Source organism: Protopterus annectens, chromosome 3.part0 (assembly GCF_019279795.1).
Source record: "Protopterus annectens isolate FY-2018-M chromosome 3.part0, PAN1.0, whole genome shotgun sequence".
Classification (NCBI taxonomy): Eukaryota; Metazoa; Chordata; order Ceratodontiformes; family Protopteridae; genus Protopterus; species Protopterus annectens.
The window spans coordinates 1,333,332,162-1,333,404,250 of NC_056731.1; positions in this window are offsets into that span (position 1 = coordinate 1,333,332,162).

Below are 72,089 nucleotides of genomic sequence, written 5' to 3' on the forward strand. Positions count from 1 at the left end.
ATCTTGGAAAATGTTTATGTCTCTTTAGAAATATCTAGTGGAATTGGCACCAAAGGCATGCATCCTGTTATTTTAAACTACATACTCAGCAATTAGAAACATTCATGTTTTTATATCAGAATCATTTTGCCAAAAAAATATTAAAAATAGTGAATAGTGACCCGTCTTGTTCAATTTTTTACATATCTCTACTCTCTCTTGTATAGCTGTAATAAAGCAATTTTAACCCATCTCTTGTTTTTTAAACCATATCTTGTATAGCGTTACAATTTAAAATATCTTATCCTGTCAGGTTTAATACAGTTTACCAGTATTTCTAATACACTAATACCTATTTTTCCCTCCCCCTTAAAAGAGTATTGTCAAGAAGGAATGAGATATTTCTTCCTGTAGCTTTATTTTAGACCCTTGTGCAGTACTGCTTATACAGTCAGTGTAAAACTAAGAGAGTGCACCTCCCCCTGTAGTATTGCACTATTGTTTATTTGCTTTAGAATGTAAACCAGCCCAATACTTTGGCCACACATCTGCTCCACTAGCCTACAAAACTATAAACCCCTGTCTGATTTGATAATTTTTATAAAGCTTTTGCTGTTTATTACCAGTAGTAGGTATTTATACCTTCCTGCACAATTGATTTGAACTGTATGTATACTATAGCCCATTACTATACCCCATTTGCTGGCTGTACTTAATGCAACTGACGTTTTTTTTTTCTTTTACTTTTAACTTTTACTTGCAAACAGATTATTAGTGACATCTATGCACAATTGTGACATTTTATTACAATTACCAAATAGTGTTGCATGTAAACATTTTAGCAATTATGTTTTAATAACAATGATGCTTTAGAAAAACTCAAGCTACTTGTCTGGTAATTAGTCTTCTTGTTTATCTTATCTTTCCAACATTTCCTGTAACTATTCATCTAGTCAAGGAAGGTCTGAGCTCACATTTTATACTATATAAACTATAGTTAATTATTTTGGCATTTTTCCATTAATTTGATTGTGATTTGCGGATCTATGCATTTATACTACATAAATATACATTTTTTTATAATTAGCTTACATGGATTTCAGTATTTATTTATTTAACTGCCCTGCCATTAATTTTACAAAGACTGTTTGACTAATACCATCTGTGATTTTATTTCTTTTTAAAATTCAGAACTTTAACTGTTTGGGGTGGTGTTACTATACAATTATATAAAATTGTAAAAAACAAATAGATATTAGCTTAACTAACACGTCTATATTTACATTATTTATATTTGCTGTCTGCCTTTTATTCTTGTGTATTGTAACAGATGTATTTTAGATGAAAAGCAAATACATGCATGTCTGTCTTGTATCTTTATATCTTTATACAAGCATGTCAGTCTTGTGACTTTAAATCTTTACTCTTACTATTATTTTTATTTAATTTTATGCACTAGAACTGTTTCATGTAACTATTTTTATTTAATTTTTATACACTAAAACTGTTGCGTACCATTTAACTATGCTATTAGAATAGCAGTTATGTGGTCTACTTTACTGTACTACTGATAAATGTCTTGCTTTAACTGAATGCCTTACCATCCTACCATGTATGCTTAACCATTTTCAAAACACATATTATAAAATATATTTATTTTGCACAGATTAGCTGTGTATGCAGGAAGTCCCCAGTCTCTGTCAGTTCAACTAATTTATTTCATTTATCCTGCAATTGCTGTTGAAGAGTTTCCTGTAATGTTGCATGGTCTTTCTGACATTCTTTAGTAAGCTGTTCCGCTGAATTTGAAACTCCTATGCACTTTTGAAAAGATGTATGTATAAGTTATCTAAACTTCCTGAACTCATTGTGTCTATCTATTAAAAGTCTATTACATTCTTTTGTAACAAAATGTACTAGAGGTTCTATCAGTAACTGATTTGACTGTTGTTGCAACTCTGAAATAAACCTTTTACATTTGGTGACAGAACATAACTGTCTAACATCTGAATATAATGTCAGCATATTAACTTTTCTTGGTTCTTTACCATTACATTTTTCGTCTGTACAGTCTAACATTTGAATAGTGGCATGCACTGTATTTTTATGACATTGTACACACAATAAACATATTTTTATACCAACATTGTTTTGCCAAAAACACGTCAGGGTCACCATTAAAACATGTATCTTAATTTGCGTGCTCTGTTCCCAAACTGTGCTGGATCCAAAGTCTTCTTAAGACATGCAGTCAGTTTACTGCTGAATCAGAGACACAGAGCTATGCATGACTCCATCTATAGTTTGTTTAAAGCACTAAGCCTTTCAAATTGCACACTGAGAAAGAAATATATTTTGCAGCTATAAGCACATTTACAAATAACTTATTTTATAACAAACAACATGTACTGTTTCTGTCAGATTGTAGCGTATATTTACAAAGTTTTTCTTCATTAAAGATATGAATGATGGCTTCTACAAAATACCTCTCTCTGTCCCTTTCTTACATAACTGATCTACTACAATTGTTATATAGAGTGCTAGTCACGCGCATAGATTGTTATTTCCTCTTGGTATCTTTTTGGCCTGCTGTGGGAAGTCACATAATGTCTGTTTTTAGACTTTTCTATTGTCCTTTTGTGATTTACTTGTAAGCACTTTTGCTGATGTGATGATGCCATTAACAGAAATCTGAAAGGAAACATCTGTACAAGCTGTTCCTATTGAAAAAACATCACGCATTGCTGAATTTATAAAAAAGGATGTCTGTTAATAGATATTTGTTCTGCAAACATGAGAAAATCATGTAATCCTTGCTTTCCAATACTGCTTTGTTAGGCTTTTTCTTTTTGATGCTGTGAAGAGAAGCCTGTCTGTTATACACACAGTATGAATGCACATTTTACAATGCTAAACTCTATACATATATTCAAGCAAACTTTTTACTCTATGCTTTATCTTTCAGCATATTTACAACAGAATTAATTTCAGCCTTATATTCATAATATCTAACAATTCCCTCTTTTTTTAAACATACTCAAAACACTTTATACTGATATGTATTTTTGATCACATTATATGGAAAACACATTAAGAAACAAAACCTTTAGTCTTTTGATACAAGTCAAAATGCAGTTTTACATAGTTAATACAATGAAAACATGTATTACTACCAAAACTGAATGTATTTAACAACTTTTTTTTCAGACCATTCTGTGAAAATATTTTATCAGTTATGAGCTGTGTCTGCTTTAATTTTATTTTTTAATTTATTCTTTTGCAATCACAGAATTTAATTTATGACTTAGAACTGTTCCATTAACTCTTTGCAACTGTTTGAATTAACTATAAGAGACAAAACCTATGTACTACTGCAAGCATTTATACACTGCTGAAAGTATACAGTTTCAATGTCATTTTAACCATAATATTTTGTTCATGTTTCTGAACTGCCCATTAACATCTTGGTAAAGTACTGAACTGGGCTTAGATAATACTTGAGGATTTAAAAAATATGATTTATTTATAATGCTATGTACATATTAGTCCATTAGCTGTATGAATACAATATTTTAATATAATTTTTTCTCTAGCTGGGGTAAAACCAGTGATATTACAACTTGACAAATTAGTTTTGATCTTATTGCAATGTATTCTGTACAGTATGTATTTACACAGACTGTTTGCTATTCATGCATTTCAATCTAGTAGGTATCCTGGACCCATTTTGTCTCTACACATATTCATTGCTAGACATTAATTTCATTTGTACTGAATTCTTCTGCATTTGTACCTACAAAGACTATCAAATTGTGCTGAATTATTCTGCATTTGTACATACAAAGACTATAAAGTACATTTAGTCTAATCTTACAAATTTATTAACATTAATATTAAGCAACATCTTGGAAAATGTTTATGTCTCTTTAGAAATATCTAGTGGAACTGTCACCAAAGGCATACATCCTGTTATTTTAAACTACATACTTAGCAATCAGAAACATTCATGCTTTTTATACCAACATTGTTTTGCCAAAAACATATTAAAAATAGTGAATAGTGACCAGTCTTGTTCAATTTTTTCCATTTATTTACCCTCTCTTGTATAGCTGTAATAAAGCAATTTTAAGCCATCTCTTGTTTTTTAAACCATCTCTTGTATAACTTTACAGTTTAAAATATCTTATCCTGTCAGGTTTAATCCAGTTTACCAGTATTTCTAATACACCAATACCTGTTTTTCCCTCCCCCCTAAAAGAGTATTGTCAAGAAGGAATGAGATATTTCTTCCTGTAGCTTTATTTTAGACCCTTGTGCAGTACTGCTTATACAGTCACTGTAAAACTGAGAGAGTGCCCCTCCCCTGTAGTATTGCACTATTGTTTATTTGCTTTAGAATGTACACCAGCCCAATACTTTGGCCACAAATCTGCTCCACTATCCTACCAAACTATAGACCCCTGTCTGATTTCATAATTTTTATAAAGCTTTTGCTGTTTATTACCACTAGTAGGTATTTATACCTTCCTGCACAATTGATTTGAACTGTATGTATACTATAGCCCATTTGTTGGCTGTACTTGAAGTAACTTTTTTTTTCTTTTACTTTTAACATTTACTTGCAATCAGATTATCAGTGACATCTATGCACAACTGTGACATTTTATTACAATTACCAAATAGTGTTGCATGTAAACATTTTAACAATTATGTTTTAATAACAATGATGCTTTAGAAAAACTCAAGCTACTTGTCTGGCAATCAGTCTTGTTGTTTATCTTATATTTCCAACATTTCCTGTAACTATTCATCTAGTCAAGGAAGGTCTGAGCTCACATTTTATACTCTATAAACTATAGTTAATTCTTTTGGCATTTTTCCTTTAATTTGACTGTGATTTGCATAACTATGCATTTATACTACATACATAGATATTATTATATAATTAGCTTACATGGATTTCAGTATTTTTTATTTATTTATTTAACTGCCCTGCCATTAATTTTACAAAGACTGTTTGATTAATACCATCTGTGATTTTATTTCTTTTTAAAATTCAGAACTTTAACTGTTTGGGGTGGTGTTACTATGCAATTATATAAAATTGTAAAAAACAATTAGATATTAGCTTAACTAACACGTTTATATTTACATTAGTTATATTTTCTGTCTGCCTGTTATTCTTGTGCATTGTAACAGATGTATTTTAGATGAAAAGCAAATACATGCATGTCTGTCTTGTATCTTTATATCTTTATACAAGCATGTCAGTCTTATGACTTTAAATCTTTACTCTTATTATTATTTTTATTTAATTTTATGCACTAGAACTGTTTCATGTAACTATTTTTATTTAATTTTTACACACTAAAACTGTTGTGTACCTTTTAACTATGCTATTAGAATAGCAGTTATATGGTCTACTTTACTGTACTACTGATAAATGTCTTGCTTTAACTGAATGCCGTACCATCCTACCATGTATGCTTAACCATTTTCAAAACACAAACAAATTATAAAATATATTTCTTTTGCACAGATTAGCTGTGTATGCAGGAAGTCCCCAGTCTCTGTCAGTTCAGCTAATTTATTTCCTTTATCCTGCAATTGCTGTTGAAGTGTTTCCTGTAATGTTGCATGGTCTTTCTGACATTCTTTAGTAAGTTGTTCTGCTAAATTTTAAACTTCTATGCACTTTTGAAAAGATGTATGTATAACTTGAATAAACTTCCTGAACTCGTTGTGTCTGTCTTTTAAAAGTTTATTACATGCTTTTGTAAGAAAATGTACTAGAGGTTCTATCAGTAAGTAATTTGATTGTTGTTGCAACTCTAAAATAAACCTTTTACATCTGGTGACAGAACATAACTGTCTAACATCTGAATATAATGTCAGCATATTAACTTTTCTTGGTTCTTTACCATTAAAATTTTTGTCTGAACAGTCTAACCTTTGAATAGCGGCATGCACTTACTGGACTCAAACAAATGCCCTACACTGACAGCCTCAAAAAACTCCAGCTTTACTCTGTAGCATATCGCCTACTCAGAGGTGATCTCTGCCTAACATATAAAGGTATGCCAAACCCAGAACTGTTGAACATGCTACAACTAAAGAAAATCCCAATCCCTCTGAGCTACACGCTCTAGGGACCTAAACCTTGTCACCACAATAAACAGGACATGCTGGAGGGATAGATTCCTATCCCAGAGACTTCCCATACTCTGGAACAGGCTACTGATCTATGTCAAGCAAAGTTCTTCATTAGCACTCTTCAAGAAAAATCTTGATGAGTGGATGGGAAATAGGAAATACACCCCGGGGATCACTTCTGTGTCTCTGCTCGCCAGTGGCATAGGAAAATTACTTTCTTGGGTGGCGCAAGCCAGGGAATCTTGTTGGCTAGTCTGGCATAGGCCCTTGGGCCAATAGCCTAGTACCTACCTATGAACCTATGAACCATTGTACACACAATAAACATTTTTATACCAACATTGTTTTGTCAAAAACACATCAGGGTCACCATTGAAAAAATTTATCTTAAATTCGCGTGCTCTGCTCCTATGTTGGCTGGATCCAAAGTCTTCTTAAGACACACAGTCAATTTACTGATGAATCAGAGACACAGAGCTTTGCATGACTCTATCTATAGTCTGTTTATAGCACCAAGCCTTTCAAATTGCACACTGATAAAGAAATATATTTTGCAGCTATAAGCAGTTGCAAATAACTTATTTTATAACAAATGAGATGTACTGTTTCTGTCAGATTGTAGCATATATTTACAAAGTTTTTCTTCATTACAGATATGAATGATGACTTCTACAAAATACCTCTCTCTGTCCCTTTCTCACATAACTGAATTACTACAATTGTTATATAGAGTGCTAGTCACACAAATAGATTATTTCCTCTTGGTATCTTTTTGGCCTTCTGTGGGAAGTCACATAATGTCTGTTTTTAGACTTTTCTATTGTCCTTTTGTGATTTACTTGTAAGCACTTTTGCTGATGTGAGGATGCCATTAACAAAAATCTGAAATAAAACATCTGTACAAGCTGTTCCTATTGAAAAAACATCACACATTGCTGAATTTATAAAAAAGGATGTCTGTTAATAGATATTTGTTCTGCAAACATGAGAAAATCATGTAATCCTTGCTTTCCAATATTGCTTTGTTAGGCTTTTTCTTTTTGATGCTATGAAGAGAAGCCTGTCTGTTATACATACAGTATTTATGCACATTTTACATTGCTAAAGTCTATACATATATTCCAGCAAACTTTTTACTCTATGCTTTATCTTTCAGCATATTTACAACAGAATTAATTTCAGCCTTATATTCATAATATCTAACAACCAGGACTGGAAAAAATGACAGCGTAGAATCCTCAAGACACAGAAAGATTCCTACAATGAGGCTAGGCCAGGCCCAGGAGGAGGATACCCTCCCTGTTGTAGAAAGAAGTAGCATTTCACAAAAATCACAAAAACTGATAGGCCAAAAAAGAGTCATATAGATGATAGAGTGGACTATTGAGGAAAAAAGGTTATGTATTGTTACCATTATGCAAGAAGCCCAAAATTTCCAGACAAAAGATTAATGAAAAGATTAAGAGATGAGTTAGAAGAAAGAAAAATACTTCCACAAAGAAAAACTGTCAGAAGCTTGTAATAAAAATTCATATTCATTAATAAAATGATCCATATAAAACACTACATAGATCTAGAAACCATGTGCCGTTTGGAAAAAGAAGTGACTGAGGAAGTGTAAAAATTTAAAGAACAAAATTTAGAGACATTTATTTATTTATTTTACATTTGTTGACAAGGCTAGTCTAACTGGATACATGCCCATTTTCAGTAGACGCCCGGGGAGATATGCTCTGTGAGAATAAAAACAAAACATCTCATATACAATCAAAAATCTCATAAACAACTATTCACATGTATAATGTACGTTGTAGGTATAGTACAGAGATTATCAAAGAGGGTAGGCATTCAAAACATGGTACAAAGAAATACAGGTACAATACAAAAAAATGCAGGTTAATACATAATAGAAAAAAGAATGCAGGTTATAAAATAATCATGTTAGTAAAAAAAAAGCTGTCACAAACCTAAGTTTCCAGAAGATGCAAGCAAGAGTATATAGTAGGACAATGGTATGTTGTATTAAGGAAAATAGGACTTGATTAATGAGAAGAAGAGGGTAGGCAGAAGCAAGATTAGAAGAGCTAGATGCTGAAGTGTATAACAAAGAAATATGGACATGGGAAAGAAAGAGAGGTCCGATATGGTAAAATATTTATGCAAAGGAGAAAGCCAAATTTATCAAAATGAAAAAGGCAGCCTCAAATATATTCAAAGAGAAATACAGGCAAAGGTATCCAGATATGGAAAATTTCATAATAAAAAAAATAAGATCTCAAAGAGGGAATGTAGATCAGAAGATTAGTCAAGTACAAGTTAAAAAATACAAGCTGAAGTTATGGAATATTTGCGAAGTGAAGGATTTAGTTTAGAAAGTCTAACACAGGTTATGTCACAGCATGCTAGATCAACTAGTCCCCAAAGTAAGGAGAAACAAGAGGAGGAGGATACATATGAAAAAGAAATATGGACATGGGAAAGAAAAAGAGATTTAATATTGGGCAATATTTATGCAAAGGAAAAAGGAAAACTAATCAATGCAGAAAGAGCAACATCAAAGATATATGAATAAAAATACAGACAAAGACATCCAGATATAGAAAATTTTACAATACAAAAATAAGAAAACAAGGAGGAAAAGTAGGAAAGAAGATTAGTAATGGAGGAGTTAAAGAAATAGAAACTGAGGTTATGGATCACCTGCAAAGTGAATGATTGTGTGTAGAAAATTTAACTCAGATAACAACACAACATGATAGAGCAATGAACACCCAAATTCGTGAGAAACCAGTGGACGGGGTAGCATCTATTCAGCTGGCATACTTTGAAGCCTCCCATAGGAAACCAGTACAAACATTCAGCAAGGGAAAGACCAGGAAACTGTGGCAACACTGACGCAGTCAATGTCATAGAGTGATGGGCCAGTGAGTTTCCATATGGAAAAGCAATGGATGACACAGGGTGAAATGAAAGAGAACATGGCAGAGAAAGATGCTCTGGAACTTTCTATAGAATGCCCACAGGAAATGGAGAACAAAGAAGGTTTAGAAGAAAATGATCTAAGAGAAGAGCTGCTTGATTTAATAGAGATGGACAGACATATTAAGATCAATAAAATATATAGACTGCAGAAGGTCAATAAAACCCCCAAATTTTGAAGTTTGACAAAACAAACGAACACAGTGATTAGGGCTGTCCACAGAGATTAATGTGATATAACAGAAGTAAATAGGATACACTACTGTGCAGCCAAATTAATAACAGGTAACATCTTGCAAGAAGATCACAGGGCAGTAAGGGAAAGTGCTACTGTTAGAAGAGTGTAGAAGAGGAAACAGATGAACAAAAATACTCAGAAAGATAGATGTGAAAAAAGCAATGCACAATATTATAACAAATCAGGATTTATTATGCACTATTGCAAATAATAAACTAAAAATATCAGCACAGACAGAAAAACGTAGAAGATACACAGATACATATAAAGTAAAAGTACAAAATAAGTAATTTATTGATGACCCAAAAAAGTTTTATACAGAATTGGGAAACAAGGTAAAAGGAATTGAAAGACCACCAAAAAAAGAAGAAATAGGTACATTTTAGAGAAATATTTATGAAGGTCCTGTGGAACATAACAAAGATGCTAAATGGATAGAAGTTAAATAAAGAATAAGAAGTTCAAATATGCAGGATATGAAATGGAATGAAGTAATGGCCAGAGAAATTGAAAAAAAGTTAAGAAAAGCCTCTAATTGGAAACCCCCAGGTGCAGAAGCAATACCTAACTTCTGGTCAAAAGTATTAACACCTTTGCATGAGGATTTAGCCATGAACTATTTATATGTGCACCCCAAACAGACACCAGCATAGCCAACAATAGGAAAAACAATGCTCCTACTTAAGAGTGTACCTGCAAGCTATCTTAAAAACTATAGACCAACAACTTGCCTTCTGATGACGTATAATCTATGCACTGCAATTGATGCCGACAGAGTTTATAGTCATTTAGAAGAAAACTCAATTATGGCAATAGAACAAAAGGGTAATAAAAGAAAGTCATATGGTACAAAGGATTATTTGTTGTTATATAAAGTCATAGTTGATAACTGTAAAAAGGGGAAGAATCTAAGTATGGCATGAGTAGACTACAAAAAAGCATTTGACAGTATCCCACATTCATGGATAAAAGAGTGCTTACAAATGTACAAGATACACCCTACACTGGTAAACTACATCACAGTGACCATGAAACAGTTGCAAACCACTTTGCAGTTAAGCCATGATAAAGGACAAATTATTATTACAGGGATAAAAACTCAAAGGGAGATATTCCAGGGTGACTCTCTGTCACCGTTGCTCTTTTGCATTAACCTTAACCCATTAAGCTGTCTGCTTAACAGATTAGGTCATGGCTATAATTTGGCTCCCAGAAAGCAACAACGTGTAAAGACTTTTCATCTTCTGTTTGTAGATGATGTAAAACTGTATAGCTCATTGGACAAGGAACTGAAAGCACAACTACAAGTTGTCAAAATGTTTTTCAGATGATATAAGAATGTCATTTGCTCTTGATATATGTGCAAAAGCAAGTTTTAAAGCAGGAAAGCTGCAGCACCAAGAAAACATCAGTTTGGGACAATAATGTGATATAAAAGAACTTGAGCAAGATGGAGTATATAAATATTTGGGAGCTGATGAAGAATCAACAATAAAACATGAACAAATGCAAATAAAACTCAGTAAGGAATATTTTAGAAGACTTAATCCTGAAAACAGTGTTGATATCTACGAACAAAGTTGAAGCTATAAAGCAATTTGCTCTTCCTTTCCTAACTTACAGTTTTGGAGTGGTCCAAAAGGTGTTGGATAGATTTGACAGGAAAACATGGATACTTCATACTCATCAAATAATTTATAAAAATCAGTACATACCAAGATTATATATTCCTTGTTCTGAAGAAGATATTGGCCTCCTTGAAACTGATTACAAGAATAGATCTGCAATTGTGGGGCTGCATACATATCTGCTGTCCTCATGAGACCCAAACATAGTGAGAGTTTTGAAACATGAGGACAATAAATCTAAGATGACTTCCCTGCTTATTCTAGCAGAAGCATATTGGCATGAAGTGGGAATGGAAATCAAACCATAAGTAGATAAAAATCAGGCAGCAACTGAATGTGCCAAAAAAAAGAAATAATATAAAGTGAAATATCAGATGAGAAGAAAAGAAATGTGGCAAATGCATAAATATAGTTGCAAGTATAGAAAACTCCTGGAACAACCTTATGTTGATGAAGATCGAGTACAGGTATTGTTAAGGAGAGACGAATTCAAACCAAAAAATGAAAGGTTAATATTGGCGGCCCAAAATAGTGGACTACATACATGTTGGTTTACAAAGTCTGTTGAACATATGAGAGAAACAGATGAATGTAGGTTTTGTAAAACAGAATTGTAAAGAGTTGCACACCTTGTTGCTGGTTGTGACATACTAATGGCAGAAGGTCTGTATACTGAAAGGCATAATAATGTGGCAAGACTGTTGCACTGGGGATTGTGCAAACATTATATTGTTGAAGTAGATGAAAAACACTGGAAACATAAGCCACAAAGCATCAAGAAAATGATGAAGTCTACATCACATGGCATCACCCATTACCAACAGTTCAAAAGATAGACAGGAGAAAACCAGATATACTATAACTAGCATTGATCATCATTGAAATTGTTACATCCAGTGACTACAGTGTCTTAAGTACAGAGAGGCACAAAGTCATAAACTATCATAATTTGCAGGCAGAAACAATAGCAATGTGGAAGAAAGACCAGACAGTTCCAGTAGTAGTACGAGCAATGGGTCTTATAAAAAAGAATCTACAATTTTATATAGATATGTTACCAATACATGTAACTCTGTATGAATTGCAGAAGGAGTCACTACTAGGCACATTGCAGGAGCTGCAAAGAGCACTTCTGGCTTACATCAAAGATTGAAACAATACTAATTTCATGAAATTTAATCATACTTTGAATTAGGAATGGGGCCCATTCCCATCATGGTATTAGAAACCTAAAAGGCTTAGAGAAATTAAAAAAAGAAGAAAGACTACAGACAAAAACTATGAGATAAGGAAATAACATGGAAGGTAGGGAATGAACAGTGTTCAGGAATAGCAGTTTGAAGTTGAAGGGTAACTACAGTTTTGGATGTTATACTAGTAAAAATAGAAAGCACTATTATAAATTTAAAGTGGCAAGAAAAGTGTATAGAATTATTGTTATACATGTATACGTGGGTTCCTGTCAGAAGACTGACAACGCATTCTGTCAAATGCGTCTTGGTCGAACTGTAAATGTCGAAAACACAAAATGATGAAACAGCTTTTAACCAAATTCTTTCCCTGGGAAAGAAGCCGCTTGGCAGCTTCCATCACTTTGCCGTTTTCGGCACTGTAGTGCAATCTCAGAGTTGGCATATTTAAGTAGGAGGGTGGGGGGCACAGCCCCCCACATGGGGGTGTGGTGGGTGAAGCCCCCCACTTAAAATAGTGTTTAGTGTGGTTTTTTTTTTGGGAACAGCAAATTTTTTCCCTGGGAAAAAAATTCACTGTTCTGGCTGTTCGCTCTTTTTTCTTTTCATTCTTTTGTGGTCGATATAACAGTGTTCGCTCTTTTGAGCATTCGTTGTTATAACATAGACCCATATACGTAACCAGCAATGAGAGGGAGAATTTATTTCAGAAAATATTAGAGTATGATTAGAGTATGTTTTTGTTAACATAGCTATAATAATTACAGGAGAATCCAATTGTGATCTAAGGGGTAATAAAAAGAAAAGAGGAAAATGTAAAATGATGATAAAAATAAAATGTGGAAAATTAGTTATATGGAATAACAATGAACGTATATGACAGGTACTTTAAAAAATGAAATAGACTATTTTTGGTATCATCAAGAATATTATAATGGAAGAAGAAACTATTATGACAGGTTTTTCACATCATTTGGCAATATGGATAGAAATATATCATAATGAAGATGTATAAAGATCGGAAAAAGTATAAAAAGAATAAATGACAAGGAATATGAAAAAGGGAAGAAAGACCTTAAGCAGTTATGGAAAGATCATATTAATGTTAGATTATTTTATATTTTAAATCAGTTGGCCAGAATGGCAGATTACATTAAAAGAAAAGTACAAAAATAGTTATCTATTGTGGAAAAATATAGAAAGAAAAAAAGAAAAATAGCAATATGCTAAAATACATAGAGAAGATATGAGAGAATAAAAGTACTATTGTATAAATAAAAATATTTTCTACAAAGGACAAATGAAGTTTCCCCTTTCTTTTAATAAAACAGTAAAAAAATATATTATAATGAGAGAAATCATCATCATCTTCTTTCAGCTGTTCCCGTTAGGGGTCGCCACAGCAGATTACCTGTTTCCATTTCTTCCTGTCCTCTGCATCTTGCTCTGTCACACCAACCGCCTGCATGTCCTCTCTCACCACATCCATAAACCTTATCTTAGGCCTTCCTCTTTTCCTGTTACCTGGTAGCTTCATCCTTAGCATCTTTTTCCAATATACTCATCATCCCTCCTCAGCACATGTCCAAACCAACGTAATCGTGCCTCTCTGGCTTTGTCTCCAAACCTTCCAACCTGGGCTGACCCTCTAATATACTTATTCCTAATCCTGTCCACCCTCATTACACCCAGTGCAAATCTTAACATCTTTAACTCTGCCACATCCAGCTCAAACTCCTGCCTTTTTGTCAATGCCACTGTCTCCAACCCATATAACATAGCTGGTCTCACTACCCTCTTGTAGACCTTCCCTTTCACTCTTACAGGTACTCGTATGTCACAAATCACTCCTGAAACTCTTCTCCACCCACTCCATCCTGCCTGTACTCTCTTCTTCACCTCCCTTCCACACTCACCGTTACTCTGAACTATTGATCCCAAGTATTTAAACTCATCCACCTTTGCCACCTCTACTCCTTGCATCCTCACCATTCCTCTATCCTCCCTCTCATTCACACACATATATTATGTCTTAGTCCTGCTGACCTTCATTCCTCTTCTCTCTAGAGCATATCTCCATCTCTCCAGGGTCTCCTCCACCTGTTCCCTACTCTCACTACAGGTCACAAGGTCATCTGCAAACATCATAGTCCACGGGGACTCCTGTCTGATCTCGTCTGTCGACCTGTCCATCACCATTGCAAATAAGAAAAGGCTCAGAGATGATCATTGATGTAACCCCACCTCCACCTTAAACTCATCCGTCACTCCAACCGCAGACCTCACTGCTGTCACACTACCCTCGTACATATCCTGTACCACTCTTACATACTTTTCTGACACTCCTGACTTCCTCATACAATACCACAACTCCTCTCTAGGCACCCTGTCATATGCTTTCTCTAAGTCTACAAAAACACAATGCAACTCCTTCTGACATTCTCTGTACTTCTCCATCAACACTCTCAGAGCAAAGATCGCATCTGTAGTGCTCTTTCCCAGCATGAAACCATACTGCTGCTCACTAATCATCACGTCCCTTCTTAACCTTGCTTCCACTACTCTTTCCCATAACATCATGCTGTGACTGATCAATTTAATCCCTCTGTAGTTACTACAGCTCTGCACATCACCCTTATTCTTAAAAATCGGTACCAAAACACTTTTTCTCCATTCCTCAGGCATCCTCTCACTTTCCAAGATTTCATTAAACAATCTGGTTAAAAACTCCACTGCCATTTCACCTAAACACCTCCATGCTTCCACAGGTATGTCATCTGGGCCAACAGCCTTTCCATTCTTCATTCTCTTCATAGCTATCCTTACTTCCTCCTTGCTAATCCATTGTACTTCATGATTTACTATCCCTACATCATCCAACCTTCTCTCCCTCTCATTCTCTTTATTCATCAACCCCAAGAGAAATGAAAGACATAAAATAAAAATCAGCAACAAATTATGGAAATTGTAAATTATGTAGAAGAAATGTTTGCTAGAAAAGAAAGAGATGATACAAAGGAATGGGAAGTTCAACATTTTTCTGAGGAAAATAATAGAGAATGTGACAAATAGATTACCATATATGAACTAGAAAAGGTATTGAAACAGTTAAATGTAGAATCAGCATCAGGTCCAGGTGACTTTGGATTTGAAATGTATAAAAATTTAGAAGGATGGGAAAAAAAAAATAATATGTGCAAAATTTTGTGAATGCTTGAATGATTGATTGAAATATAAGGAATTATGTAGTAGAACATTTAAATTTAAATGTTAAAAGGGAGAAAGAGAAGATACAAAAATTGGAGACCAATAGTTTTAAATAATACAGACTAGACGATACAAAAACTGGAGACCAGTCATTTTAAATAATACAGACTATAAAATATTTACGAAAATAATACAAATGAGATTTGAAAGTAAGATTCAATGTATCACGGAGGAAAATGCATATGGTATAAGAGGAAAAGGGATGTTAGGAATTATTGATTATAGTGAGACAAAATTATAGATGATGTAAACAGAAAGAAGGAAGATGTAAAACTTATAGTAGGTGATATTAATAAAGCATTTGGTTCTGTATGGCATGACATTTTGTAGAAAATAATGGACATGTACAATATTATTAATAATAATATTAAGCAAGTGTGCATAACAATGTATAAGAGCAATAAAATAAGGGTTTAAATTATTGGATGGATAAGTAAAGAAATATATATGCATAATGGTATAAGGCAAGGGTGTCCTATGAGCAGTATTTTATTTGCTCTGGCTATGAATACAGTAGCTAGAGTGGTAAATCAGAGGATGAAGAATGCAAGACATAAAATCCAAATGGAAGTTGAAATACCAGTTATGACATCTTATGCAGATGATATTATTATAACAATGAAAAAGAAGCAGTGGATGAGAGAAGTTATTATTTATTTTGCTTAATTTCCATGACTTACCATAACGGCTAAATCCTTTTAACTGACTTGAGTGTCGTCTGTTGTGATAAATACCAGTGTATTTTTTTTTAACTGTTATGGCATTTAGCGTTGTTCTTTGTACACCCTAAATGATCACATTGACTGCATTTGCTGAATGACTAAATGTTTTGTACAAGTTGGTGATATTACTGTTGGTTAGGAAAGAACTGTTGTAATACCTGTCCATATGATTTTTTATTTCTATATATACTGGCTATAACTCCTAATTAATATCTATTTCTTCACTCCCTATCTCTTCCTACTTATACCAGCCTGGTGAACTTGGCCAGTCAGCACCTGAACTACCAGAAAACCCCTCTCTTTGAAGTCACTGGAAACTGTCAGGACTCTGGAAATCCCCACCAGCTCCTTGAGAAGCCAGCTTGATTAGGACAGTGAAAGTATGTGCTAACCTTCAAACCTGACCCTTGTAGCGATATCTTTGTTTTTAAGAACTCTGCTACCTTAGGCAAGTTTCCCTCTCAGGTTAGCCAGCAGCCTACAACCCCCTCCAACTTGACTATTTTCCTGCTCAGTTGGCCTTCACAGTTTGACTACCTAGTCTCTCTTTTTGTATGTTTGTACCCTACCCCCTCTCTCCTATAGTCTGTCTCCTTGCAACTGGGCTGTCTCCAAACTCAGTTGTAATTAACTCACTGGTCACTAGGAGGCATCTTACTGTACTGTTCATTATCACTGACCCTGCTTTTTATCTCCCTATCAGACCCCTTAGCCCTACTTTAATACTTTTTATTCTTCTCTCCCTAGCACCTGTTCAGCACTTCCCTTCACCTATCCCAGTATATATTCCTCACTACACCATAGCTGTCTTACAAGTCTAAGCACTTTGTAGTAACCTTCTCTGTGTTCCTGACTATACCTAGGATACACTAGCCTGCTGACCTTCTGCAGCTTTCTCACACTACTAAACTTAATTAATTTACCTGCTTCTTTCTCCCTTACTACTGATTGTCTTCCTTGGCTGTCCCCTCTCTTGTCTCTGCCCGCTCCGTTCGCCCTGCGGGCTCACTCCGCTCCCCTCCCTACCCCTAATTCCCACCCACCCCCAGGGGTCTTACATTTACCTTGCCTCTAGACACACCTCTTACTTCTTCTGCCCAATCATACTTACAGCCTCACAAATTGAGTACCACCCTTCACTTAGCCACTCCTACTTACCTACTATAACCATCCCCACCCCTCTCTCACTAACACATCTAAAATATCACAACCCCTACCTCTGGCCCTACACTCACACAGTACTTTCACCTATAACACACCAGTTAACTACATTCAAACTTACAACTATTTTATCATGACTACAACTATCCTCCAATCACAACTAAAATTACCTATCTCCTTCTTACTACTATTCCTTCTCATTACTACCTATTTCCTAACCTCCTATGAACACACCATAACTATTTCTCTCTCACTTCTCACAAAACATACCAGTACACCTGCAACATCTCCTCCTTTATCCTTCTTTCATACCTCCTCACAATCCATCTACCTATTTGCCAAATACCACAGGCTATTACACAACAAACTACTAAAAACTAAAACAAAGAAAATAATCAATACCTTCCTAAAACATAAACTAAGAAACTATTTTACTCTACTCCATCTACTACTAGATGGTGACATACACCCCAACCCAGGCCCACAAACTACTACTACCAAAACACACAAAGATCATATCAAACCCCTCTCTCTTTCATCCACTACATCCTTTAACTTATTATCCTTGGCCCATCTCAATATACGTAGCATCAGTAACAAACTTAGTCAACTCCATGCCCTATTAGAAGTACACAATTTTGATATTCTATGCTTATCAGAAACTTGGCTAAAACCTTCAATTAAAGACATTGAAATTACCCCACCTGGATATAACATTGTTAGACTTGATCGCACCACCAGGAAGGGAGGTGGAGTAGCTATTCTATATAAAACCAACCTGAAGCTTACTCTACTTGACCTTACCCTTACCCAAAACAATAATGCTGAAATAATCTGCTCCAAAATTCAAATTAACACTACTAAAGCAATAAACATTATCTGTGCATACCTCCCCCCTGGAAATAACATCCCTACTTTAGAACAGCTTCTTGAACAACTCTCTAATAACTTCCCTCAGGAAACACTATTCCTTGGGGACTTTAACATTGATTGGAAATCCTGTAACAATGCTAACCCTACCTCCCATATAAACCTTTATGGTTTCAAACAACTAATTGATACTCCCACTAGAATAAATAATAAGAGCAAAAAAGAAACCACCTTAGACTGGATTCTTACAAACTCCCCCCTTCAAACCTACCAAACTGGCATCCTTCCTGATGACCTTAGTGATCACTCCCTCACCTATGTCATTAGAGCTAAAACTAACCTAAGCTTACCTACCTCTCATAGAACACTATATTCAAAAAAGAAATTTAATCCTGAACAGTTTCAAACAGAACTTTCACAATACAACTGGACCCCTCTAAAACACCTCTCACTTAACAATGCTGTTGAACATTTCAACTCAGCATTCCTAGCAATCTTAAACCAACATGCCCCAAGTCGTACCATTAGAACAAAGACCAAAACAGCACCCTGGCTAACCTCTAATACTAAACAAAAAATTATACTCAGAAATAAATCTTGGAAAAAATGGCGTTCCTCTAGAAACCCAACAGATCATCAAACCTTCAGAGAGCTCAGAAACAATACCAAAAAAGCCATCCTTTCAGATAAAAAGAATTATTACTTTGAACTCCAGCAATCCACCAAAAAAGAATCAAAAAAGTTCTGGTCCACTATCAATAATCTACTTACCCCAGGCAAAGTAGTAACACCCAACCCACAGAATTTAGACCCTGATAATCCCTCTTTAATAGCCAATAACTTCAATACCTTCTTTACTACTTCCATACAAAGTCTAGCTAACCACTTATCTCCTGATGCTTCTCAACTGCTTTTAAATAACATCAACAACTCCCTTCTTCCCCTTCAACTTAAACCCATACCCACCTCCTACATACAATCTCTTTTACAAAAACGTAAACCCACTACCCCCTCAGCAGATAAGCTTCCTGCTGAATTCCTTCAAGTAGCAGCTAAAACTATTGCCTACCCTGTTTCTATCCTAATAAACAGATCCATAAAAGAAAGTACTTTCCCAGCAATCTGGAAAATATCACACATCATACCCTTACACAAAGGAGGCAAATCCACTGACCTTTCAAACTTTTGCCCTATAGCACTATTATCTCCACTAGCTAAAATCATGGAAAAATGTATACATAAACAACTACTTAACCATCTTCTTCATAACAACCTACTAGCTAATACTCAACATGGATTTAGACCTGCACATAGTACTACCACTGCACTACTTTCTTTTACCAACACCATCAACTGTAACCGTAACAACAATAAACTAACCTCTTCTCTTTTCCTAGACCTGTCAAAAGCCTTCGATATGGTCAACCATACACTTCTTTTACACATATTAAAATCCCTTGCCCTGGATTTCTCTTCCTTAACCTGGTTTTCATCCTATCTTGAAAATCAACAATAAGCAGTGCTATGGAAAAACTCTCTATCTGCTCTACTACCTATCTCTTTAGGAGTACCTCAAGGATCTATACTAGGCCCACTCTTATTCTCTATCTTTATTAATGATCTCCAATCTTCTATCCAAAACACTACCTGTATACAATATGCAGATGACTCTACCATCATTTGCACAGCTTCCACTCAAACTGAACTCCAGTCACTGACACAATCTACCTTTTCTACCGTTGAACAGTGGTTCTCAAAAAGATGTCTTCTCCTCAACCCCAAGAAAACAAAACTATTACTATTCTCACCTACCCACAAATCTTCTCAACTAAACTTCACTATTACTGCAAGTGATAATTCCCTCATCTCCCCCGACTCTACTACCAAACTGCTTGGTGTTACTATTGATAATAATCTTAGCTATGATTTTCATATCAATAACACTATAAAAGCAGTTAATAAAAAGATTGGTTCACTGTATAGAATTAAACCCTTCCTTACACCAGAAGCACAAACCACCTTAGCACAATCACATCTTATCTCAACCCTACTATATGCCTCCTCTATTTACACTAATCTCTCTAAAAGCAATCTTAGGAAACTGGCTACATCCTACCATAATATAGCTCGTTTTGCCACAGCATCCCAGTATAGAACTCACCATTGTCTAAACTTAAAACACCTACACTGGTTGGAACTTCCTAACAAACTTATCTATCAACAACTCTTAATAACACATAACATTCTATATCAACCAGCAAAGACACCTGCTCTTAGTAACCTCTTGACCCCTTATAATAACTTGAAACAACTGCGCTCCGCCGAAAAGCTACAAGTCAAAACAACTAGAATTACAAATTCTGCAGGTAACTGCCTTTTCTCCAACTCAGTAGGCAAATTATGGAATAACCTCCCCTCACACATTACCTCTCTAGGCTCCTTTCATCTTTTTAAAAAACAACTTCTTTTACATCTGAACAACTTCTGGCTCTGCTCTTGTACCAATCCAGACTAATCTACTATCTTCATTCTACTATCATATTTCCTCATTTCAAAACTGCAACCTTTCTCAATGATCACAAATAACTTAATGAATGACTGTTACTACTGTTCTCAAAAAAAAAAAAAAAAAAAAAAAAAGTAAAGAATTAATGCCTTTCTCAACACGTAGATAGCACTATATGTTTTTTATTACTTGATCTAGACTAATATGTATGCATTATTGCTCACTGTCTGTGTCACAGGCATTTATTGTAAATGTTTAATTTCTATAACCTTGCTTTAATCTGAGGAGCTTTTCTCCCCGGGCCTCCACTGAAAATGGAAATTATCCAGCTGGACTAGCCCGGTCAACAAATGTAAAATAAAAAATAAAATAAATATTTAGCTGAACATTTAAGAAAAAGAGGTATGATGCTTAATAAAGAAAAAAGCAAAGGATTGGATGACAGTTAAAATAGCAGGTATTTTCTATGAAGAAAAGATTTGTTTTAGGGATACTTTCTGATAAAGAAGATCATAAAAAGGATAGGATCTAATAATAAAGGAAAGACAGGCTATTTCTATATTATGGAAAACATATAGATTAATGTATAAGAAAAAATGTCCTCTCTGTAATAAAGTGTTATTGGGAAAGATAGCTTATTTGTTTAGTGTCAGTATGATTCTTACAGGATATGAAAAACTATTAGAAACCTTTTTTTTCTTTTGTATGGGGATCAAAATGAAATCTTGTTAAAAGGGGTGTTTTATACATGGAAAAGGAAAATGGAGGATTAGGTTTGATAAAAGTGTATGGTGAGAGACATACTTTGAGTCTGAAATGGTGTAGTAACTTATTTAATTTGTATCAACTGGCTTTTTGCACTCTGGACAAAGTGTATGATGGTAATTCTGCCCAGGACCTTTTGATCCTCTAGTTTACGACAGTATTCTCTTTAAAAGCAACAAATTTCATGTTGTCACATAAACAGTAATCAAATGTGAAGAGCACAGCTAATCAAAACACAGCTTTTAAAGCTATCCCACACACATTGGTTATAGTTCTTGTTGCTTTGGTAAAAGCACTAAGTACATAATAGGCTTCAAAGCTGACAAAAAAAGTTTAGTGCAGTACTCTGGTGGATTCTGACTGTGTAGCAGTGTGATCCTCAGCCTTAACAAGGTACTAATGTATGCTTTTTAGAACACAGCAAAAATGATTCAAAAATTCAAGAAAAAAACTGGACAATCAAGCATCATCCTAGCCAAAAACTAATTGAAACAGTGCAACAATATAAGTACCTGGCTAGATCATTGTCTCAATTGCACTAGCATACTCACAGGACAAAAACAAAATCCATATATACCTTTTCTGGGCTACAAATCTTCCACTTGTTAACACCTGAAGGGATATCAGCCACTGGAAAAGGACTCTTTCTCTCTCAGTTAAAATATGAACTCCCTATCATTACAGAAGCATCAAAAAGGAATTTGACCACACTCCAAACTATGGCATTCAATATATACAAATTCATAACTCTAACAACAGGACGAGCACCGTTGCTCCATAATGGCTTCACAGAGAATGGCTAGAAGGTAGGTTTACCTCTGATGTTCCAGCTCCATGACTCAAGGGGAAAAAGCCCATACAATGAGCCATGTGATCTGAGTTTGATTAGTGGTTCAGGCACATGTTGGAGTTGGCAGGGGGTGAAGAAATTATCAAGATAAAGCCTCCTCAGTTTTTCCAGGTCAGGGCTAGACTACTCATTTGGTTCTGGTGGAGGCTAGACAGAGTACAGTAGATGGGTCTTAGAGACATACCGGTCAGTGAAACCAGGGTGCGGGTGCCTCTGATGACCATGCCTTACATCAGAATACAGTGTCTCACAAGCATATTTTGCATTTAACAAGAACAAATATGATAGCATTTTTTCTAAGATCAAGCAATGCATTATGTCTAATATTAGGAGGAAACAAAAGAAACTTCTTAGGGACTAAAATGAGTATGCCAACCGCAAGGCATATCCTATTCTGAAACACTTCAACTCTTTTACTCAGACTAGTCAGAATGGCCATTTTTACAATGTAGAGCTACAGGTACAGGACACATTGAGCCCACCCCCTACCCCTTCAATAATGTCCCCAACACTATAGAGACTGAACAAAGTTTATAACACCATGCTTCCCCTCTTTGTAGGTCTGAGAGGACTGTGAACAGGCAAGGGAGCAATCACGAGATACATTTTGCATTCCACCTACAAGTTTCTCTGAAGAGAACAGCAAGGGGCCGGGGGAGGGATGGGAGGTTGGGCAACTTGAACAGGAACAATTTTTACAAATAATAAAAATGCACCTTTTGTTTCAGACAGTTCTGAGAACCATATATGGATTGCTTATGATGGTATTATGCACTTTTTCAAGGTTTTAACATTTTCAATTACAATGAGATGGCTATTAGAGTTACACTTTAAAATTTTCAGTAAAGGATTTAAGTTTGTACCTCATCATATATTCGATGTTACTGATTCTATTACTCAGCTTAAACCATTCACTAGGAAGCTTAATTTTCAAGTGAATTCACAAAATGTTTTAAGATAAAGAGCAATAGTTTTTGTAAAACTTCTTTTAAGAAAAAAGTACCTTCAGCCCACACTTAAACCTAATTATGAGGACATTTGAATGTGAAAAAGATTTATATAATTTATCAAAACTCTCTACTCCTTGATATTATAATTTATCCTCAATATTATAATTTATAGAAGGAAGAAAGAAAACTAATACACACTTTACAAATGGACCCCACCACAAGAATTATGAAACCTCACAATGGTGGGGGTATTGTGTTGTAAACAAGATGAATTATACTTGTCAGATTTTCAATATGTTATAGGACAATACCAAATATGAAATCACTTCTAAGAATGAAATTTATGTGGCTTATAAAAAAAATTATTTATTTCTTGAGGATGCTGTTTCACAAAACATTATTTCTAATTAATTATATATATTTTTTTATGTAATAATATATCACTTATACCTGCAGTATTTGGTATACTCAAAATAAACAAAGAGATTCTTACCTCAACCATACTGCCTCATAGTAGCGGGTCAGGGGTCTAAAATTTATCTGTTGGCAGTATATGATGATTGCATCTTAAAAGACATTTTGTGTTTAGGCAGTCACATTTTAAAGGATTCTTGAGATTTTTTTAACTAAAATTAAGTTTGATTATTATACTGATGTTTGCAGTTTTCTTACTATAGACATTATAGACCTTTTCACATGTATACGCCACCAAACTGGTTTAGAACACTTCCATTCAGCTTTATTGAATTAACCTCTTTGGATAATGATACAATTAATTTTAGCATGGTTTAATGGAATTTCATCTTTGTTATAACTGTTTTATACTTTGAAGGTGAATATTTCAGACAGAAATGAAAAGTTGCCATATGTGCATTTTGTGCTCCAATATACACTAATTTAGCCATGTAGACATGGGAAAAGACTTTCATTTTGAAGTCATTTTTTTCAAAACATTGGTGTACTTATTTACACTACCTTGCCAACATCTGTATTGCTTGGAAAGACACACCCCTAGAATTGGATGAATCCATTCAAGACATCAACCAAACTACTACCTTTCTTACGTTTACACACCAACATTCAATGGAAACAGTTGACTATCTTAATGTAACTATAACTAAAGATGAAGTTAAACATTTCTATTCAACATTATTCAAAAAGACTACCATCTCAAACAGTTACTTGCTTTTCAAACATTGCCACCCCTGATACTGCAAAAAGAACATATTTAAGGGTCCATTGGTGAGGGTGGAAAGGGTGTGTTCAGAATTTGATATTTTTTGTCAAAAAGTGGACAAAATACTGAATATGTTTCTAGAAAGGGGATACCCTGAAAGGTTTCTCATTAGAATATGGGATGACGTGCATCAAGGGTGGGGTTCTAGATTTAACCCATAACTTGGAACAGGGACACTTCTTGTTATAAAGGTCCATGATGGTGACACTAACACAGATGGCAGGTTTTTTAACTCATTAGTTGTAACATATAACTCTTACTCCAAAGCTGTCAAAGACATTATTTGTAATAACTGGAATATTTTCAGAGTTGACAATGAAGTTAATAAATCAGTTGGGGACTTCCCAAAAATTGTTTAAAAAATAGATAAGAATTTTAAATTTATGTCTGAAAAACAAATTACTACAAAGACCACGTGGGATATGCGTAAATGTGCGTTGTGTAGTCAATGCACATACAGTCTCAAACAGCAAGCAATTAGGTTGGGCAACACTTGGGACTATAATATATTTTTAACAAAAGGGGTTGTGTACATCACAATTTGCTCTGGTTGTGATAGTTTTGATATTGGCAAAACAGAAATATATTTTATTAAAAGAATATATGAACACATCTATGCCATTTCAACAATTCCCTTTTCAAGCACACACTAACATGTTCTAACTACAATAAGCTTTTATTTGGACTATTGGAAACCATTCCTACCTCCATCTTGGAGGGGGGTCTTGGGAAACAAAAATTTAATTCAGAGAACTTATTTGGCAACTGAGTCTCAATGCTTCAGTTACCCCTGGATTAAGCGAACAAGATTTAATTTTACCAGTTTTAAAACTTACAGGTGTTAAGTCATAAGTCTCTTTAATTCCTTTAATTTTTACATATTTTAAACTGTTCATTAAATCATTAATATACCTACGTATGTATTATTTCCTTGTTTACCTTGTTATACAAGGTTACCAATACTTAGCATATGGCTGTATGGGTGTTTAAATGTGTTTTAAATCTGCCTTAGGATTCAATAAACTCTGTGAGCAGCAGCACTGATTACATATTCATGCTGTGCACCACATTTAAATGCAAACAAGCATGGTTTTGTGGCTAGCAACAGTGTTTCTTGCCAGGAAACCATGTAAAGCAATATGGATAGCAGGAGACATGTAGACCTGTTCACCTACTGGTAAACTACTTGTGAAGGATTGCGCAGAATGGCACAATGATTACAAGGGTTAATAATATAGCAATGTATATGGTCCATACACATTAAAGGTATTGTGAAATACCATAATACTAGGAGATTTCACTACTGACTGGCTAACATGCAACTCCTCCAAACCTACAAACGTCATCAACCTCATCAACTTCCAAGGATTTTCTCAACTTATCCAAGCTCCAACTAAAGTCGATAAAACAACAAAGAGGGAATCAATACTCGATTGGATATTGTCAAACAAAATTTATACTTCAGGCTGTCTCCCAGACAGCCTGAGTGACCACCTACTAATCTATCTAATCAGAAGTCAAACCTATCTAGTAAAATCCACCACCTATCAGCAAACAGTAAGAGATTCTTTAACCCCAACAATTTTAGTGCTGCTCTAGCAAGTTGCAACTGGCACCCATTGAGAACACTTAGTCTAGATGATGTTGTATTCTACATTAACTCAACATTCCTCGCCATATTAGACCACTATGCTCCCCCAGAATCACAAGAATTAAAGCTAACTATGCCCCCTGGTTATCCAAAGAGACTAGAGTTCTATTACATAACAGGGACAAAGCATGGGTAAACTGGAAGAAAACAGGTACCCCTACTGGCAAACAAAAATATCGTGAGCTTAGAAATAAGGCAAAGAAAATGATTAAAGGAGACAAAATAAACTACTACCACAACATTCAAAACAGATATTAAACCAATCCTAAAATAATTTGGGCAGCCATTAACAACATACTCCACCTTGGTAAAACTGGCACCCCTGCCCCTGTTACCACTGACAGCTCAACAAACATAGCAACTCAGTTCAACAAGTTCTTTACAGATTCCATTCTAACTCTAGCTAACTCTCAAAAGCCTTCTATTACTACCAAGTCACCCACAATCAATACTACCAATCTGAGCTTTTCACTGCAACCTGTCCCTATCTCTACTGTTAAAAAGGTGCTTATTAAACTAAAACCCACTACTCTTTCCGCAGATAGACTACTGTCTGAATTTTTTAAGATTACCACTAATGCAATTGCATATTCTGTAACAATTCTAATTAATCACTCTACAGCTGAAAACCTAGTCCCCCACCTCTGGAAAATTTCCTACATCACTCCACTCCACAAAGGGAGAAATTCAAAATAAATAACAAATTACCGACCAATCACTATACTCCCTCCCTCCAAAATCATGACATTTCTATGCTCTCATAATCTACTGACAAACACAAAACATGGTTTTAGATGATCACATAGCACTACTACAACCCTTATGTCTTTCAAACAGACAGTCAACAAGCACCAGAACAATGGAAAATATGTCTCAGCTATATTCTTAGACCTTTCCAAGGCCTTTGACATGGTTAATCATGATGAACTCATAAACACTCTCTCTGATTTTTTAACCACAAACCAAGCCACAAACTAATAAATAAATAATAAGGTTGGCCAGCCAATGGATAAAAACTTGTAAAACTTTATTCCACCAAATTCAAAATCAAGTTAAGCACTTTCATCCCCAATACTTTTAGAGACTTATTCAAAACTAACACTCTATGACATCTTACATCTTAAATACTAAAACATTGAAATCAGTTAAACAATGGCTATCTTAATTAACAATCACATTATCACACTCATTATCTAATCTGTCTTGCATAAACAGTACATATATAAAAACACAATGAAAATGTTATGATGCAAAACTGTTCATTTTATCTCCACAGATATCTATGAATTATGTTTTTAATACACACATAACATTTAAAAATGTTGTTAATGTATTATACGCCTGTTAAATTTTTCAATTTTAATATGCAACTAATACTCACATTTTCATTTATCCCTGGGTACATAGTGACATTTAAACATAGTTGCCATTTTAATTCACATATCTCCAGATGTAATGGTATAATCTTGCCCTGTATCTCACTGACAACCTGCTGTATTACCAGAAACCTGAAGCTATGGTCCTTATATAAATTTACATGTCTATATAAAGCATTTGTTGTTTTGCTTTATTAGATATCCTGCAGATGTTCATATATTATTTCCCGAAAATGGCTAGAAGTTTTCCCTATATAAAATGGTGGACACTTTGATCACTTTGCTAAATAAACTACATTTTTAAATTGACAATTATAATGCCCATTTTATATATATATATATATATATATATATATATATATATATATATATATATATATATATATTATTGTTATTATTACTGTCCAGCTTAAACTTTTCTCCTGTAGTTATTACATAAGGGCATTGATGACACATTCCACATTTATAATTTCCTTTTTTCCTATTCATAGATCTGCATTATACCTCAAACCACTATACTCCAAAATATCGTTAAATGACTGGTCTCTTTTATACACAAATTTTGGTACTTTACCTAATTTGTCTATTACATTTTTGTCCATACGCAGCAAATTCCAATTCTTCTTCATAATATTACATAACCTGGTACAATCCTTATTATAAGTCAAGATGAAACTAAGACTTATGTTCTCCTTGTCCTCATTTACTATTGGTACCACTTCATTTCTTATCTGTGTGTCCAGTATATGTCAAAATGTACCATCTTGTCTTTTCTGTAGCACCTCATCCTTTATATTACACAACAATTCAGTTGGATAACCTCTCCTTTTGAACATATCTAAAATATAATCTACTTCATCTAAAAATTCATTATCATATGCCACTATTTTATAGATATTTTTTGATGAAAAGGATGCCAACTAGAATAATCCAAATATGAATATGAAAAGGTTGTCTCTATAAATCCTTGAGACCTGTCTTTTCTTTCCCTTATCTAGCCGCAAATCAACATCCAGATATGAACTTCTTTCAAAACTATAATTATGAGTAAAGTTTAAGAAGTTCACAGTTTCATTTATATAATTCAAAAAGTCTACTAATTTTTCTACTGTGTCTGTCCACACCAATAATATGTCATCCAGGTATCTCGTATAATATTTTATACTCTTACCATATATACTTTTAAATACAAATTCTGCTTCCCAAAAGAATATTACATAATTTGTAAATATAGGGGCACACCCTGCCTCATAGCCACCCCTGCCACTTGCTTATAATATTGTCCCTCAAAAAATATGTAATTATTTTTTAATACAATTTCCATTAATATGATCATCACACTAATTTGATCTTGGTCATATTGACCAGATTCAAATAATTGTCTTTCTAACCATTGTAAACCCTCTTCTTAAAGTATAACAGAAAACAAATTGCATACATCTATGGTTACTAATAACATATGCTCTGAAAATTCAATATTATTAAAGTGATGTAAAAACTGCCAAGAATCCATATAAATATGTTGGAAAGACTTTAAACCCTTTTTCATTTGAAAATCCAAGTACTTGGCGATAAAAAAGTTTTAGCCCTCTTCCCATCAGCAATGGGCCTAAATGGGGGCAATTTAGTCCCTTATGAATTTTAGGGATTCCAAAAATGTTTGAAACAACTGGATGCTCATTTTTCATATATGTGGTCTCATTTATGTTGATTTGTCCTTGATTTAACATACCTTCTAATATTAAATCCACCTTTTTATATGCAACATTTATCTCATTCCAAGAAATTTCCTGATATGATCTCAGCTATATTATTAGACCTTTCCAAGGCTTTTGACATGGTTAATCATGATAAACTCATCAACCCTCTCTCTGATTTAAATCTACGCTCACCCACCGTTTTCTGGTTTAGAAGTTACCAAAAAGGCAGAAAGCAGGCAGTCAGATGGTAATGCAGACAGAAATAAACATCAAAATGTCCAAACAAAGGTTTGCAGTATTAAGCGAAGTCAAAAGCTAATGTTCACCAGAAGACAATTTAACGAAGCACTTTTCATCTGCACAGTGTGCAGACTTCTTCAGACATACAAAAAACCTTTTAAAAACTTCCTTTAAAAACATTTAAACTGGTATAATAAACCAATCATAACACACAATTAATTAAGGTGATTAATTAGGGCTGCTGCATTGATTGTTAGCATGCACCTTAAAGTAAGCTCAAAGTAAACTTTTATGCAAAACCCTCCATGAATAACTGGAATAGCGATTGTCAAACACACTAAAGAAACTTCGTAACAAAAGCATAAACTTAAAAATTAACACAGTAAAAATGAACAAAAGTTCGCAAACCAAAGCTCATACTGAAATTTTAAACTTATATAACAAATAAAATAAAACTAACAAATGTATGTAAGCAAATTGCAGCAAATATATACATAGTTCATTAATGGTAAGCCAAGGAAGTTACTTAACCATGATATCTTACCCTCACCTTTTCAAACTTTTCAATTTAAGAATACTGCTTATAGAGCAGGACTCAGTGAGATCTGGGAAAATACAAGCATTCAGTTTGATTTGCAAGTTTAATTCTAATTCTTCTAACAAGAGGTGTAAGGGTGCCCCCCTTCTGTCATTATTCACCTGGTCTATTACTAAAAAATTAAAACTATGATTCTTATATTTTAAAGTGTGTTTGGCTAGTGCGTTGTTCAATTTGTTCCTAGTTATTGCATATTGATGTTCATAAATGCATTTACGGAGCCTACGCTCAGTATTTCTGACATAGAACGCAGGGCAACCTTGACATACTGCCATATACACCACCATTTTGGAGTTACAATTATACCTGCTCCTTACCTTACATTGAAAGTTCTGTGTAGTGACTCTGTTAGTCTCTTTTATGTATTTACAATAATTGCAACTTTGGCATTTGTACATGCCAACAGTTCTCGTAAAGTTAGAAACAGATTGTTCTAACAGTTACTTCAAGTTCTTACCCCTTCTAAACGTAATAATGGGGTGGTCACCAACTTTAGTTGCAAAAGTGGGATTACTCATAAATAATGCCCAATTTTTCTTTATGTTCTCAATACATTGATAACTAGATGAATTAAATGTCAAAATGAGTTTCGGACCAAAGTAGGAAGGTTTGTCCAAGTGAATTACAGTACACCCTTCTGTTGGTGAGTGGGTGTTGGAGCCTTGGTTCAACTGATGGTGTTTGATGATCAATAAGGGTTTATAAATGACATTAAGTCTTTTAACTGTAACTTCCTTAACTAGTTCATCAAGGAGTTTTATAGGGTATCCCCTATGTGTGAACATACTCGTAAGTAGTTCACATTCTTTATGGAAGTCATCATCTTGACTCACTATATGGGCTGCTCTAACAAGTCGAACTTTTATCACTGATCATTTCTGATGATTAGGGTGGCAGTTGTAAAATGCAAGAAGGAATTCGAGTATGTGGTTTTCCTATGAATGTAGCTACAAAATTACACATTTCGCGATTTTTCGACAATAAGATGTCTAAATAAGTTGTAGTTACATCACTATAAGAAGAAGTGAAGCTCAAGAAGTGTGTAGAGTTGTTAAATTTATCTAACATCATGTTACTGATGTTGAAATCACCTTTAACTAAAATAAAAATGTCGTCCAAATAGCGAGTGTAAAATGTGATGTTTCATTAGTTCAGGATCTTTAAACACAAACTCGGTTTCCCAGTGTGCCATGACTGCATTGGCTATGCTCGCCCCACAAGGGGAGCCCATGGCAACACCCACTTTTTGCAAGTAAAAATTCTCATCAAACATTTTTCTTGAGCACTAAAATGACCCATTCAATGCCAGTGTCATGTGGTATACACATATAAAGATCCTTCACGTCGACTGTGAGGAAGTTGTTACTTGTATCAAATGCTAGCTTATCAATTTTCTCAAGGAAAGACCAAGAATCCTTGCAAATCTGAGTTTCAAAAATGAGATATTTCTGTAGTATAGTCAATAAACTTGGCACATGGGTAGGTAGGGGAACCACGACCATCAACTAATGGTCTCATTGGAGGATCAGTGATGCTTTTATGAATTTTTGGTATACCAACATGGTACAGAAACCATGGGTAAGTAGTGGTCATGTAATTGAACATTTTTTGTTCAATCCTACCTTCAACAAACATGTCCTCTATGCTGCTCTTTATGGATCTATATGCTCTATTAACCTCAGAAAGTGAACTAAGTGAGTATGAAGGACTATCTAGAAGTTGAACCATGCATTCTTGGTAGTCTGGATTATCAAAAATTACCAGCCCGCCACCCTTGTCAGGCTTACAAATGCATATATCTTGCATTTGAATATAATCAAGGTGTTTACGTTCAACTTTACTAGTATGGTCGTTCCTTTTAGACTTATAAGTCTGTTTAACCCCTTGCCTGATGTCTAACTCACACATCTGCTCAAAAATCTGTACTAGTGGGTGCAAGGGGGGGTTATATGTACTGGCAATTCTAAATGGGTCAATATCTATTCTATCGACACTGGCACCCATCATCAAGTTAAAATTCAATTTCCGTGAAAATAACTTGACGTCAGTGATAGTCTTAACCAAGTCAAATTTCTGTTCGGGGACGTATGTATAACCTTTAGATAGAAATTCAACAAGGTCAGCAGAGACAGCAACCGATAAAAAATTATACACTTTAAAATCGCCTGTACAGTTTACAATAATGTCAGGCTTAGTTGTTTCCCTGCTAATGACACTGTTGTCTAATCTATGGTCCAAGGAATCACCATCATACAGTTCCAAGTCACTCAAAGTTAAGCTATTTAAAAACAAGCATCACAGCACAAGTCTGATTTTGCAAGGCTGCAGGACAATTTATAGTGGATGACATCATAATTTTATGTTGGAGAGAAGATGTCAGGAGGCCTGCATGAAATGGATAGCTAGCCATGTCCAACTGTCAAGATATTAAAGTTCTGCATGTTATTGAAGGTATTGCTACTCAATGCTAGAAGTCTAAACCTCAAAATGCACACTCTTGAGGCACTCCTAAAAATGGAGAACATCGATATCTGTGCAGTGACTGAGACCTGGTTCAAGGCTCCAGAGAGCACCCCTGCAATACCAGGCTACAATTCTTACCATACCTTTCGGCCACAAAACCAAGACCGAAACACTAAAGGTGGAGGAGTGTCCATATTCACCAAGGATATTCACACTTCCAGGCTAGTTGCCCAACACAATGCATCTTAAATTCTCCAGGTGCAACTAACACTAGGTAAGACTGCAATCCAAATTGTAGCTTGCTACAGATCCCCCACCATACCCCAAGATTCTCACTACATCTTCCTAAACATACTGGAAAATATTAAGATACAACCAAACACCCTAATACTGAGTGAGTTCAACTACCCTGCCATTAATTGGGAAAACTACTCAGGTACCAACTCCTTTTCTCAAAGGTTCTTGGATTTTATAAATTCCAATGTCCTGGATCAACTAATCCATTGTCCCACCAGGGGCTCCAATATCCTAGACCTGATCGTTACCAACATGGGAGACAGATGCTCCACACCAGTGGTCACCCCCTCATTGATCAGGTCTGAGCATAAGCAAATCACCCTTGACATCCACATCCCACCCCCACCCCCCAGTAAGGAAACCTCCTTAAAAAACTTCTCCAAAGCCAACTTCATGCTACTGAAATCAGAAGTGACAAACTTCACAACATCCACGCAGACAGGATCTGGAAGTTCGACTGCAGAATCCTACACTAAGGCACTATACGAGCACATCCACTCGTACATGAATCGTGCCATCCCAAATAGAACCAAGATGATCTTCTCCAAAAAAAGGAAGCTAATCTGGTGGTCCCCTGCTATAAACAAACTATACAACAGAAGGAAGAAACTGCTGCAGAAAAGAGGAAAATCCCAGGATGCAAAAAACTCCCTCACCAGCCTCAGTAAGAAACTGAGATCCCTCATAAAATCCTCAAAAGCTAGTTATGAAAATAAAATTGCCAAAGATTCCAAAGACAACCACAAGGCATTCTATAGTTATGTCAAGAATCTAAATAGCAATGCTCAGATCTGCTCTGAGCTACAACAGAATGGCATTAAATATACTGATCCCAAGGATATTGCCAATATCCTGGCAGATCGATTTAGTGCCAACTTCACCCCCTCTCACCCCCTAAAGGGGCCATCTCAATACCAAAAGATTGCCAAATTCCGATAATCACAGCCACACAGGTAGAAATAGCATTCTCCAAAGCTAAGAATACAGCATCCATGGGACCAGATGACATCCCAGGCTGTGTACTACATGAACTACAAAATGAACTGGCACCCCACCTAAGTGTCCTGTTTAATCATAGCCTCACCTCAGGCTTCGTGCCCACTGAGTGGCGCACAGCTACAGTTATCCCGCTCCACAAGGGAGGATCTGCCTTGGATCCCGGGAACTACAGTCCCATCAGTCTGACAAGCCTGATCTGCAAGGGCATGGAACGCATTATCATGGAACTTATAAACAAAGACATTGGCAACCTTCAAACACTGGACCCCACCCAGTTTGGGTTTGTGAAGGGCCGATCTTGTCTCCTGAATCTGACTGACTTCTTCAAATCAGTCTCCAGAGCTGTGGACAAGGGTAAGGTGGTCCACACAGCCTATCTGGACCTCGCCAAGGCCTTCGACACCATCCCCCACTCTGGAATCATAGATAAACTTACTAAGCTGGGCATAAATTCCTACATCACTCGATGGGTTGCCAACTGGCTTACTGACAGAACCCAGACAGTAAAAGTAGCAAACTCTGACTCCAGCGCCAGACAAGTGACAAGTGGAGTACCTCAGGGTTCAGTCCTGGGACCACTCTTGTTTGGCATCTACTTTTCTGAAGTACAAGCCAACACTAAGGGACTCTGGCTAACAAAGTTTGCAGATGACTGCAAACTGGGAGCCATTATAGAATCCCTAAATGATGTGGATATTCTACAAAAGGGCCTTACAGAAACAGATGCCTGGTGCCAGAGCCATGGGCTCAAGCTTAATGCCAAGAAATGTATAGTTATCCCCTTTGGAAAAAAACATGTACCCATGAACTACCACATAGGAGGCAGGACACTAAACATTGAAAGTATGATGAGAGACTTAGGGACACAAGTGGACAGTGGTCTCACTTTCAATAACCACATCGCCACAGCAGTCAGGAAATCCTTCTATGTGGCACACCTCATCACTAAGGGCTTTTCATCCGAAAAAAGAGGTTGTTGTCCCACTGTACTCATCCCTCATTAGACCCATTATAGAGTATAATGCCCCATTTGGTATGTACCTCACAAGACATCTGCAATAGCTGGAAAGGCCACAGAAATACCTCACTAAAAGAATCACACGCCTAAAGCAGATGCCATATGCTGATCATCTAAATAAACTCCAGCTATACTCTGTGGCATATCGTCTACTCAGAGGCGATCTCTGCTTAACATACAAGGCCATGTCAAACCCTGAGCTGTTGGACATGCTCCACTTAAAGAAATCCCAATCCCTCAGAGCCACACGCTCCAGGGATCTAAACCTTATCATTACAATGAACAAAACATGCTGGAGGGATAGGTTCCTGACCCAGAGACTCGCCATACTCTGGAATAGACTGCCCATACATGTCAAGCAGAGCACCTCATTGGCCCTCTTCAAAAGGAACCTTGATGATTGGATGGGAGATAGGAAATTCACCCCGGGGATCATGTCAGTCGTACTGCTAGACAGGGGCCCAGAGAAGTAAATATTGTGGGAAGAAATTTCCAGGGAATTGTTATGGCTAGGCTTGCATAGGCCTTAGGGCCGATAGCCTAGTACCAACCTATGAACCTATGAACCTATGAACTTATGAACCTATGAGTGCAATGTGCAATATTTGCTGCTGTTTTTCCAATATACATGTATAGTTTATGAAATAGTTTCACAAACTATATGCAAACCGCTGTCCATAGTACCACAAGCATACAGAAATCTGAATGTATACTGTCATAATAAAGATGTTCATGGTACATTAAAAAGCATTTGTTATTTATTTTTGTAGTGTAGTTGAAATATTTGGGAACAAGTACTGGGAGACCAAGTTTGCAGTGCATGGGGGGGAGGCAACAGATGGCTGCAGTGGGAAATATGTGTTCTTTTCTTAAAAAGTGCCTTCCTTCTGTTTGTGTACTTTCATGAGATGAAGAATAAATGGACAGTGCACCAAAATAATACATGGTTAATAATAATAATAATAATAATAATAATAATAATAATAATAATAATAATGCTGAAAGAATAATAATAATAATAATAATAATAATAATAATAATAATAACATTATTAATAATAACATTATTAATAATAATAATAATAATAATAATACTTAACGATACTTAAAATGTAATACTTTCTATAGCACACTGCTGAGCTGCTGGTTTGCGTGGGTGATGGCAAAGTGTTTGTGCATGTGAGATACATATTTCTACTGCTTTTCTTGTTTGAGCATAGTTAAGTGGTGAGCAAACTCAAGCCTCATTGCTACACTTATGAGATTTCTCAGTATTGAGTGTATGCAACACATCTGCTGCTTAGCGGACTCTTTGGTAGCAGGTGTAAATGCACTATAACATTTATTTTACAGCCCAAATAATATAGAGTTTGAATCTAGGTGTATGTAATAGTTTTAAATAAGTCTTGATAACGCAATGAAATAATTCTTTATTCCAAATTCACTGTATGTTACCTTAGAGCAGTGTGATTAAGTGCCATTGTGTGGAGGTAACCACACTAATGAAGAACTGTTCACCATTACTTGGCATTGATGCACAATGCTAAATTCAGTGCAAACAAAGTAGACAAAAAGTGAAGGGCTCCATTGTAACTTATGTGTGTTGTGTGTGATTCTATTTTTTACCAGATTTAAGGTGTTAAAGCAGGTTAGATGGGAAAGTGGTGAAATGAGGTGCAAGTGGGGCAAGAAGACAAGGAAAGCAATAAAGGAATGTGCAGGTGGTAGGTAAGAAAGACCCATAGCTACCCACTTCTTCAACAGTATCAAATGAAAATATAAATGAATATTAGCTGAATTTGAATGGTCACCTCAACAAAGAGGGCTGACAATAAAGCAATCATGTTGTAAAGCCAATTGTACTGAATCACGTGTGTCAAGAAGACGTGTGTGAAGTGGAGAGCTATGTATGGGATGATGCTTTTTTTATGAGACAGGTGCCCATTTTTTTTTTAATTCAGTAAGAGAGGAATGTTAGGTAAAGGACATATGTATTTCTAGATCAGGTAAGCAGAGTAGGTGAGGAAGCAAATGCAAACAAACATGACAAACAAGACAAGGCACAGGGATGATGAGGGATATGAAAGGTTGGGGACACCAAGATTGCAGTTAGGGGAGGACAACAGAAAACCATATCCTTCAAACATAAGGGCAGTGGCAATATAGTCCTCAATGCAGGACATTCATCACCGTCCCCTTACTCCACTGGATGCTGGAGTGCTTGATGTCTCCTCTTACAGACCACAAGGGAGACCAGCCTCTCCATCAGCCATAGGCATGCACCAATGGTCCACACCAACCCTGGCATCTTCTGGTATTTTATAAAATCTCCTCATCTGCCAATACTCCTGGAGGGTACCCCTGAGGTAGTGTTACTTGAAGATGTAGGTAGTAAGGACAGCAGAGGCAGTACTGCCAGGTTGGGTCCAGTTGTGCTGAACATCAGTGCGGGGCAGGCTGAACCTGGGTTGGCCTGTCTCCCTGTGCTGTAAATCATTTTTTAATTTGTTAGAGTTGGATGATATGGGAATGGTTTGACAACACATAAAAAAGAAATAAGAGATGGAGTGAGAGAAAAAAGAAATCAAATTAACGCCATCATATGTCACATCCAATGCATTATCACAATAATAACAGTTATTTTATTTGACATTTTGCATTTATGTATATTTCTTAACATCTACAAACTATAATTAAAGATTGCTCAAAGTAATCCTTGCAATGTGCAGATATTGCACATATGTGCATCTATATTTCAGTGTTGAAACATTGTAATATCGAACGCCTAAACATCGAACTGTATTCATCGAAATGCATTTATGCAAATCGATGAAGACTTACAGTGCAAAAACACTTGCCCAACAATCCCACATAACTAACCTAAACTAAAACAAACTCACCCCCCAATGAAATATACCAACTCCGAGATCACATTACAATGGAGAAAAGGGCAACACAGTGTAGCTGGCCAACTACATCTTTGCCCTGGAAGTATTCATCGATTTGCATAAATGTGTTTTGATGAATGCAGTTCGATGTTTAGATGTTCGATATTACAACGTTTTGATGTCATAATATAGTACCACATTGCTTGGTCCAATTATACAGATTAAATTAACAGCAGGGCATTTATGCCAGTTGTGTAGAAATTAATTTATATAATAGTTTTAAAGGTTTGCACTATTTTATACTTGCTACTTGTGGTATTTGAACCTACAACATCTGACTATTGTCTTACACTTGACACCTTCAGTTGGTTTGTGCTACAGACTGAAGCATGTGAGCTTGCTTTTACATTTAGGATATGCATGCTTACTTTGCTGCAATTGTATAGAAAATAAATTTGTTAAATGTAAACGCTACAGTAATACTTCTGTTGTGCTGCATTCATAGCCTTTGCTTCCCTCAGACTCTATAGATGCTGAGCATGGGCTTTTGTAGTTGCAGTTATCTCTACACTAGCTGTGGAATGAAGAGAACAGATCAGAAGAGCATTATGCCAGTCTTGCATATATTTAGCTTTCTATTTATTATAATTTTTTTTATTAAAATCTTTACATGACTGTGGGATGTTACTAGTTCTGAACTCATCCATCCAATGGTTGAGTGTATCCCTCTTGCATCTCTTTTAGGTCATTACAGTGATACCTACACTGTTCTCAAGTGCATAGAATGCCAGTCACACTGGATACAGCCTTGGCCAGACTATTCCAAGCCTCAGACTTCTACTGGGAGCCAGTAAAGTCCCCCTGCAAAAGCCATTAGTTGTGGTCAATATACAAGGTGTCCAATAAAGATTCTGGACTTTTAAACACCCAAACTCTGTGCCTTAAATTGGGCACCTTCCCTTCTATCACCAAACGTGTCTAACCGCAGAGAACAATAATAGCTAACAAAGATTTCTCACCCATTCCTGTTATCATGTTTACTGGTGGTATGCAAACCTGAACAATGATGCCAACCATGTTTGTGCGATGTTAAACAGACAGCAACAGTGCCAGAAAGAAAAACATTTTTTTCAATGGAAAGGTTAATGTTATAGTTGGCATTAATTTTGAGGGGTTGTATGCTGCTGTAACTGTTAGATGATTTCACTTTTGCATACATGTACTGGGGATATACATTTCATGACTTGAAACATTTTTGGTTTGGATTTCTGCACTGATAAAATTGAGTTTTACAATGTGGGATTCAAACCTATTCATAACAAACAAAACATTTTTTTAACAGTGGTGATTTCCCATTGTTGTCTCAGACAAAGCGTTCTTAGCCATAGTTATGAATTGTCTATAAATACACATGACATACTGTATGTGTGTGTGACCTGACAAGGTCCTTGTTTACACATTCATGTGTGTATGTGTCTTACTGAAGTCTGAAGGCCATCCAAGGCCAGATAGCACAATTATACTTACAGAAACATAGTACACAGAATACCCTCAATCATAGATATAATTCATATGAGCTCCACTGCTATACACAGTTATTGTTATTTATAATTATGTTTAAACTTCTGTAATTATTATTTTTTAAAAAGTGAAATGAAACAGCAGCAAAAATATGTTGATTTTCCTGTATTAGAAACACAGGAAAATCTGTATTGGAGTCCTACGGTTACACCTGCTGCCACAGGAATATTTAAATAACAGTTGGATATTTTCTTAGTCATTATATAAAATTAACTGAAACAACAGTAAAAATATGTAGAATTTCCTGCACTAGAACCCAGAAACATCTGTACTGCAGCCTGACATTTAAACCTGCTGCCACAGGAATAGTTAAACAGCACTTGAATATTTCCCTATTTATTATTAACTTCTTTGTATTAACTGCTGTGTAATGCTGCTTAGAGTGTTTGAGTGGTACACAACACACTTGATACAATGTATCCATTTTAAAATTGTCTACTGTCTCCTTCCTCTCTGCAAGTGTTGTAGATCTGCAGGTGTTGGGGAAAATTGATAACCACCGTGCAATGTCTCTAAGCATCATTGCTTGGTAGAAAGCAAAAAATGCAACAATGTATCCTTTTTGAAATTAAAAATGTTAGCATCCTGTATGGAAGGTGTTCTATCTGCTTCTTGTGGGGGCCATTACTATAAATCTGCACAATGGTAAGCATTGTGTCAAACAAGACAAGCAAAACTACACTTGGTTTAGCCTTGTGCATAGTATTTATTAGACTTCATCCTTAAAAGAGGAAGGTAGGACTTGAACCCTGATCTACATATACGTCATGCTGTGAGGGGGAGATCAACATGTTTAGCAGATGTGCTACACACACAAGTGGTTAACAGGTCATGTATTGGTTATCAGAGAAGTACATTACATGACATTTGACAGGACAGAGACCCAAGTGAGAGACAGATCACAGAGCAGAAAGAGGGTAAAGAGGAAACACGATCAGAACTTGCACAACAGCACACACACAATAAAGAAGATGTGGTCAGGCAACAGGAATGTTTAGTTTGGAATATTTCTTCCAGTGTATTAAGTGAGAATTAACATTGTGTACTGGAAAGGGGTCTATCATTTATTCCATCACAATCTGCTGAGGTAACAGACTATATATTAGATTTAAAATGTTTCATGAGAACAACTATGTTGAAAATCGTGTATAATGACAATGGCCTGAGTGACATGAATCCTGATGTGCAGAATGAGCGAAGTCTACATAAACCTAGTACCTTTATTTCCATGAACCATTCTGAAAAGCTATGTACTGAAGCCCTATATAACACATTTTACAATGCAACAGCTGATGGGGGGGGGGGTGGCTAGCAGACATAAAAAAGTATTTTGTAGTTTAAATCATGAAGAGAGAGCCGCACTTAAGTCACTGCAAGATAATAAGTCTATATGTATACGCCCTGCAGATAAGGGTGGACCAATTGTAGTGATGGATGAAAGATTCTATAAGAATAGTATGGAAGATATGATTTGTAAAGATAAATCATGTAAATGAATATCAGAAATAGATATAGTAGGTATACAAAACAGAGTTAGAAAAACACTACAAGACTGTTTAGTGCTGAGAGTTTTAGATTATGAGCTATATCAGTATCTTGTCATGGATAAAGCACTGGTTCCGGTCATGTAAGGTATGCCAAAAGTACATAAGGATCCTTTGAATCCACCGATGAGACCCATCATCTCAAGTAAGGGATGGTGTACCGAACCCATATCTCTATATATCTGGAAAAGGTCATGAGATCTCTGGTTGATCAAAATCAGTATATCTTAAAAGATTCTAAGAACTTCTTAGTTGATCTATTTGAATTTTGTACCACTATTGGAAGCTTTACAGGCTGCATTATGGTAAGTCTTGATATTCAATCACTATTTACAGTGATTCCCAATCAGCAGGGCATATTTATGTTAAGGGGGTTTTTGGACAACCATTGCGAAGGGAACATGGCACAGAAAGAGTTGGTAACACTCCTAATGGAGCTTGTCCTTGAAAATAATGCCTTTGTTTTTTATGACCATATATATCTTCAATTAGATGGCATAGCTATGGGCACACCCTGTGCCAATAGCTATGCCAACATTGTTATGGCTGTATGGGAAGATGAACATATATTAAAATGTAGATTCAACAGTCACATTAAGTTTTATAGGAGATGTATGGATGATCTTTTTTTTATATGGGAAGGTACTGAAGATGAATTAGCCGAATGCTTTAGCTTTTTGAATAACATGTCTAGTTTTCTAAAATTCACTACGAAGAGTTCTACCATGCAACTAGACTTTCTTGACATCAAACTCAGTATCACTGAGGAAGGTAAACTCACTACTGGTGTACACAGGAAAGACTGCTACAGAAATGCATATCTCCATAGAACAAGCATGCACCCACAACATGTGTTCGATAACATTGTAAGGGGGCAAGGGATGAGGCTGTCTAGGTTGTGTGTGGATTCTAAAGATTTTGAAACTGAAATGTCTAGTCTACAAGACAAGTTTGTACAGAGAGGATATCAACAGAGGAAAGTGAAGAACATAATAGAAAAAGTTAAAGATGATACAGGTGAACAAGGGAAACCTTATTTCTCTGAGAGAGAGGTAGGAGGGTTGACTAAGAGAAAGGGTAATAAAAACCATAGGATGTCTTTGAAATATGCTAACAATGTATGAATAGCCACTGATATATTCAAGAGATATTTGTCTATTTTAATAGCGGATCCAGAAACTGAAGCAGTTGTAGGTACTAGGCCTAATTTTGTGCATAGAAATATGACTAACATTAAAAGGCAGTTATGCTATCCCAGATTTAAAAATATGAACCAAGATAGAGAGGTGAAAACATGTGGTAAATGTAATTTTTGCCAATTTATTGATACGTCAAAATAATATCAGCATCCAGATTTAAACAGAACCTTTTGGTTCAAAGCAAATGTGACATGTGACACAGAGCACATAGTGTATCTGACTTCCTGTCAAATCTGTCAAGCCTTCTATGTAGGCAAAACTGATGGAAAATTTAAGCAAAGAATTAGGGAACACCTGTATGACATTCACAAGCAGGTTATGACGAATGCGTTACCCAAGCATGTGAAGAACACCACAGAACAACATAACTTTAAGTTTTTTATGATTAAAAACACTAAGATAGACAGTAGACAAGGTGACGTGAGAAATAGAATAGAAACCAACAAAACCGAATGGATAGTTAGGCTTAGGGCTGACTCTGAGAAGGGTCTGAATGATAAGGTCCCCATTAAGCCTATATTAAAGAGCAGACCCCTAAAACACTAACACATATTCAGTACACTTCTGGGATTGTTATGTTTTACACATGTAGAAAAAGGGGGGTGTGAGATATACTTCTTTTTTATATGTATTATAGGTTTTTAGAGTTGCAACATACATTTTCTATGTACATTGTATATATTTTATACTGATATATATCTTGTTCTGTGTTATTTAGTTTTAGAATACTGAAGTACTTTTAGTACATTAGATGTATTTTTATCAGAATACATGGGATACAACATGCTGTTTTTGATCATGCATTATATGCCTTTAAGAAGAGAATGCATGGAGCAGGTGCTTTCAGTTAGTAACTGATGGTAATAGTATATAAGTGGAAACTCCATTTCAAATATGTATATGTCTGAAGAAGCAGTGGGACACACTGCGAAAGCACTTACATTTTATTTTCTGTTCTTTGTCGAATAAATAGTATCTCTGTTGAAGCCATTGGTTGGACTTGCATCCCACTTCTTTGTTGTTGATATATTCTATATTTTTTGGTTTGCAAGCCTTTATCCAGATCTACAAGGAACTTCTTGTCTGGATTACATGGCATTTATTGTTTAGCAGTTTCCTGCTTGTGCTAAACCACACACCGTTCAAATGCTGCCATTAAAAAAGAAAGAAATCTATAAAATAAACAGCACTACAAACTATGGGCAGGATTCATGAAGCCTCCGTGTAAGAGTTATAACTCTTACACGGAGGCTGCAGTTAAACGGAGTGATGTCAGCATGCTCTGCATATTCATGAGAGCATGCTGAATCACACCTAAGGCTAACACGGTCCGTGTAAGACAGTAGGGGGCATGTCCATAGGCCGAGCCCTGTAAGCGGACACGCCCCCAGACGAGTAAAAGTGCCCAAAGTAAACACCCACGATAGAGTCCATGGAAATGTGAATAAACACAACACAACACATGCCCCCACAGACTATGAACAGAAAATATATAAATGAACATGTTATAACTTTTTTCTAAATCGTAAAGATGTTTGCCCGTGAGTGTGCTCATTTGCGCAGGCGTGCCCGTAGCGCATCTACAGTTAGCAGTCAGTGGGAAAGCATATAAGAACTAAATATGCAAAGGAAGCCAAGAAGCAGTAGTGTAGTGGTAGAGATGTTGGCTGAAGAGCAGGCATTCATGGTTCAAGCCCCCACAACAACAATTTTTATTTTTAGCAAAATAAGCACGAAACAAGTCCCTGACAAACATGTACACATAAAATCACATTTTATGTAAAATGTAATGAAATAGCCCATTTATATTGAAGAAATGTGAGGTAACAAAACAATAAAAAATGCCAGATGTGCCCATAGCTGAGCTACAGTTTAACAGGGTGAGTGCATCTGCCTGTAGGTGAGCAGTGGTTTAACTGGTGCAAAATGAGTGCCCGTAGCTGAGCAGTGGTTTAACAGGTGCAAAATGAGTGCCCGTAGGTGAGCAGTGGTTTAACACGCTGAAACTATGTGCCCCTAGCTGAGCTGAGAGTAATATGCCTGCTGATAGCCAAATGAGGCTTAAACCAGCGTACCCCGTTTGCGAGGAGCTGCGCACCGCGCAAACAAGCTAACCGACGGGCAATGTTGAGCAAGCCGTATCAAAACTGCCTTTACACAGACACACCCCTCAGCTTGTCTAGACAGTCATAAAAAATAAAAAGTATTGGCCAGGTTCGAACCCAGGATACTATATACCATAGTCAAGGTACTGAACCACTAAGCCATGACAGCAGTACCTATAAATGCAATAATAGCAAATATATAGGAATGAATACAAACTGGAGCATGACAATGCAGGTTTAGTGAAGTTGATACAATTCCAAAATGGCCAATCACAGATATGTGCGGGAAAAATGGCCTATATAAGCCCCATAGGCGGGAATACACAGCATAAACGATTGTAGAACTGACTTGCAGCCAGAATGACAGGAGTAGGTGAGGGTAGTTGCTTTCGAGCACAGAGGTGGGGTGTTGAGGAGTCCAGGTACATGATCTGGCTCCTAGTCCACAATCATGAGGCCCAACTCATTCAGGGCCAGATCCTGTGGGGGAGCATATAGGGCTGAAGTGTGGGACCGGTTGGCTCATGATCTCACCAGTGCCACAGGGATTCCAAGGACTGGTGAACAGGTCTGTCACCACCATGCGGACCTGAAGAGACGCAAGCAGGACCAATTGAACCTTTGGATCCAGGAGGCCCGGCAAATGCCCAATGCCCCACTACTGAGTAAGTTACATTTAATTATGTATGTAAAAAATTAAACTAGCTGATATTATGGAGATGTGTATTCCAATATTACTTCATTTATATTACAGCTGCAGGTGTCCGTTCTGTGAACCACAGAGCCTATGGCGATAGGCTGGTGCGGTTGCACCACCAGGCAGGTCAGTAATCCACTCCCAGTAACTGTAAAGAAATATAAAAGTATGACAGTTAGCAAAAGAGTGCAGTGTAGTCACTAAGTAATAAAATGTGCAAGTAACAGTGTAAAAGTGTTTGCAAGTATTGCTTGATTACAAAAGTGTGTTGCAGTCTGTAATCCAAACAGAAAAATGAAAATGTTTGAAATAAATTCTGAAATAAAGATGCCCCACCTGTAAGAAAATAGTACACAACCTGCAGCAGGCTGAAAAGTACAGCTGCAGAAGATGATCAAATCACATGTGTGAAATATATCCTTGTTGAAATACTGAAACATGACAGAAGTGAGACTGCTGGAAAGGATTGTAATAACTACAGGTAAAACATGTCAATAAAGCCTAGAAGCAAGTACCATCCTGAATAGTAAAATGAAAACAAGTGAGAGAGTGTGAGAAAGTGTCATGAATCCAGCAATACAGTAGTAATAACCCCTGAATAAAGTATACTGCAGTCAGTACAGAATGAAATGCATGTGAGAAGCAATACCAAACAGCGAAATCTGTTCAAAGTGTTGCTGCAGCTGGAATGTGTATCCCAAAATCTGGATATGTTGCTCTCAGTCTGCAATATGCAGATAGTATGATTGTCTGATATACCAAACATCCACACTTGTCTATAGATATATAAAGCAAATGTAGCAGGATGATGTAGCTGAACAAAGCTAGATATGAATGTGTATGAAGAACAATAAAATGTATATTGATGTAGCAGTAACAGTCCTATCACCAAGTTGAAGTAGTTATCATATAGGAAACTGTAGTTAGAACAGTAGTATGTATATATGTGCAGCTATTAGAAATGTACAGCATATGTATTGGTATTCAAAGGTGTTAATATTATTTTCTTCACCCCACCCTATAACCACATATAACCCATTCCACGTGAAAATGGTATGTGCAATCACAATTAACACCCCTGGACATTTGTCCTGTTGGGTCATATATATTTGCATGTCCGTTGATGCATCTGCTCTGTTCATACATCCAAACCTGATGGCCTGTTGCCATCAATCAACCATGCATGTTGTTGGACTGTGTATTGCTGTTCAAATTATGCATGTGTTATGCTCACTGCTCAATGGTGTGAATATCTGGGTGTTTGGTTAATGGGAATACTAATGCATGCTGTTATAACTAATTGTGAATGGTATTATATGTCACTAACCCAAACTGTCATGACATAATGCAAAACACAGGACGACAGGGAAGGCGGGTTCCAGCCACCTCAGCTGGCAAGTGCACCTGGCACTAGTGCCCAGTCTGGACCCTCCTCCGGTGGCCCTGTGCCACCTACAGGTGGAAGCTCTGCAGGGGATGGGGCTTGTCCCCCCTCTGCAAGTGTGGCCGGAGGAGAACCACCACTCACCCTCCGTAGTGTCTGGACTGTGGTGCGTAGGGAGATCCAGGACTCTGTTCTTGGGCCCCTACGCCAGCTTGAGGCACAGGTGGCACAACTTACGGGCATGCCTGTTGCCCGGCCTACACAGCCCCCAGCACAGCCCCGTCCTGGGCAGTGAAGGAACAGTGGCAACTGCCTATGGGTGGGGATATCAGTTCCACTGTTGCCATCTGTGGGCTCATGGGCTCTGGATATCCAAACCTCCGTACCAGTCAATTGTGTAACCCCCCCCCACACGTGTCATACACCGCCCCTGTATGTGTCTTGTTTGTCTTGTTTGTTGACCTACCCAACCTACCTCCCCAGCTATACCGACTTCCTTCACCTGACATACCACTCTCACCTGAAAAAAAAAGGGCACTCTGTACCCACAAAAAAATTACGCCCCATACATAGCTGCCCATTCCGCACACATGTCTGCTGGACATGGAAACTATCAATTACAATTGGCTGTTCAACAAGTATTATTGTTGTCCTGACACCTCTCTCAGTGGTGGAAGGTTTCAAATGTCACACCAAATTACATACATATGCACAGCTGTTGCTGATGAAGAAATGGGCAGCTATGGGCCTTACCTACATCCCTCCTGCAAATCCCAAGCTTATTTCCCTATTGTCTTACCCTCTTTGTGACCCCTTTTTCGCATCTTTCCTGTCTCCCCATTTTCATTTCTTTCAAAGAAAATAGCGCAGGTGTGCGCCAGAGTAAGCACTGTTAAGTGGTTGTAAGCGGGTGCTGGCGTGCGCGGAGCTGAACGCCAGTGCGCATGCGTGAGCTCCGCGCAAACCAGTGCTAACCCGGTTACAACTGCTTAAAAGTGCCTTAGTCACTGTGATTGACAGGTCCTGTACTCAGTTCAAAAGCAAAATAAAATCCCACTGTCAGTCCCGAACCCAGGACCTTGGAAACAGTAGTCTGTATGACCTACTACTAAGCCATGACTCTTATACAAAAACATTGTGCTAAAATAAATATAACATGTAATAGTAGGGATGAATGTAAAGGGAATATAGGATGTGTAGTACACAAAGCATGTCATTTAGAATTACTGTCAAAACTAGTGGATTCCCATAATAGTAGTGTGTGAAGAGAAACAGCCATGCTAGTTGGTAGCTTGTAGGTAATAATGTCAGTTAATGTACATATATAAATGTATGTATATTTACATATATATATATATATATATATATATATATATATATATATAGTTGTAGGTGTCATTGTGCATACACACTTACCACAGGGAACAGGAGAGAGGAATGGAGAAATGTGAATCTACAACACAGCCTGAATCATGAGAGAGATACTAACCTTTACACTCACAGAACAGTGTCCACAGCATACCAGCATGGTCCCCGCCCTTACAATCTGAATGGGCAACGCCTATCTCACATAACCTTTTATAGCACTGTCCTGAAATCACAGTGGGAACTGCAATCAGTACACAACTGGCTGCATGCAATTAGCAAATGCTGGCTTATAATTGGTGCAGAGGCCATCACATGGACCTATGCAGATACCTACAAAAGCATCCTGTACTAACACTCCACACATGCAATACGTTCATTGCACTGTCTGGAAGCTGACAGAGGGAGAGAGACAGACAGAGACAGAGATAAAAAAAAAATACACACTCTACACACTGTGAGTCTAAGCTGTCAGCAGTGACAGTAGCAAGCCGTGCCAGCAGCAGCAGGAAGCAGAAGCAGTGGTAACGCAACCAGTTGTGACAAACACAGGTAATGTAAAGTAGCAGGTTAATAGTCTGCATACTGTGAACCCTCCAAATGTGTCATAGGTCTGTATCTATAGGTATGTCCATGTGATATGTTGTGTGTACGTAGTTCCACCAAAAGGGGATGACTATACATTACATGTCAGTCAGTGTTAGGCCATGATCCTGGCAGCAGTTGTCTGTGCGTTGCCCTCAGCAATGGCTGTAGTGACTGTTTTGAAAGGTCAGCCAGGTTCAAAAGGCAGGATCAGCCCATCACAAAGGCAAACTGGCTGGGAACAAGTGTCTGCAGGTACCCAATATCGCTGCATATGCGTCCCATACTGAATAATTCCATAGCTTAGCAGACCAGGCCAGTTATGCATATGATGTGGTAGTTCCCAGGGTCAGTAGAGGTGCCTCCTTAGTGGTGTGGGACCACTGTCGCTGTATGCCAGTGTCCAGGTACATATCCTGTAGTATGGCCAAGATTAATTATCAGTCTTATATGCGGTTGTATGTCCACTTGGAGTGCATGTAGCACACATCCAGGGATACCATCAGGTCACAGTGATGCTGTGTGTTCTGCTTTGCTGAGGGCGGCCCTCACCTGGACATGTGAGATGATAGGGAGGTTACATACAGCTGTGATAAGTATTCCAACTGGTGGGGGAGAAGGAGGGGGGATACGTGCACTGAATCTGTCTGCAAGAATGTTGCCAATATCTGTGTGTTTGGTGAATGTTAAGTAGGTGTGTATTAACGCAGAGCATATCTGAGGCATTTGGTCCATATGTGTAACATAACTGAAGAAGGCCTTGTGGTTATCCATAGTGTTTGTGGCCATTTCCCTCCCAAAGTAGGCCGTGGCCGTTGTTATGAGAGACCGTAGCGTATTACCAGTGCTGACCACAGATACCTTCCCTTAATGTGAATCTGCTCTGTCCTGCAGTAGCCTCCTGCTATTGTTATACAATCTGCCTCTGTCTGGGGTCCACCGGACAGGATGCCTAACCTTTGTGCATAGGGTCTGGGTTAGAAATGTGTGTGCAAGTTCCATGCAATCTGTGGGATGTCCGTGGTAAGCATTTGCAAAGGGGTCAGCAGTGTGGGTTGTGGCTTCCCATTGCCCAGTGTGCTGCATGGATACCATCTCAGTCCTAACAAGTGAATAACTGTCTAATCACATACATATAAGAAAGAAAACTAGATTGGAAAAACCAATTTAATACAGAGCAAAGCTTTCGGGCATAACCCTTCTTCAATACTAATACATTCAAATCTAAAACTGAAAGCTTAAATACAGGTCTAAAATCACATGACCAGCAGCCAAATGAAATCATGTGATGACATAAAATATATCACAATGCAAATATATAAAAAAGTTTTAAATAAAATATACATATATAAAATAAATATATATATATATATATATATATATATATATATATATATATATATATATATATATATGTATAAAAATATACACAAATATCAAACAACTTTGACAAAAAAAGTAGTCTATTTTATTATATTATTGCGTAGCTTTACCAACACAGGTTTAAGGCTGACCCTACTGTTCAAACCAGGAGGAGAGTCAGCGGCCAATCTCAGAATCCAATCAAATTCCTTAACCTCAAGATAATTATTAATGTCACCACCCCTTGCATTAGGACATACTACCTCAATCACTCTAAATTTAAAGGTGTGTGCATCACCACAGTTACTAATATGTTTGTATAATGCATTTTTATCACAGTGTCTCCTAATCTCAGAGTTGTGATCAATAATGCGTTCTTTTAATTGGTGTGTAGTTTTCCCCACATAAAATGAGGTACATCAGTTACAGGTGGCCAAGTACACAACAAGGGGGGTATTACATGTAGCTGAAGTTTTAAAACTAAATATTTTACCATTAGTGGGATGTTTGAAAGTATCACTACCATTACCATAAATATAGGTACAAGCGACACAGTTAAAACATGGATAGGTACCTCTGTTAACAGCAATAGGTACATAACTGGGTCTATAGAAGTCTTTATAACAAAATAGACTTTTAATTGTTCTCATATTCCTAAAAGTAAAATGTGGTCTATTTCCCAGTATAACCTTCAATTCATCCAATGCCATTAGAATTGGCCAATTTCTGTATATAATTTGTCTAATGGAACTCGTCCTACCATTAAAAGTTGTAATATACCTAATGTCTTGTTGATTATTAGTATTGGTGTTTGAAGTATTAGGAAGACTAACCATATCTTGCAAAAAAATTGGTTGCAAAAATGTCTGCCTGGCTTCCATAGTATCAAGTTTAAGTTTAGAAAGTAGTTGTAAATCGTACCTACTAGAAGAAAAATCTTTTCCCATTTGTTCCAATTGAGAAACAAACTCAGTATCTTTTGTAGTCAATCTACTGGCTCTAATAAATTGTGATTTTACTACACCCTTAAAAATATGTGGTGCATGCATGCTACTATGGTGTGTGTATCTACCATTACTAACATCCTTTCTATATATACTGGTGTTTAATAGTCCTTCATTTAACTGAAGTTTAACATCTAAAAAAAATACTATTTTCAGACATTTCCATTTTGAATTTCAAGAAATTAGTCGTGGAATTCAAATAATCAACAAAAGAGTTTAAGTCTTCCAATGTACCATTCCATATTAGCAGGCAGTCATCTACAAACCGCTGATAAAAACTGATATTATGAACAAACAAATTATCATCATTAAACAAATAATTCCGTTCCCATTGATAAAGGACTAAATTGGCATACGTATTTGCCACTGAGGTGCCCATGGCTACCCCTGTAAGCTGAAGAAACAGGGAATTATTGAACATAAAGACATTATTTTTCAAAACTATGTCCATAAGACAACAGATGTTACCTATATGTCTATGGTCAGGGTTAGGTTGAGATGATAAAAAGTCTCTCAAAAGTTCTATGCCCACATCATTAGGAATAACTGTAAATAAGGATACAATGTCAAGAGTTACTAGGTAGTGTGTCTTAATACTTAAATCAGTTTTACATTATTATACCATATACGTAACTTAGATAATAAGTCATAAGTATCCTTTAAAATAGAGCTACATTTTAATAGATAAGGTTGTAATTGTCTATGTAAATATACTGATATGGGTTCTGTAACCCAGCCACCTCCGGACACAATTGGTCTCATTGGTGGGTTCTCTAAAGATTTATGAATTTTAGGGATCCCATATAAATGAGGAACCAAAGGACAAGGTACAGTAAAAAATTGAAAAAGATCTAAATTGATGTCATTATTAAGCTGCAAATCATATATTACCATATTCACATAGTTTACACACTTTTTTACATCCATTGAAGTAATAACCTTAAAAGCAGTAACATCATTGAGTAACAAGGAAACAGCAGAAAAATAACTGTCACTAATCACATACATATCAAAGTAGTCTACTGTGCTGGTGGTGGTGGTGGGATATGTATATCCAGGCCGAGTAACTTGTGTCCACATCACACTAGTGGATGGCATCCCACATACAGTACCTTGGGATGAACCCCCAGAGTGAGGTTGTGCATTGGACCTGTCACAGTGTGCTGACCGATGGGGCATGCTACTATGTTGTGTGGAATTTGGCAGGTATTGTTGCACAGGTGTTGGCTGAGCACTGATATCTGGCCATGTACTTGTGTATCCACCATGAGACATACACATGCAACATATGGGAGTAGAAGTATATCACTACACATGAGTATCATGTATAGTATGTGTGCCATATATTGCTGACATGGTCTGCTGATATCCTGTTTGTGTTCTCTTCCAGGGAGGTGGCGCGTCAGCATAATCCCACCTACTCTGCAGCGGAAGATGAGGAGATACACCAGAGCCTGGTGCGGGAGTATGACATACTGTTTTCCCGCACCAGTCAGAATCAGCAGGAGAGGGCTGCACTGTGGCAAGACCTTGTCCGTAGGGTAAATGACATTGGCACACATAATAGGACATAGGAACAGGTACGACATCACTGCAGTGATTTAATCAGAAATGTCCATCAGCGTGCGTCGGATATCCACAGGCAACAGGTTGCCATAGGAGGTGGGGTGGCCACACATCCCCCCCTCACCAGACTGGAGGGGCTACTCCTAATTGTTGTGGCTCCAGCCCCGGAACAGCAACAGCAATACACCTGCATCATGATGGAGGCTGGATCCACACAGCAGCACGACATGGAGCATGCAGGTAATATGCCATTTGTACACTTGACTGTTCTGTACACTGTTAGTTTATGCATGTGTAAGGTGTGTCCGTGGTATGTAGCTGTCAACATAGTATGTAATTGTGCATGTGTGATATTGGCAATATCAGCAGCTGACGTGTGAAAGGCAACTGGTGTACTACTGCACTGTATCATATGCAGTATCAATGGCACAGTTGTGCCCACTGACATTAATCTCATCATTTCTGCAGGTCCCTCCGGGGTTACAGCAAGGCAGGCCATCCATGCTGGTGAGTGTGTTTAACAATACCTATAATAGTCCTGATAGTGCTAGTAACACTAGTGTAACTCAGTAGTGCTCTGTGTGTATACTGCGGGGTGTGCATGTGTGCAGGTGTGTCTGTGCCCATGTGTGCATGTGTGCATGTGTGCATATGTGCCTGTGTCCACGTCTGCATGTGTGCATGTGTACACGTGACCATGTGTGCATGTGTGCATGTGTCCACGTGTGCATGTGTGCATGTGTCCATGTGTGCATGTGTCCATGTGTGCATGTGTGCATGTGTCCACATGTGCATGTGTGCATGTGTGCCTGTGTGCATGTGTGCATGTGTCCACGTGTGCATGTCTGCATGTGTGCCTGTGTCCATGTGTGCATGTGTGCCTGTGTCCATGTGTGCATGTGTGCATGTGTCCATGTGTGCATGTGTGCATGTGTGCATAAGTGCATCACTGGTAACATTGTGTGGACACTGTAAACTGTGTTTCCTATCTTCCTCCCACAGGTTCTGGTGCTGCTCTGGTGTCCTGCAGCAGGGAACCTGAATCTGGTGCCACAGGTACTGGTAATGATGATATCTGTGTAATGGTACTGGAAAGTGTGTCAGGGTCTGCTATTGGTCAGCCAATTGACAGTACACAGATGTCAACCCCATCATTGCGCACAGTCATCCTGCCAGTACATCCTTTGTCACCATTGTCCCTAGGTGATGGACAGGATACAGTGGGCATTGACCAGGGTAATGTGGTATCTGTGGCACATGCTTCCCCACACAGCAGCCATGGGCAGGGTCCTGTGATGGTACCACACAGACAGTTGCCCATGGGTTCTTGTGGGAGCATCCGTGAGCATACTGCCTTTGGCAGACATGCCCAAAGAGGTCTGTCAACCTCAGCTATGTTTCGGGCTGTCATGTAGGCACAGTCGCGTATGGAAAGGTACACCAGACAGGGTCTGAGGGAGCTGAGAGCATGTCGCACAGCCATGACTGACAGTATGCGTGACATCGCGGATGCTATCCGTAATTTCACCGATGTCATAGACAGACGTTGTGGGGACATATTACAGCAGTTCCACAACCAAATGTCCATGAGCCAGGGCAATGGTGGTCGGTTGCGGCGTCGACGTGACCGTATGCCAGCAACAGCAGCAGCTGGCAGTCGGCGCAGACGACAACAGGCCCAGGCACGCCCCCATAGTGCCAGCAGCAGCCCCAGCAATGCTGGGTCTGTGCTGTCATCGGAACACCCCAGGAGACCACGTGCTCGTGGCTCTGGACAGTCTCAACAGGGACCTGTGTCCAGTCAACACACTCCCGCTTCTGATGACAGTACCCAGTCTGGCTTAGAACTGGATACGGTCCATAGCACCCCTGCCAGGCACAGGTACCATGTCCATGCCCACAGACACTGATCTGTATGACCTGCCAGGTGCAGTCTGTGGCTGTCCACAAACCCCTGTATATGGCAGCCATGAGGTGGAACTGTGTGCGTGCATACAGACATGCGAAATGTTAACACCTAGTGTGACCACATACACGCACACACTGCACCAACAGTGCCCCACCCTGTACTGCTGCCCCTCACCAACACACATACACACACATGTCAATTGGTGGTATCAGTGGCAGACTCAGGCATACCTAATTCACACCCTGTGTATATGATGTCACTGTGCCACCTCCTGCAATCTCCAACATCATTGCGGGAACAAGTAAACACGTTGCTGATGCACAGGGTGACCACATAGAAGTGTATTAGTAGTATCATGTTGGTAACAGTACAGTGTGCTGATATGACTGTGTGTATATCCCAGCATGCCTGATGCAGTAACCGTATGAATGTCCTGAATTGTTATCTGCACCCATAGTACGTACCAAAGTGTAACAGCTGCACATTATTGCATGCTGGTGGTAAGGACGTCAACAGATAACCACATACATGGGTAGCACAGGAGGGAAGCTAATGCAAGTAGTGATATGCAATGATGAACATGTACAGTAATGGTGTCAAGTTGCCCACAACGACTATGCAATGTGGATGTTTGCACATGTTGATATGTGTGCAGTACCAGTGTAATCCAAATCACAATTAACTATGACATAATATCAGTTCTACCATGGGCATCTGCGCTATGCATTCCTGGGTACATGTTGATAGTGCCTACATATTTGCACTGTTACTTACTGTTAGTGTTACCTCTTCTTTGTTGTACAATGAATTACTTCCAGCCCTGCTTACTGTAGCTTTGATTGCATGCATGTTCGCTTGGGGTTCCCTGGAACACTGCTTCCACCTGCAATGCAGAGTTACAGTGCTTCTGTGGACTCTTAGTGACATCTGCATAGTGTACGATACGTATGTCAAGTTTACACATGACAGAACGTCACTGTCCGTCCTGTTCGCATGTACGTTGCCTGTGACACATTGCACATGTCTTACCTGGCATTTACCCACGTGTGCAGTCATATATGCCAGTGCTATGAAACAATAGCAGTACACCCACACATACACACCTTCAGTATGTTGTTCCCCATTGGCCCTATGTGTTGGTACTCACCATGGCAATCACACTACTAGGGTAGCATGTGCAAAGGTAACCTGTGAATCACCTCTATGGTCCAGTTGTGGTTTATGTGAGTCATGTGGCAATGTCACAGCTGCCACATGTATGCAGTCAGCCATCACCCTTGGCCAGGAACTTACAACACATGTGTGGGATGCCACCACATAGACAATCTGGGGACTGAGCTCTCTGAACCCAGTAATGTCATGCCCCGTCAGGTGGCATGTCATACTACAGTGACTACAATACAAGTCAGACATAGACATGCACTGACAGCATGCTGAACACACTGGGGCATACATGGGGACTCAGAATAGCATCCTGCCTGAGCATCACACACCTCCGCAGCTGGCACACAGGCATATGTTACGTCGGAACAGAGCACATGCCACACATGGCACACACATCCCGTGTGCCACACACTCACAGCCTGTAGGGCTACACAACACACCTGCTACAGATGTGTCAGGTACCTGTCTTGGGCACTGCACTGGGGTCCCACTCAACAGGCTGTATATGGTGAAGGTCGCAGTGATATGCCTCAGGGGCACTATGGTCCACCACAAAACACATGCATACAGGTCAGTCAGAGGCATGGACACATATGACTCAGTCATTGACCATGCCACTATGGATGACCTGAGACATACCTCCCTGGACTACATGATAGGGAACATAGAATGGATCTCTCAGCATGTGGCACGGGCCAGTATGAGCCTGATCTTGGTTGCCAACATACCCTCACCAGGTATGCTACCACTGTATGTAGGAAGGGTGTTGTATGTCTACATTCTGCTCAGTCTCCAATGTCATTCATAGGGTATCCGCTGGCTGCCAACGTGTGCTTACATGCTAGGGAAGCCACAATGATGTGCAAGGGGCAGCTTGCACGTGACACCCATGGCCTGATGTATATTGGTGAAGCTCCTTGATACACACATACTGCCTTATGCTGCAGGACATGGATTACATAGCCACCTCCATGGGTATCACACAGGTTAGGACACTAACAGTGCTGCTACACAACACCAGCAGTGTACACCGCAAGATGCATGCACTGGACACTGTCCTCAGCACGGTGAACTGCAATGAATGTGCAGTACCAGAGTCCTGATTCATGGCTCACAGGTGCAACCCATCACTGCCAGGTTATGCCTCATACCATGCCTGTCATCCCCTACACATGTAACACACATGGACAGGGGGGTGGTATCCCAAGGCACCACAGATACACACACCTCCAGGTTGTTGGCACAGCACAAAGCATCAGGGCCTATTCATGTGCAGCTAACAGTGTGTCAGACTGCCATCTGGTTCATAGCCTGGCACACACAACCCTCCCATACACAGGAAAACCACCTATCCTCCATAACAACACTGGAAAGATGACAGTCTCAAGAACTGTCTTCATATAGCTGGACTGCATCCAGCCAAACATTGTGCATGAGCATTACTGTAGCTAAAACACACTAGTTGAAGGGTTCACAGCATGTGGTCACTGAATTGCAGTGGAATGACATGTTACCACTCCCACAACAGGTGGGAACATGCAGCACCTGTACATCGACTACATGTAGACTATATGGTCCAGACCAGATGTGTATCCCCTGCTGTAGGTATTTTACCATATACACCCACACTGTATAGACACATACCGCGTGCGGCCCCTGCACAGTAAGACACAGTCATATTGTTATGCATTGCAAATACCATTTATCCACTCGAGGCATGTGTCAGACATGGTAACTACTGCAGGTCACATGTATTTATGTGTATGTGTCACACACATACATCATGTGTGCAATGCCATTGCTGGTTTAGGCAATGGCATGCATTGTTATGCACAAAGACCCACACAAGGTCGTAATGTGTGACACAACCAGACGTGGCAGTTGTGGGTTACCAAAATATACCTATCTGTACTCTGACAATGGTAATAGACCCAGTAGCAGAGCGCACTATTGGCATTACTGGCCAACTAGCCCTGTTTGGCTGTGCTGATAGTGTGGTGACATCCCCTGTGTTTACTGTGGGAATATGCAGCATCTGGTGTATTGTAGTATTTGCCAAAAGGATTTGTTTTCTCATACTTGCATTTATACACACCCTACTACCCCCACACACACACTTGCCGGATTCATACCCCTACCTAACTAAGTCATGACATGTGAGAGAAATGCATTAGCGAAGTGCACTATTCGGATTACTAGATGGTTCTTCTTCTCTGGCTGTACTTATAGGGTGCTGACATCATCAGTGTTTTGAAAGGGTAATGTGCATCAGGTAGTGTGATCTCCTGATTGCCAAAACTAACATGTTTTTCCTACAGAATTGCACACACACAAACTCCCCACATCCAAACACACACACACTTGCAGGTTTCAAACCCCTACCTAACTATGTTAAGGCACTTGAGAGTGACGCTGTAGCAGATTGCACTATTCGGATTACTGGCAGATGTCTCTTCTCCAGCTGTATGTATAGGGTGCTGACATCATCACTGTTTGGAAAGGGTAATGTGCATCATGTAGTGTGATCTCCTGATTTCAAAAAAGCACATGTTTTTCATACCGAATTGCTCACACACAGAGTCCCCACATCCAAACACACACACATGCCATTTACAGGTTTCAAACTCCTACCTAACTATATTATGACACTCGGGAAAGACGCATTAGCAGAGTGCGCTATTCACATTACTAGGAAGGTTCCCTTCTCCTGCTATACTTATAGGGTGCTGACATCATCAGTGTTTAGAAAGAGGAATGTGCATCCTGTACTTTGTTCTCCTAGTTGCCAAAAGGGATATTTCTTTCATACAGACTTGCATACACACTCACCCCCGCCACACACACTGAGCATTTGTAGGATTAAAACTCCTACCTAACTATGTTATGACACTCAAGATGGACGCATTAGCAGAGCACGCTATTCGCATTACTGGGAGGTTTTCCTTCTCCTGCTGTACTTATAGGGTGCTGACATCATCAGTGTTTAGAAAGGGGAATGTGCATCCTGTACTGTGTTCTCCTAGTTGCCAAAAGGGATATTTCTTTCATACAGACTTGCAGAGACACGAACCCTCTCCACACACACTGAGCATTTGCAGGATTCAAACCCCTACCTAATTATGTTATGACACTCGAGACGGACGCATTAGCGGAGCGCGCTTTTCTCATTACTGGGAGGTTTTTCTTCTCCTGCTGTACTTATAGGGTGCTGACATCATCAGTGCTTACAAAGGGGAATGTGTATCCTGTAGTGTGTTTTCCCAGTTGCCAAAAGGGACATTTCCCTCACACAGACTTTCACACACACACACTGAGCATTTGCATGATTCAAACCCCTACCTAACTATACTATGACACTTAAGAGAGATGCATTAGCAGAGCGTACTATCCGAATTACTGGGCATCTTTTCTGCACCTGCAGTATTTATAGGGTGCTGACATCTTTATTTCTACAGAAGTATGTACATGTAGTACTACCTGTCAGGTGGGGGATAGCATATATATGCATTTGCAGCCACCTACATCAGGGTCAGATATGCACATCGCACTGGCAGGTTATGTTCTATACCATGCTTTGTGACCACAGGACCTGTAACACACAACACAACCAGTCCAGAACACCACACCCACATCCAGGATACACACTTAGCTTCACTGGGAACAGTGCCGGGATATGCAGGTGTTCACATACACCATTCCAGTTGTTAACATCAGGTACAGGCATATTGTGTGTGAGAATTACTCAGGTCTCTACCACTTTACCCTACAGCCACTACAATTTGTGGGTCCATGTGCTATGGCAGAATCACACACCACAGCCACATGGGGGAATACATATTGCACCTGTCCATCTGCAACATGGGTACTCACTGTTCCACACCAGAGGTAGACCACCATTGTTGATATCTGACCATACCCACCTTTCCCTGGACATCCATATCCCATCTCCACCCCCAGGCAAGGTTGTCACTGCACACAAACTGTATTTAGCACAAGCAGACTCTACACTTGTGAAGACTGGGGCGGACGACTTCAGAGGACCCATGCTAGGGGACTATACTGGCCACTCAGCATACTCCTTGACAATTGTATTCTATGAGCATGTGTACGGTTTGCATTGATCATGCTATCCCACATATACCCATGACTGCTCCACAACAAGACACCTGTCAGGTGTACACCAGCCATATATGAGCCGTACAACAGACAGAGTGAGCTAATACATTCACACTTAATCATCACAACACAGTGTTGACAGTGGAATTGTCCAGAGAATGCAGATAGGGCTCCCCTCAGTCTGTTATTGATGGCCACTTACTGTTAGAGATCCTCAGCAACCCTCTTCCAGTACACTACGACAACATGGCTGTGGCTTAGCACATTCAAACCCTGGGATCTCCACTGTGCCCCTGCTTGACAGAGGCACAGCTCACTAGCCTCACACGTTGCCTTATGTGATCTACTTTACAGTGGCACAGTAGCCTACTGTACTGGGGATGCAGATGCCAAGCACACTCTGGCTGAGCTGTCATTCCCTAGGGCAACAAGCCTAGTATTGACCTCTACACCCATATGTTCAATTGTCGGATGCACAATATTTGTTGTACTGTTCTACTGTTTGCAGGTCTTTATTGCCATAGCATTCCCTGTTCCTATGACCAACTTGTGTATCTGTGGAAGATGTTTGCATATGACAGCGATCCACTATATCACTTATGTCTCTGTAGTCATTTACTGTGTGCACTGCTGTGTTGTGGTTGGTTCCTGGACTGACATGTACAAATACCAGATATGTGTGGCCAACTGCTAAACGGAGATATGGCCTAAGTATGTGAGCATGCCCAGTTCAGCCTTTCCATGGCATGTTGTCTGACATATGCCTCATTTATCAAAGTGTGCGAGCATGCCCAGTGTGAGCTTTCCATATGTTGCACTCTGAAGTCCACCACATATTTGGGTGTGTGTGAACTTCAACAATATCTCACGTTTATGGTTGTGTGTTGGGTGTCATGTTGTGTACTAACTGGCCAACTGCTTCGTGTCTGCCACAACAGGGATTATACTGTGCCTGCAGGGATTGCATGGGATACTTTGCAGACAGTTGTCAACATACTTTCATAATGACCTAACACTGTAGTGCCGTATAGTGTACTGGTTCAGTACTTTCACTGTGGTGGACAGTATCCTGGGCTTTAGTCCTATGACTGCTTGACATCTTCATAGTGAGCACAACAGACTGTGTAGGGGCCAGTTGTGCACATATGACCATGTTGCATTATGTTCGGATATGGTCTACCTACATCAGGCTCGTCCAACATTGGTAGTGTATTCTACAACATGGGTGGACATTGGCAAACACTAGCGATGTTCCCTAGGCCATTTCTGATGCTAGTCACAGGGTGTGTTTGTCCTTCGACACACATTGTAACTGGAGTTTGTCATGACATATGTCATGGTTAGTATACTGTGCCTCCGTCTACCTCTGACATAACAGTGATACCCAGGGTTAGCCTACAATCTCCCATCCACTCATCAGGATTCATCTTGAGGGGTGTCGATAGGTGACTCTCTGGCTGACCTGTACCGGGAGTTTACTGAAGAGTGGGGGTACCTTCTGTGTTATGGATCATTCTGTACAGCTTGTCCTATGTATGTCAGTGCTGGGGTTCAGGTCTCTCATGTGCATAGCTCACTGCCATTCAGATTGTACAAGGTGCAGCATGTTCATTGATTCCAGGTTGGACATGGCTTCATACATCAGGCACAGCTTGCATGTAGCTGGGCAGTATGGCAGTGTGTGGGGCTGCAGTTTGTTTATTCAGGAAACACATGGCATCTGTTCATGCTCTTTGCTACTCCTGGTGGGGTACTGTTGTGGACTTTACAGTTGATGGAGGTGTCTGCTGAGGTATATCCCACAGGGGCTATTGTAGTCAATTGTGACGCTGATGGAGGATGACTGCAGAGCCACAGTGACCTCCCCTTATCTACATCTGCCAACCTTCATGTTTGGGTGGGTATATAGTATGTTTCTGCGAACACTACAGCTACATGTTTGTCCAGTGCAGGATATCTATCACCTTTTGTCCCCAGGTCTCTCATTACATGTTAGGTACGTAATGGGTTAACACCTGTGTGGTAATTTGTGGGCACTTACTGTATATCCATGGTGGTTGTCTATACACAGTTCTGCAATTAGCTTGCTGACATGGCTATGGCTCCAGTTGTCTGTTTGTAGGTGGCCCTTTTGTGGGTTGCTTGTGTCAGCTGGGGGTCGGATATGGTGGGCTGTTTGTACTCCTCTGCATACATGTTCAGTCACAGTCCTTCCATGTTGGCCTATACCTATGGGACATATATACAGAACAGGGGGGGGCCCAGGACCAGGCCTTGTGGGATGCCACTCATATCTGCTTTGTAGTCTGACATGGATGTGGCATGTCTGACCATGGCAGTTCTGTCCTTGGTCTGGTTTGCAACCCCTCTACTGACATAGGGGTATATATTTAAGCTGATGAACATATCCATACTGAACTCGTAGGGTATTGTCTATAAGCATATGCACGGTCCAGCTACACTGTGTGGACCACATTGCCCTCATCAATGACCTTAATGACTGCTTCAAATGGGTCAAACATGTTTAGGGGCAGGATCTGCAGTTACGACAGCCACACTGTGTAAGGTCCAGTATCAGTAGGTCCACAATAGCTTTCTGTCTGCGGTACATACTGATCCTTTCCATAGCTGTGCAGACCAAGCTTGTCAGGATCCTGGAGTGGTAGTTTGCAGTATCCATTCAGGCAACACCTTTGTTGTGAAGGACCACTGTTGTTGTACACTGCTCTTTGGGTACATATCCTGTGGTAAGGCTGACATTGGGCAGTAATGTGATTTGGCATTCCATTATTCTTGGAGTCCATGTTGGCCTCAGCCCAGGACACCATCACATACCTTTGCTGCTGTGTGTTTTGCTTTGCAGATGATGGCTGTTACCTCAGCATCTGCAATGTCAGGGGACCAGCAGTCTGCTGGGAAAGATATTTTGCATTCTGGGGGGGGCGGTGTTTGCACTGCACCTGTCAGGTTGTATGTTGGCAATATGTGTGTGTGTTTGGTATGTTGTTTGTAATATCTGTGTGATTCGGAGCATATCTGTGGATGCCCAACATGGTTCCTACCATCAGTTAAGTAAGCCTTGTGATTATCCTTAGTGTCCTGTACAATTTGTATCTTCATAGGTTCATGGGTTCATACTAGGCTATCCACCCTAGGTCATTAGTAAGCCTAGCCAGAGTGTGTGTGTCTTTCGCCGCCCCTTGCTATGTGACTATTATGGCCATTTATGACTTTCTTTACTGTGCCTCTGTCTGGTCGTGACACAGTGAAGACCCCCAGTAAACATGTATGATCATCCATCAACTTGGCAATATTCCTGTTGAGGGGTGTCAGTGAGGGGCTCTGCCTAACATGGATTGGGATCCTGTTTCTGGGTGTGGGGAGCCTCTGGGTTATGTATCTGTCCCTCCAGCACATCCTATTTCATTATGTGTTGAGGCTGACATCTGTCACTCACACAGCTCCAATGGCTTTGATTTCCTGTGGTGGAGCATGTCCATTACTCCTGTGTTGGACATGTCCTTGTACAACAGACATACAATGCCTCTGTGTAGGCGGTCTGTGACTGCATTCAGCTGGGGTGTCTACAGCCAGGCAGCATATGACATATATTTCACACCCTTTATCCTCTTGGTGGGGTAACTATGAGGTCTTCCGAACCGCTGCAGGTGTCACGTCCGGTACATCCCATGAGTCATTGTACTAGATTATGGGTCTGATAAGGGAACAGTACAGCAGCACAGCGACCTCTGTTGATGTAGATGTGAATCCTTTCATGATACGGTGTCCAATATCGACAATCTTCCTAGCCACATTGGCATTGTGAGTGTCACATGACAGATTACTGTCGACTTGTGTCCCTAGGTCCCTGATTACTCCTTGCATACATAATGGTTTGCCACCTATGTGGTAATTTGTGTGTACCTTGTCTGGTATTTGGTGGGACATTCATACTGTCCAGTGTCTTCAGGATGTCTGGGTGGAGTTCTTGTGTGTGAGAGTGTGGTCTGTCGCATGCTACAGACTGTAGAGCAGTTTTGACTACACTTAGGTGCACATGGGTGGTCTCCGCTGCTTTGTGCATTGTCAGTTACCTGGCCATATGGGTGTCTGTGCTGCAAATGGACACTCCCCCTCCTATGATGTTTTGGTCCAGATGTTGGGGCCATAACGCATGATATGTGGTATAACCTGGTAGTGCTGATGTGCTATCACTAGGCTTGCAGCAGGCTTCTGTCACTGCACAGACATCGATGTTCTCCATAATGGGAAGTGCCTCAGGGGCATGCATATTGCAGTTTACACATCTGGCATTGGTCAGCATTACCCTTATGATTACCCTTATGTTTCTTACCACTTATGTTTTCTAGGGTGGTGGGTAGTCTTTTTGGCCTTGCCTACATACGGCTCTGTGGAGGTGGCAAAGGCCTTATCCAGTATCCAGAAGCACAGGGGTAACAGGTGCAAGCCATCCCTGGAACAGCAGCATGGCTTGTCATGCTTGACATCTCAAGCAGACAGACATTAGACCCTCTTGGACTGACAGCTGTAACTGTGCCAGCTGTTAAACATGATCATTCTGTGTTTGTACTGTGGCATCATTCTTGGTGAGGGTTAGATGCTGCACACGGCTAGTGTCATACCAGCCTGGGGTACATACTGAGAGAGCACATCCATGTCTCTTTTCATGTAGACCAGGGAGGTACATCTCAGGTCATTCACACCAGCATGGACATTGAGTGCATCATATTTCTGCTTGCTTTGGGGTGACCTGCGTACTTGTGTTATGTGGCATTTTGTGGCAGCTTACAGGCAGCTTACTCTACCCTTTCCCTTGTTCAGTCTGGTGAGTGGGACAGCAGTGTGTCTGCCTATACAGACATCTATTACAACTGTATCAGGCATGTTGTTTCTCCTTCTGGCCTGTGACTGTTTGGCACACCAGCTTTGTGTACTATGCATTGCATGTGCTATGTTTGGAGGTTATGGTTGCTTGTAATCTGCTTTGGAGGCTTCTGTTGGTGTGGTGTGTTTGTAATTAGGGCCTCTGGGAATGTTTTTCTGTGTTTATGTGTTTGGTTTACAGTTGTGGTAGGTCTATGTGGGACTGGGTTTGTGGTGTATGTGGTTACCTTCTCCTCCTGACTAGTTTTGACAGTACTGAGTTGGCGGAGCTCAACCTCTGGTTTGGATACATGGTTGCATCTATCACATATATTTGTATTTATTGGGGGGAGTTGTGGTTGTCTGTGTACTTGGGGCAGGTGTCACATTGCCTCTGGATTCACAGATTCTACTTGTTGTGGCTGGACTTAGTGGATTGTATGTGTGGACATATGTTATTGCCATACTACTGGTCAGTGATTACTTCCCTTTTTATGTTTGCTCTATCATGTGGTAGCTTCCTCATTCTCTTGCATGGTTTGGTAATGGCTGGAGTCCAGCATGCCAGATGCCTGCGTGCATGGCATTGTGTGTTGTTGTTATTTGTGATTGCATACTCCAAGCATTCCTGGCTGTGTTCATGGAATGCCTGTATAACATGTTCTGTGGTGTGTCCCATATTCTGCACTTGCACAGGGCCTTTTGTGGATTCCACATCAGTTTGGAGGGCTGCAACCTATGCTTTACACATGTTTTTCACTGTGGTATTCTGGCCAGGGACTGGGGTCAGGATGTGTATATCCAGTGTGATTACTCTATGGCCTGGTCTTACCGGTGAAGGATACACGTCTCATCTTGCCATCCAGTACACATGTTGCTGATTATCACATCCAGTATGCTTACCCCTCTTATTGGAGTGGTACGTTGTTCCTGGGCATTTTGGTTTATGGATTCTGGGAACTTTTCTCCGACTGTGTTGGTGCTAGTATAATGCTCCCGGTGTATGTCTGGGTATTTTCACTCAAGCAATATAATGTTGTTTTGAGGGCTTGATATATTCATGTATTCCAACATGGGCCAGGTGCAGTTCCTGGTATTAGGACAGTAGTCTGCAGCAGGCTATATACTGGGAGGTGGTTTTAGCCATTGGTATTTGACCATGGCTAATCCATGCTGCTTCTTGTTGTGGTACCAACATGGGGGTGTGGTTATCCTTGACATTTATTGCTAGTCACCCTCCTTTTGTAGCTTGTTCCATGTTTTGCTGCTGTACAGCACAGTATGAGGTGTGACCTGGTAGTGTTAGGGTGCTGATGTGAGCCTTGACCCAGTTCTCTATTACAGGACTGATATCTACATTCTCCATACTGTGTGCGTTTACACTGCACACATCTTGCTGTTTAGACTTCTGGCATTGGGTAGCATTACATCTAGGTTCCTATCCCTTGTGGTACCTATGAAGGTGGGTTTGTGTTTTGAGACTTACCTATTCAGGGCATGCTGTGGGTACTGACAGCCTTTGCCAGTATCCATGGGGCATGGAATGATAGGTGCACGCCACGCCTAGCAGGTGGTGCATCATGTCATGCTCCGCATGTCTTCACAGCCTGAAACACATTGGCTCCCCTTTGACTAACTGCATTACTTCAGCCAGTTATTGCACTTGATCATCCCATCGTCATTTTGTGGCTTCATGCTTGGTGAGGGTGGATGTTAGTCAGGGTGCTCAGGTGTGCATATAGTACATGGTGTTACATTACTTAACACATGGCATTCATGCCTCAGGTGGTGCTGCAGGGCTGCCTCTGTCAGATGCACATATTACACTTCCCTGTACATGTTTGTGAGCAGGTCATGTCAGTTTAGGCATCCATGTTATTATATGAGTGAGTCAGAGGGGGTATCATTCCCAGGGTTCCTACTGAGCCAGTGTATGTGCTATGCATTGCCTCTTTGTTAAGGCCAGGGCATACTGGGCAAGCCTCCTTCTGCCTACTGGGGCAGGCTCAGGTTGTTCCTCCTCCAAGTCACGCTCTGCCTGTGATGGCCTTGGCAATGGTGGGGGGCTGTTTGGCCCAGCCCTATGCTGGTCCTGCTGCAGCTGTTTTCACAAGATCATATTATGTAGCATAGCACATACCATGACAATTTGGGTACATGTAGTTGGTGTGTACTGCAAGGCTCCACCAGATGTGTCCAGACACCGGAACCGTGACTTGAGCAGCCCAAACACACGCTCTATTACATTACGTGTTTGTGCTTGTGCCTCATTATGGAGTTCCTGTTCAGGTGTGTGTGCGTTTCTGATGGGTGTCATCAGCCATGGCTCCAGTGCATAACCTGCATCCCCACTAGGTGTCCGTGTGGGATGTCCCCATTGGCAAATGTCTGGTACAGCTGCATCAAATGCCAGATGTGGGAATCATGGTAACTCCCGGGGCAGCCAGCACACACATTCATTATTATGCCCTGGGCATCACACACGACCTGGCAGTTGATGGAGGGGAAGCCCTTGCGGTTAATGTAGGCCCTACCCCGCTCACCGGCTGGTGCTTTGATGCGTATGTGCGTGCAGTCTATTGCACCCACTACCTCAGGGTATTCCGCTATTTGCTGGAAGAGACGCATATTGCTGGCCAATACCTCACGGGCATTGGGGAAATATACATGATCACCGACATGTGCTGACATGTCATCCAGGAACTGGTGCAGTACCCTGGAGGCTGATGCCTGTGATATCCCCATCATATCGCCAGTTGGTCTCTGGAAGGTACCTGTTGCTAGTATTCTTAGGCCAACACATACCTTGGTTTCCACTGGGATGGGTTCCCCTCTGTTGGTTCTGTGTGTGAGGCATGGCCTGCACAGCTCAACTATTTGTTGCAGGAGCTTTCTGTCCACTCTATAGTGCTCTACTATCTCCAGCTCATGTAACCCATGGTAGGTGACCCTGGGCCTGTACACTCTTCTCCGTCTCCTCACTGTGGGTTGTCTGGCACCATCTGCATTGTCACCACCCTCAGCAAGTCGCCTATGTCTCATTATGACAGCTATGGCAGCCCCTAACATTTCTGCTCTGAGTGAAGCTTTTTCAGTTTTCACTTCTATTAGCTTACTCCTGTCTTGCAGTGGCTCTTAAGAGAAACATCCTGCACTACTGTTTGCAGAGTTTTAAGTGCTGGGCTGGGCTACTATTCTGCCTGTGTAATTGCCTGCTTCTAATTGTTTTCACCTGCTAGCTTCAGCAGTAATCCTTGCTAGCTTCCTACTAATTCTGTTGCTTCCTTTTTCCTTTCTGTTTCCTCAGGGGGGAGCAACGTGCATACCAGCAGAAACACGCTCACAGTGGCTTACACGCGCGCACACATGCTTACACAGTTCAGAATCTACTTATTCGGGTTAAAACGCGTGCACACCAGCGCAAACAGTGTTAAACATCTACCAACATGCTCCCACATGCTCAGTCTGCCTTACACGAGCGCACACTGCCCTATTCGCGCTTCATGGCGCGCATGCACGCCCAGCAAGAAACTTTAGTGTAAGTAACAGTGTACACCTTCCATTTCTTGACTTTCCCACACTTATCTTGTGGCACTCCTCTTTCCCTGATCTGTGTCTGTCATCTGTCATGTTACACTGACCTCCAATGAACTGCATTTCTTTCTACCATTCCCCCTTGTGATGTCACCAATCTCCTACTCTATTCCTCCCCCTTATGTATCTCTTACACTACTCAAACTGCGCTCATTTGCTATGTGACTGTGAGATTCAGTATCCTAACCCTCATTTACATGAGATTGCCTACTAATGCTTAGTTACATTTCTTACACTCAGCTTCCCCCCTTAGCAACCACTACACGGTGGCCATGTTGTTTTTGGTCTGCTGGTCCCTGCATTGTCATTCCATGTATTGCATAAAACCCACATTTGTGGGTTTATAACTTTCATTTTTATGTTTTATACAGCGCAGCCCGTTGACAATGGCCACATATTTGGCCATTGGCATGCTGCCTGAGACATATGCACCCTTTATTTGGAGCTGACATGGCTCCGTTGTGAAATTTGAAGAAATGTACTCAGTTGTCAACTGAGTACATTTCTGCAGCTAAAACGTCTCTTACACGGGCTGGTTTCTGCTTCGTGGATCGCTAATATACCTCATTTGCATACCTTTCAGCTGCAAGTGAGGTATTTAGCATGTCCACACCCAGTCCATGTAAGAGACGTTTTAGCTGGTCTCTTACACGGAGTTTAGGGCTGTTCCTGGATCGCGAGGCTTGCATGGTGTGTTACACATCTCTTACACTCCGTGCAAGCCTTCATGAATCCTGCCCTCGATGTTAGTACATATGACTGTTTTTTAACAAAAGTATGGATTTGAACTCTAACACCAATAAACCTTCAAAACACAGCAAGGGTGCCTTATTCCTCTTTGCCACAGAAACAGATTTCTGGAAGGAATGAAAATCATTGTGCATACAAGCAAGTCCAAAATCATCCACTGTATCAACAAGACATATGGCACTTGTGCACTTCTGATTTGTTTGTACATGTATTCATTTCAGATGTAGTGCAACGAGTGATCACACAACAATTTAGGACCACTGTTTGCAGAAATGCAGCTCTGTCTTATCTCTATATGGTGCTCATTCTTCTGTTATCTGAGCAGTACTCTGAGACATGCAGTCTGTAAAGCATTTGGTATCATTGTCCTTAAAATGTGTGAGAATATGAAATGGGAATAATATACAGTTTTCAACAAATGCAGGGGAGGTTAAAGGTTACTGAACAGAAACCGTGAAATGCTGTACTGCTTACTTACATTTAAAACAATGATACAATTATTTCTACACTTTGTAAGCCTAACCTGGCTGACACACCCACTGGAGATAAGGGAGTCAGAATTGTTGTTGTGTTTTCCTCCTCCCTACCAGCAAATATTCAGAGTTGCAATCCAGTAGCAACAAACACTGAGGAAATACCTGCACTATATTTACATCTGATACACAGAACCAAGAATTTGGGATTTAGCAATTATATTGACTTCATACCTCATGTGCGTATTAACCATACTCATAGTCCTGAATCTACACTATAAAAAAGGTAGCTGTATAGCTAGGGAACTTGAAGGGGAGGAGACTTGTTTATGTGGATAACTTAGAAGAAGATTGCTATTACTTTGAATTTATGTGTACAGAAGACACTGATCTTGATAAGTTATGATTGGATTTTTCAGTTATATACTGGATATTCTCAGATGTCACTTAGAAAAATATTTTTATATATGCATTAGAAAATGCTACTTTTATCTGTATGCACTTCTTAGAAGTTTACTGATGGCAAAGGCATTTTGGTGAAGACATGTTAATTTCTCAGATGAACAGCCTTATTAATTTTCATCCCAAGTGTTAATGTTACAATTGTTTCTCTTTACACTCTTCTATTGTTATTTAATCGAAATGTAAATGTTCATTTTTGTCAATGACATAGGGGTGTTAGCCTTCTAGAATTGCCCATAGACACTTCTAGGAGAGTGCTAGCCACAGTTACAGGTGACTGTCAATTGCATCAAAATTTATGTTCTATGGAAAATGTATGTACATGTTTTTGGGACAGTTTCCTTGATAGCACTTATAACAATTCAGTAAAAGTTTTAATTCCTTTGTTTGGTAACAAAATGTCATTAGCCTGTTGTTTTGGGGGTGGGGAAGCAAGGTCCATGTCTGTGTTGGCACAAAGAAAATTGTTTGTACAAAGGTTTTTTTTGCTAGTGTTACTCTCCTTGCTTTGGATCCAGCCTTGCTTTGTGTGTGACTGTGATATGTTACAACTGCATAAATCCTTTTGTATATTTGAATATATTTAAAACATATTTGTTTCTCTAGTGAGTAATATTGAAAAACTACGTATGTGTTATATCTAACCAGGACTTTTATTTATGTGTGTTATCCTTCTTTTGTGTTTTATGTCACCCAGCACTATGACACACAGGTATCCCAATCCCCGCAACCGTCCCTTCAGTGACCCTAAGAATTATGTAATTTTCCAAGCCTTTAGTTGACATGGTGGCTTTCTGCTTGAGATAGGCCATGGAGCTATATCTGGCAGAATGCAAATTTGGCAGCAGATATTGGATGATGTTAATGCTGGTGGGAACTGCAGAAGGACAAATGATCAGGATGCCACTGATATGATTTCATCAGCCTGGAGAAGAGGAGCTATTGTGGCCCATGGACAGACTGCTAGTGGGTGAGCTGCTACAGAGCCACAACTGACAAAAAATGAAGAGTTACTGTCCACTGTCAGGGATCCAGAGATATCAGAGGAAAGTGCACAACAGCATGTGATTGATGTTGGTGCTCCTGTTTCAGGGAGGACAAATATGTCCCAAGAGAAGCTTCCAGGTAGGCTTACCTGTATTAATTGTGAAATATTTCTTGCATGGTAAAATACTGACAGCAATACTTACATTTTTTAACAATTTTTTTTTTTTTTGGGGGGGGGGTTATAAAAATTGATACAATTAACCACACATTCTGGTTCATTACACGTGGGCTTGGGGTGACATGTTATCCACGTTTCTGTTAAATGTATTGTTAATGGACATATAAAGGGCCAAAACTTTTTCACCCCATGTAACTGTTAATTGTGATGATGGTGTCCTTACCTATTGCTTAACTTCTTCCAGAACCATCCTTCTTAGGAACTGTGAAGTCATCTGCATATGTTAAGACAAGCATTTTTATTTCAGTACTGATGAGCAGATCGCAGAAATATTTATTTTAGCTGTATGCGTGATGTGGGGGTCAGTGTATTGCTTTACTGTCTGCAACAGTGGCACTGATGTTAGTAGTGCCACTGCTGCAGAACTGCTGTAGTGTAGCTATTAATATCTTTCCTATGTTTGATGCTTATTATCGCAGGTGATCCTAACAGTGGAAGTGTAGGACATTTATTACCTAATGTCAGAGCATCAGGAGACTCAGATGATGATGGTGGCCAAACAGAGGTATAGTCAGGGGGTGCAGATGTTGAATATGACACTGAAGTTTACATTTAGCTATCCCCTGTAATTCCACCAGACACAGCCTGTATGCCTATTTCAACCCATTCCAGTGAGCCCTGAGATATTTGACAGGTGGAGGGTGAGACACTTGATCAGGGTAGTGTGGTTACTGTGTCTTCAGTGCAACCTGATTCTGATGTGTCTTTCTGTGCTACTCAAAGTATGCTTAGGGGCATTATGGAGGTATAGACACGTTTCAATAGGGCCTCCAAAAAATGCTTAGGGTTGTAGATGTGGCACAGGCTGACATGCATGACTGTCTCCACCATGTTGCCGATTCAATGGATCCAATGAATAACACATTGGAATAGGCGGTGTATGTGATAGAACATCTGTTATGTGGGGGATGGCATCCACATGGGTGTAGGTCAGCCACATCATCTGATGTTAGCAGATGTGGCCATGTACAATCATGCTCCCATAGTGGAGCTACTGCCACTCCTCCATCAGTGGTTGTGGTGTCCACACCCAGATGAGGCAGACCATGGGGGTCATGGTCCTGGGCATATCCTTTAGCAAAGCTCATTCAGCAGGCATCAGTCATATTTAGGTAGCAACTGTGCATCTGACCGTGGGTGTGGATATGCCACTGCAACTCCTGGCTGAGCCAGTTCTTCTGGTCATGCATGAGAATGATGAACTGCCACCTCTACCATGCACAGCTCACACCTGTCTAATACACCAAGGCACAGAGCTAGCATGGATGTGTTCTTGCAGACACTCACACATCAGTTTCACCTAGAGTGCCCATACAGACACATATGCAACAGTTACATGGTCGAGTTATAAGGCTTAAAGCTCATTCTGTCTCAGTGGCCATTTGATTCTTTATCC